The sequence below is a fragment of the Dermacentor variabilis genome, chromosome 3, assembly GCF_050947875.1.
Source record: "Dermacentor variabilis isolate Ectoservices chromosome 3, ASM5094787v1, whole genome shotgun sequence".
NCBI classification, from domain to species: Eukaryota; Metazoa; Arthropoda; class Arachnida; order Ixodida; family Ixodidae; genus Dermacentor; species Dermacentor variabilis.
The window spans coordinates 123,944,197-124,016,285 of record NC_134570.1 but is presented as its reverse complement, the minus strand read 5'-3'; the positions used below and the strand labels follow the sequence as shown (position 1 = coordinate 124,016,285).

Below are 72,089 nucleotides of genomic sequence, written 5' to 3'. Positions count from 1 at the left end.
GCCGAAAGTCTTCACTGTGGAAAAGGATGGAAAGCGAAAATCCTTCACTCACACTTGTAAAGTGCGTTTGTCACTCCCTTGACCTCGTCGCTGAAAAAGCTATGCAAGACATGCCTTCGACCATTGTTTTCATGATTAAAGAGACCCACAATTACTTCGCGCATAGTAGCTCAAGGCAAGCTGCCTACAGAAGCCTCTACCGCGAAGTCAGCGGGAGTGACAAAGCAGGTGAGCCGCTAAAGCTCCTTTCTCCGTCAGGGACACGATGGCTTGCGATCTCTGACTGCATTGACCGCATATTGTCACAATACGATTCTCTTCAAACTCACTTTACGACTGTAGTGGATAGAAGCTACCATGTGCGACTTCTAAAAGAAATGTACGTGTATAAAAGGAACCGGGCCTACCTCACCTTTCTTAGTCCCATTCTTGCGGATATCAAAAAGGTCAACAAGCTTTTTCAGGGACATGATGTTGACCCGCTCGGCGTTTTTGAAGAACTTGAGAAACTTCTAAACGGCTTGATGACAACAATTCTTAAACCATCCATTCTGCGACAGCACGAGGGTAGTCTTGAGGACTTCGACATCATGAGCTTTGACTCAATTTTTCTAAGCTTGGAGGATACAGATTTAGGGGTTATTTTCTGTGATTACCTTCAGCAAACAAGTTTGGATGCTGCAGAGGAAGGCGCCCTGTAGCGTCGTTGTTTTTCTTTCATTCAGCGTTGTGCCAGTGAACTACAAAAGCGACTGCCAAACGCCGCTTCACTGCTTCGGAAGCTGAAGGCCATAAGCCCGAAGTCAGTTCTCGGAACGGATGCTATGAATGTACTGCGCAATTTGCCGCCTGGCTTCTTTGTTTGTGGGCAGCTGCATCTGGAACGGGAGCTACGATATTTACAACACGTGGAAGAGATCAGCGCGTGAGAACCAGTCGTAGATTTCTGGACGAAGATATACAACTACAAAGATCCGTACGGCAGTAACCCTATGGCGCATCTTGCAGAAGGAGCCATGAAGCTGCTTGTCTTGCCAATATCGAACGCAGAAGACGAGCGAGTTTTCTCAGTGACAACCTTGACCAAAACTGACCTTAGAAACAGAATGTCTGATGATATGTTAGTCTCAATTCTGAGGATAAAATACGGACTGCGACTGAGGAACTTCACCACCTCCAGCTTTGACATTCCTGCAGAAATGATTTTCAAGATTAATTCGAACATTTACACCTGAACTGCAGCTGTGATTCTGATTTGTGATAACATTACACTCATGCTGATGCAAGCACTATTAGCTCTGGTCATTTATAGACGTTGCATAATATTTTCTGTATGTTCCTACATGTTTGTATGTATGTTATAAAAGCAGCCTTAAGTGTTGGCTGTAATGATGTCTTCCGAGTTACACAATAAATGAAAATGCAACGTTTTTCCATAATGTGGCTACTTTTTTGGCTACATTTCTGTATCTAGCCAAAGTTGGCTACTTTTCTGGTTACTTTCCGAGATTTTTTGGCTACTTTTCACATTTTGGACCTGGCAACCGTGGACCCAACATGCGCGAAGCCTAGTCGAGCCGCGCCGCCGGGCTCTTTCTGTAAAATGCACCTGAGCATCGTTGCTGGTTCTTCTGCCAGGGTCTGTATCGTCGCCGTTTCATGGTGAGGCTACGGCGGGTTCTTTGCGCGTTGTTAACTACTTATTCTCTTCGCATTTGGTTACGTCACTGTCAGCTGCATGAACGAGTGACGGCAGCCTTGCAGCCATGAACAACTGCTGCCCATTTGCTACGCTGACTTTCATTTCGTATTCTTTTTTTATGCGCAGAGCTAGCGATAACAGCGATGCGGCAGCGTCCGAGCTGCGAGGCACGTTCGATACGTTGACGAAGTTAGAAAATAAAATGGTTCGTTAAGAAATGCGGCCTGTGAACACATGCCGTTCGGGGCAGAGTTTTATGATACGCTCGGCGACTGCTGAAAAATTATGTCGCTCTACTTTTGCTAAAGAAATGTAGCTATTTCTAAAGTGCGGCAGTACTTGTAGTATGGCGACAATGCGCTCTCTCTCAAGCTCTGTAGCAGGCAATGTACACCTCCAGCATTGTTAGCTGTTCTGCATTGGGCTGAATGTACGTGTTTTCATGTTTTAATTGTGTATGGAGGCGTTACCATGGAATGTTCCTTGTTTCTTAGCATTTATAACAGTGCTTCCTTAACCAAAAGAATACGCATTGCATGAAGGAACGCAGCCTCTCCATTATAAAGCTTCGCAGGCTCCAGTATTGCTTATATGAAGAAACGTAGCGTCTACAGTCAATAGGTTTGAAGCCTCCAGTATTGCTTACCTTCTGTCTGTCATTCTACGTATGGCGGAAATCTCCACCATTTCCTCAAAATACACTGTACAGCCAAGAAACGTCATGCATACGCAAGGGCAAAATTTCAAGTATCAGAAGATGATTGCAAGGCTTCGAAGACAGCAGGTGAGGACCCCCAACACAAAGTGCTTGATTGCAGCTGTTTAATGACGGGCACGCTGGTTTACACATTCGAAATGAGGATGTTGGTGCATGCTAAATTATTTTTGCAGCTATTTTATTTCGGCGCGCTACCATTCACGGAATTTTGCTGCTCTAATTCGACCTCCTTTCGCAGAAGTACAAGAAAAAACGTCATATTTTTTTCCTTCTAAAACAAGACCATTTTGAGCAAATTATTGCTCTCGTGTATGTGCAGCTTTTAACGCGAAAGCATTAAGGAGCTCGTATCGCAGCAAAGCCGGTGTTGTCGGCGGCGTTGACCGTGAGCGAAAAATCCCGGAAGGCAATTCATAAATAAAAACAACTTGCAAAATTGGCTGCGTGGGAATCGAACCAGGGTCTCCAGATTCTGAAACGGAGACGCTACCACTCAGCCATGAGTATTTTTTTATTATTACCGGCTTGGCAAAAGAAAATACAATGTGAGCATTACATGGCCATAAAAGACAACTAGTCAATGCCGGATCAGTGTGGTGAGATAAGAACGATGTAGGCTAGTCACTTTGGCCAAAGCACTCAGCCAATCCGGAGGATCACTCTGTGCGATGGTTCAAAGCGGGACAAAAGCGCCTCTAATGAATGTGGTGTTGCCCTAGAAACGTGCCGTAGAAAGTTATACTGTGGTGTATATCGGTAATTATGAGCATGAAAATTAAAGAAGTCACAGTTGAACGAGTAGCGAAGTACGTTTCCGCTACATTTCTTCTGCGCTTGGCGCACACGCAGAGCCCTCTTGCGGCAAACACAGAAGACCCCCTCTTCGGAATGAACGGCGCTGCCCTGACAGGTGGCGCGGCACTCGCCCGCTTCTCCCCTTCGTCGCGTCAAGAGCATGCCGAGCGAATGAGTGGGCGTTGAGAACGGGGTGCGATAACGCTATCGCGTTCCACTCTTGAAGGCGAATCTTAAGCGTCCTCCAATTTTCTTTTCATTATCTGGATACTTGCAACACGTGTTCTATGTGTTTTGCTTGTGCAAAGTTATTGCCATTACGGCATTAATTTCCGACTATTCTCCATTATACCGGTGTCACACGACCACTTTCGATAGCGATCAAGTCCGATCCGGATTGAAATTCTCAACCGCTATTGGCTCCATCGCGCAGCTTGCGCAAAAGAACCAATCGCGACTGAGAAATTCAAACGGGTCTGGGCTTGATCGCGTTTAAAAGTGCGCCGTCTGACACCCGTATTACTTGCATTTCGCTGTTTCTTCCCGTTTTCATGTATCTGCCTCTTACAGGCTTGCTGCGATAAATTGTCTGCTATTTATGTGTTCTTGACTGTGCAGCAAGTTGATTTATATTTAAGGAGCACGGCACATATATTTACGATGCACCTTTTGACGTGAGTTACTAGACGTACAATATCATATGCAATAAAGTTCCACTACCTCCACAGTTGGCATGATTGTTGCGCTAAGTTACAGCTTGGAACAGCAAATATGAATTTAGATGAAACTAACATGAGTGAAAACAGCTTTGCGCCTCGTGGTCACAACATACAAACAGCTGCACACGCGCCTGCATGAAATCATACGATTTAAACTATGGGTCACAAAATATACGAGAAACAAAACTGAAATCGGGGCCTCCGAGCTTCGGCGGCGTGCGCGACTATCTTGGAGGCTGGTGCGTTTCGCCCATTCCGCTAGGTGCGCTGAGAGCCAAAGTCGGCCGCAGGCGCCTATGGCAGTGTCCACTCTTTACGTTTACTATGTTACTCTATGCTAGCGTAACGTATTTCCTGTTGCCAGTTTCGCCGAGTGTCCCCTCTTCTTATATTTTCCTCTATGGCGCAACTGTTTTTAGAGTGTTGTTGTGGTACAAGATACGCCCCAAAGGGCGCAAGCTTCTTTAGAGTGTAGCCAGCCAAAAGCTGTTCACCCTCTTGCAGCTCATCTTAAGTATTTGTTCATCAAACAGCCAAAGACTAGAATCATATTCCTGCCGAAGCCGTGCACCGCACCAGTCACGCACCCGTCACATAATTAATTGAAAACATTGCCCACTAGATATACCCATTCCTCATGTAATACCCTAAATGGAGCCGTTTGACACATAAATAAATAAATAAATAAATAAATAAATAAATAAATAAATAAATAAATAAATTGACTAACAAACAAAAGAACGTAGTTCCCCTGCAGGAGATCTTTGAACTGTAATGAATGTCGTCCATAGTGCACAAGCCTGATTGAACGATAAATCTCAAAACCATTTCTTTGAGGCAACGGTGGTGTATATCAAATTTGTCATCATTGTATCATCAATTGTAAGCAGTCTAACAACAGTGCGTGGTAATATGGTGTGGGTGCCAAACGAAAAGGTATATTTGTTACTTTATTTATACCAATAGTTACATTCCTCTGAACGTCATGCCTCTCGAAATTCTGCATGTAATAAACTTATCTGCTGTATCAACAAAGCTCATGTAATGTAGCCTTAGTTGTTTGTTAGTTCTTGCTTTATCGGAAATTCATATTTCTTGTTCATTGACTTGAAATTTTGATACCTTTTTATATGGAAGTTACAAGCCTAATGTAACCTTATGGATTCAGCAGTAAAAACCTTAATGATTCATCATTGCCGCTTCCGCGCCCCCTTCAAGCATGTTATATTACTAAGCTCGTATTCGCATTCATTCGACCCGCTGATGAATATAGGAACCATTCTCTCACACCCAAATGGTATTATCCAAGCATTGTAATTGCGTGCCTCTGCGCCTGTTACTGAACAGGGAAAGCCTCATACAGCTAAAAATTTTTACATATAATATTTTCCTGTTTCCGTGTCGTCCTGGCACTTCAGGTATGTGTTTAAACAAACGAAGCACAAGCCATGTTGCACTGGAGCGCAACATGTGGCTATGAGTGAGGAGCACTTCATCAAAGTCAAATTCTAGGATACATTTCACTATGCCATTCGTGGCTAGTTTTCCAGCGGTCAACACAGCTGCGCAGCCATGAATAAACGTTTGGAATGTGCCCTACATTGTCGTACAGCTCTGCGGTCTTGTTGACTTTCATGCTATCGCGCTCTCCATGGCGACGGAGTCTATATGCAGTCAGCAAAATTCTTCCGCCAGCTCACGTCGCATGTAGGCTCGCTCGGCAAAGAAGGTATTCCTGTTGTAAATATGCCGCCGATCTTGTGGAAGGACCGTTGCTGGACTATACCGATCGTGGCTGCCGGCTGTGCCTTCATCAGCTTGTTCACAAGTTCAAGCGCCGGTCTCATGTACGTTTTATTCATGGAGGAATTTGACATCAGCCATGAGCAGGCCGCGTGGCCTCAGTCCACTCGTTCTGTGGTGTCGAACTGCATCGGTGAGGCATGCTAACCTGCATATAGTGCGCTTGTTAGTCTTGGATTTTCTAAAATTGGCTGAATTTTCCCTGCAATACTTTGCGGTCCTTTTGCAATTACGTGATGTTTCTGGCGGTTTCCCGGCCGGAAACCGCTGAAGTGATTTGTACGGGAGTTAATGTGCTTAAAAAATAAAAACCTGCACTCATTTACAACCTGTGAGAACCCTAACAAATCTGTATACTGTCCGCCTGAAAAGAAGCACTGCACCTCCACTTTGCCTCCGCGGTATAAAATATTTCAATGAGAGATGTCTGTGCCCTGGCATGAAACAAGCGTAATTAGTTGGCGCATTCATATATACTCCGTTTAGTGGTTTAAATGCGCTACATCATCGTTAGGTTGTCAACAACTTTGATGTTCTTTAGGCGTGGAATTTAGGTGAACGACGTTAAATATTCTTCAGAATGTAAAATTTCTAAACTGAAAACAAATTACGCAAATTTCAGATATCGCAACTTCACAATAACACAGACACGGCCAAAACTGATAACCTAAACCGAGAACATAAACCTGACATAACACGTCTCCTTGACATCTACTGGCAGTTTATGGTTTGATTTGTTCGTTTGAAGGAACGTTTTATTCAGACTGCATAATACTGGGATAAAAAGCAGCAGATCATTGGCATCTAAGGGTATTTGACATGCCCTACCATACGCTGTTGTGAGTTTTGCACTATCAACAACTGTTTAGGTATTTCGAACCTATCGAGAAGAAAACAGCTAAGCGGGGTGGGAAAGGCAGGGAGGTTACCCGCCGTGGTTGCTCAGTGGCTATGGTGTTGGGCTGCTGAGCACGAGGTCGCGGGATCGAATCCCGGCCACGGCGGCCGCATTTCGATGGGGGCGAAATGCGAAAACACCCGTGTGCTTAGATTTAGGTGCACGTTAAAGAACCCCAGGTGGTCAAAATTTCCGGAGTCCTCCACTACGGCGTGCCTCATAATCAGAAAGTGGTTTTGGCACGTAAAACCCCAAATATTATTAAAGGCAGGGAGGTTAACTGGATAAGATTCTGTTTTGCTACCCTGCATTGGGGGACGGGTAAGGGTAAATGAAAAACGAAAAGAACAGCGGCGAGAAAGAGCAAGGAAACGAAAAAAAAAGGCAGGGAAGCTTGTGAACTTTCATCAGAATTACAGTCTTTCCAATAGGCCGCTCGAATATAAAAATTTCAAGAGCAGCCTCACTGCCTTTGTCTGCTCCGAAAACCACCCGGTGTGCAGACGCGCCAGCGCAGTCGCGAGTTGCTTGCTGCTGTGTGCGTCGCTCGGGGACAGTGACAAAAAACGTGTTTGATAGTTGCCTCGTCGCCGCAGTGATCCCACGCAGCACTATCCGCCCTTCCCATGTGGAACGCAAGCGGATTTTCTTAAATATGAAGCCAAGCCACAATCGGTAAGGTACCGTTGTCACGGGTGGCGATATCCCAGGTGGTGGATGAAGTAGCAGACAGGGGTCCAATCGATGTAGACGTGTGTGCTGGAAACTAGGTGGGTTCCCCAACGATTGTAAGGCATCATATGCAAGCACTCAAAGTTGCGCTGCTGCTTCTGTTCTTGACAGCAGGATTGGCTCCATCACGCCGTCTTCATGAGCAGATAGAGCAGCTTTACCGGCCCGTTCATTACTCATTATGCCATAGTGGCTAGGGAGCCACTGCAATGTGACGTCGTGTCTTTGCTCGGCGAGGCGACGAACGAGTTGTCGGATTTGTCGTACTAGTTGTTAGTAGGGTCCATGACGTAATGCGGAAAGGAAGCTATGTAGACCTGCCTTAGGGTCTCTGAAAATGCTCCATTTTCGAGCTGGTTTCTCTCGAATTATGTCTAGTGCGCTACGAAGAGCACCAAGCTCCGCGGCTGTCGACGTAGTCTGCTTAAACTACATCCATCCATCGCAAATCATGTCTTGTGTAAGCACGCACAGGTTTGTAGGGGTAGCCGTCGATCGTGGCCTCTGTTGGAGTGCCCACGGGGCCACCTAAAGAAGCGCTTGAGAGCCATCCCTCATCTTTTCAAGTTTGTTGGAGTAAAAGCGTGAGCTATTTTAGGACACGTGATGATGCCACTGTTCCGAACGCTATTTCTCGGGTATCTGAGGTACAACTTGGCAGTGCTGACCAATACTTGCAGAACTAACATCCGTACGCTCCAAAGTGCTCAGGCCCAGACGCTTAGGGTTTGCCTAGGGCTACCACGATGTACATCAACATCCGAAACCGATGCACTTGCGCATGACTACCCAGCCAAGATTCAGATTGTTAGCACACGTCAGGCACCTTGCTCGGGCCCTCCTCCACAATCTAGCCTCACTGTCACAAGACCGACCACGTGCCTCTTTTTGTCAGACGATACTGCCTTATCGTGTGTATCTGCCATCAGATCACACAGCTGCAGCGAAAGTTTTCCTCCCCCCTGGTGCGTCGCTCTGCAACAAGTTCGACTGACAGTAGAAGAAATTCCAACGAAGGTACAACTCTCATCGCCACTTCTCAAGCAATTTTCGTTGCTGTTGCAGTACAAACACTACATCAATCATACCCATATATACGCTGATGGTTCAACCGCCGTGGACGCTTCTGCAGGATCAGTACTTTTTCCTGCGAAAGACACCACCTTGAACCTATTCAGTATGCCACCGTTACATGAAATATACCCAATAACATCACATTGGAATATATTTCCCTAATGCGATAATAATGGTGCGTGGCCCTATCACCACGCAAATCCAAGTAGAGTGACTGGAAGAATAGTACACCATCCGACCCTTTTTGCGCAAAAGTTTACTCGGGACAGAGCACAATGAAGACATCCACAAGGAACTGGTAGCGGAAGCATGATCACACCTGGCATTTTCCAGCTATAGATACCAAAACAAAACAGAGCTGAAGCCAGTAGAAGCTTTACTGTAAGCAAAACGTTCTTTTTCGCGTTTTGCTTGTTCATTTTTTTTGAAAAAGGCAGACATCGAAAGGAGTGCAATATGAAAATGTAATTTTCAAAGCTGTCTTCTATATGGCCGTAAGAGAAATAGATAATCTTAGAATGGCGTCATTTTGAATGCTGAACGTTAATATAACACGTCATGAGTTCAGGTTGTAACGGAGGCGAGCCGTGAATTGATGCTACATGAATCATAGTCACGAGAGCTAGTGTCATCAGACTTCTCGGAATTAATGCGCACTTAGTGGAAGTGATTAGCTATTTCATGAAAGGGAACCACGCTGCTGAAGAGTAGTGTAAGGCTCACGATTAAGTTATTCATACTAGAGAAGCATAAACGTTGAACAGAAAACGAGAAGCATGAAATCGTGTGAGAGGACGACGTTTACATAACCACTGCTGTGGTATGACAGCAATGCCCAGGATCGAGGGTACCCCACCACTTGGCAGCACGCTGAAAGGTAAATCGGGTTTGAGATTTTTTCTTACGTATGTAGCCTTTAACGTCTGTCATATACGGATCATTAACTAGCGCCGTTCAAGTTCTTTGAACGGAACCACACTCGCCGTCGCACGGCATATATGGTGCAAAGGTCGGCGTCGCCAATGCTATCGGGCTTGTTAGCTATCCAGACAGGTTAGCTATCCCAATCTCGTGTGCCGTGCGTAGAGCTTTTGTCTTCCCCGGCGTGACGCTTCCGGAGTTGAAACTGTAACCGGGCACGGTTCGAGATCTTGGACTCCCGCCCTGGGAAAAGCTGCGCCGCACTAATGGAACGTAGTTCAAGAACAACCCGTCCCTCCAGCTAAGCGCCACGGTAAGGCAATGCCGGACGGAGATATCGGAGAATATAGCTCCTGCAGTGTCCCCATTGGCTGAACATGACGCCTGCATGGGCTCGACGATAGGCTGAAGATGACGTTATTCTTACGGACTGAAGGGGTTATAAGCAAGAAAATTATTGAGAAGAGAGACGTTCTTCTCGCCGCAGGCCCCAGCGTCCCATTTGCTGCCAGCTGTAACGAAGACTTTTTTACCAATGTTTGCCTTTTTGTATTCCTGTACTTAATGTAAACAAACACCCATTTTTCTAAGTTCTCATCAACTTCGACCAACTCGCGCACGCAACGGCGAGTTCAAATAACTGGTCGGAGCGATAGGGATGATCCTTCGAGCAAAGGAGTGTTGAGCAACTGGGAACAGCGAGCGATAAGGATGAGCCTTCGAACCAGAGACTCCTGAGCTAACAGCGGACAGATGAACTAGATGACATGGTGCTGCATCCATGGGTGAGCACGTGGTTTATTCCTTTTGATTCGCCAGACTTCAAATTTTGTGTGATTATTTTGATTGTTCTGGGAATAAGGAACCTAAAGCAAATTTTGGGTTTGCACAAAATATTTAAGGAAATAGTTCTAACCACCAATCGGGGCTACTGCAATGGAACTTAGAAAGTTGATGAGGTCCGACTTGTACTTGTGCGACGAGCTGGGAGTTGAGACGGACTATATAATGATAAGGACAGTTTTCAGAAAGGCAATTAAAGATAGTGGCGCTGACGACCAGAGCACTCACATTGCTTGGGAAGTGGTACATGAAACGCAGTAGCCTGAGCGAGAACCTCAGGAGCGTGAGAAAGAACGGTAAGAGCACGAAAAAGTAATGGGACCATTGAACAAAAAATTGAAGATTCGGAGCAACTAATCACACAAAGACAATGGCAGCCTGAAATATCCGTAGTTATGACGCAGTGAAAGTGGCAGGAAGTCGCTAGAAGATTTTCGTCAAAGCCGGAGAGGAGTAGTACCTGTGAGGTTAGCAGGACGTCCCTAAGTGAACCGAAAGTGTTATCTGCGAACGATGCCGTACTGGTAACAGAGGCCGTTGCAGGTCGTAGTAAGAGCAACGAGGTACTGTGCCAACACTGCACTATAGAGACAGCTAGTCCAGCTGTGAATGAATTGGCATAGTCGATCAGCTATGTGTGCGTCGCAGGTATTGTTAACGAAGTTCAGCGTGCTGCTGACCCGACAGACACCAGCACCCACGTCCAGTCAGAGGTGCGTGCCGAAGCAAAGTGCAATTTGTACGGTGCAGTTGAAGGCAGTTCGCGGGAGTGTGAGCCGCATAGTTCAAAGGCAGGCAACTGCATTGTTCAGGGGTCGGTGATGCTCTCCGCCAGTGTAGGTAGCCAAAAGAACGGTTATTTAGAGAATCACTCAGACTTTGAGAGTGAGGCAGCGATCGAGACCGATGAGAGCCGATGCACAGCGTGTACTGCACAATGCAGTGGGCGATTGCGATGGGCGAGCGCGCAGGAGTGCGAGTTGCGTAGCTCGAGTAAACATTGCTGCATTGTTCAAGAGTCGGTTAAGCATTGCGCTAGTCAAGGAAAAGAAAGGCATGATTTAATTTAATGTCGCTCACACCTTGCAGTTGAGACAGTGAACCGTTCCGACGAAATGTATAACGGCCAGAACGAGGCGCGACAAGTTGGCACGAAAGTGAGTTCGAGGAAAAAGCGTCGCATAAGGAAGCGCTGCAAAGATCAGAATACGGTGGAGAGTGTGACGCAGCCTAGGAAAGCGAAAGGCATCATACAGCATGAGCGGGGCGCGAAGAAAGGATAGCGTATGGGTGTATTAGCTCAAACGATGCTGTTAGCCCTCGGTGCGCCTTGATGCCTACACTGTCCGCATCGCAGATTGTATTCAAGACAGCGCTTGCGCGGCCGCGCCATACATACCACCGCCGGAGTGCAACATCCCGTTAAAGACATTCGCTTACTATCTAAATGCTCCAGCTTGGTGCCACCGCGCACTGGCAAACATGGACACTTCACACTCGATTACCGCGGAGGCTCGCTGCCAGAACGCTGGCCTGAGAAATTGCGGTAGCAGCAGCGAGCAAAGTGACTTTCGTGCTGTCTATCGCTTCAACGCAAACTGGGCGGTGAGAACACAGCACGCGCAAAGCTACGAGCCGTCGGCCCACCTAGACTGCCTCCAAAGCAGATGACTTTCAAGATAAAGCCCGTGGTTCCGCACGCGCGCCAAAGTATAACACCCCGGTGCCATACGTGCGACGAAATAAGGCGTGCTTGCTCCCCTTGTGCACACGAGATTGAGCCGTCATCGTCAACTCACCGTCGCATGCTTTCACTAGCATTACACTGCACTCGAACACAGCACACGACGCGCGGGGTCGATGTTAGCGCGAGGTAACCCGGTGCATGTGCATCGGAAAGCAAATCTGAACCAGCAGCCAGAGGAGGTAAACCCAGCGCCTCTCCGCCTATACCTGGCGCCAACACGCTGTGGCAACACGGCCAAGGCTACAGAGCCGAAGCGCGCTTGTTTTAATGCGTTCCAACATGTAGTCCCCTAATGAAAAAACCAGTAGACTATTCATGGAAAATGAAAATTAATAAGTGAGTTTTTAACGCGAAAGCTTTGCTAACCTAGCAGAGCCGAATTTCGCCGTCGCCAGCAGTTTGACCTTCATTTGACCGCAGCTCCGCCATAGTCTTGGCAACGCCTCACGTGACTCGTCGCGCCGAGTTCCACCGTCACCGCCGGCTTGGCGCATGCGCTCTCTGCAGCTGGGGCGCCGCCTGACCACGTGACTCGCCGCACGCATGGCTAAGAGGAGCGCCACGCTCGCCTAGTCAGTGCGAGCTTGGCCATGGATGAGAGTGAGACCGGGCCGTATGAACGTTGCGCGGGAGCGGGAGGCTTTGAGCCGCCGTCGCAAAGCAGCGACTGACCACCCCGCGGATATCACCCGGCAAGCTGCTTCAATAGAAAGGGTCCGGAATGCCCAGCGCGCAACTCTGCCGTCGGAGACACCAGCCGACTACTTTAGTGACCACCAATCAGTCTTCGTAGCCATCAAGGTGAATGATGGGACGCAGCAGTAAATGCCATGCTGGTACAGTGAATGATAATTTGTGTGTATACACGTGTGGCTAATGATGCGCGTCTACACAAGCCTAATCACAGTCATATCTAGCCACCGACCTAGACACAGGCGCCATACGTGACTTAACGATTATTGTATGCCTAAGTATAGTAATTACAGCTAAACCAAAGTTTAACAAAGTGAAACCAAGACGTACCCAGGCTAAACCAAGCTTTCGCTTTGCATATCCAGACTTAGTTGAGCTAAGCCTCAGCCAATTTTTACGCAGTTTATTGATTAATTAATCAATAAAGATGTTGCGGAATAAAAGCAATTCTGTTACACGATCTTTCAGGTTTTGTTGTTTTCCAGCGTCCTTAGCTCTCGTGGAAGAAACAAAATAGGAGAGGCCATGACGTCACGTTTTTGAAGCCAATAATGCAGCCATGTTGTTATGCCATTTGCCTTGGTGCCTGCAATCAGCTCGTCGGTGCAAATAGGCGCTTCAACTTGCATAGATAAGAACGAATGGAAGTATGTGCTGCCGACACGCGTCAGAACAAAGCCTACGTAACTTCTGTAGCAGTTTAGTAAATCAGACGCGGTGCTCTGCTTTTCCGTGGCGTGTTGAGGAAGACGACGAAGAACCGCGCCGTCATCATTTGAGGGTCTTTGTTGTTGGCTGACACTCAGACTCGTAGACCATAAACAGAACTTTCAGTGGTACTGGTTTGGGCTAGTTCGTTGCAATTTATGGTCTATAAAAGTCGTAAAAGTGGTTCTTACAGCGCCCGTAAATTAGCGTCTTTATGTAAAGATAAGAGGCAAAGCAGTACACGCAAGATGACATGTAGAAAATTCACAGGAACCGGCACGTAGAATGCATAGAAAATGCGGTGTACGAGATCCCGCTTGACTGTGGGAAAAAGCACATTGACCAAACGGGCAGATGCCTGAAAGCTAGGCTTCGAGAAAATAATACTGCATACAGAACGGTGCAAGGGCTATTGGGCTTACAATGTTGGTATTGCAGTTGCAGGCCGTTGTTCAGTCACTACAAGGTTATAGCTAAGCACAACAATCAGACAACACGTTAGATAATTGAAGCGTCAAACATTCATCGCCTTGGGAAAAACTGCATCAGTGTCGCTTAATTCGGACTATCAAGTACTATAACAAAAGATATTGGTTATCTTAAGGGGGCAGGATGTTGGGAAAACGGAGCGATACATGTGTAGGCCGTCGACATGTCTGCCTTGGGTGTCACAAGCGCTATTTAGAATTTATCTGGCTATTTCGAATGCACGTGCTCAAGTCTGGTTCATTGCACATGCATATTTTATTATGTATTTCATGCTACGTCACATTCATGTATGTATATAAACCACTTGACATACTTGGGTAACCCAGTTACCCCAAACGTCAAGGTTGCTATGGCAACGTTGACGTTTGGGGTAACTTGTGCAGAACTTGTAACTTGTGCAAGAAACTTCTGCAGAACGTTTGCGCGCAAGTAGGGAAAAGCGACCCGCAGCTGTCTTTGAGAGCCAAATATAGGAAGGTCAGGGAGCAATGTCTTCCGGATTAAGCTCGACGTAAACAGTGGCAGCCTGACGTCACCGAAGCTCAAGCGCCTGCGTCTCCGAGCCGTAAATGCCCCTGCGAAAATCGGCAGGACAAGACTGCAACTTCCATGACAGTTTCTCCCTCGCAGCTCTACGAAGAAAAATTCTGCAGTACTTTCTCCAAAACGAAATTCCGAGAGCTGCAAAATTATCAAGATGCGGTCAGCGACAGTTACAGGAACATGACTAAAATGAGCGTGGGAACAATGCAAATGCTGCTTGAGAACATAGACTTTCCCTTTCGCTAACTGAGAAGGATTGTGCGCTCTTCGAGAGAAAAGACGCCACATTGTATCGACAACAGTACCTGCGTACCATCCCAGAACTTCGCACTGAGAAATGGTACGTACGAGAGGCGGTACATTTTGTACGTTTTGCAGCGTGTAGATGGCTAAGCAAATGCTTAATTCACCCAGCAACCTATACACTGAAAACATCGCTCTCGAGATGCAACAGACGCGACGCGTGTTTGACTGCAATTACGTCGAATCGTAGAGGACGCGCCGTCACGTCCAGCCCAAGACTCCTCAGTGACGACACGGTAGCTTCCAACATTTCTGTGCTCACCATCGAAACAAACACAAGCGTTCTTGCATGTCAGCTCTGTGCATCCATTACTTCAGCGAGACACACAACAAAGTGGAGATCACAAACGCCCCTGTTTTTTCTTTGGGGGGGGGGGCAGTCTCACGTCGTGCATCATCGTATTTTTGACGGTAGCAACGCCGCTCACTGCACTCACCTGGCCAACTTGTATTCGCTCGCAATTTTCGGTGGCGATATGTTCACGCGAGAACCCAGTTGCTCCCAGAGCAGAGCCGCCGCGGGAAGGGCGGTTTGATGCGTTGACAGTTGCGACCGCGCTGGAGCGTGCGTCATAGCAAGATTCCAGCTGCATAGGCGCACACTCACGCCACCCGCGCAACCAATCTAAAGGCACATTCACACCGAAAGCGGAGCGTGTAAGTCGACAAGCGGATTTTCAAAGCGGCAAGGCGGCGAGCGCCCGCGCCTGTTCAGACCGGCCGCGTTGCCTGGCTGGCCGCGCAGCCGGGAAGGCGGGGCATCTCGAAATTTCATTAGCAATTTCACGGACGTGCCGCCATCTCGCGGCAGTTCGGGTTTGTACGCGCACTTTCAATGTTTTTTTCGTCGTGGGTTGGCGCGCTCCCATGCGCTATCTACTTCTGCAAATGATGAGCTCAGACGAAGAAGAAGAGATCGCTGGCATTTTACTCGCCACTTGTCTAGTCGCTTTTCAAGAACAGAAGCGAAAAGCTCAGAGAAAGACAGCCTGCCAACGTCGCTGGTGGGTTCGGCCAGCCTTGCAAGAGCGAGATAGAATGGGCCATGCCAATGTGTTGCTGCCCCACCTACGTTCGCGCGACTTGGAGTACTACAGAGAGTGAGTATCCGTTGTGTTTCTGGCACGCGCTTTGGGAGTGAAATATACGTTATGCAACACATGTTCTTTCTTCTGCAGCTATTTGAGGATGCCTCCACGGTGTTTCGACACTTTATTAGAACTCCTCAAGCCAAGGATTCAGAAAAGTGACACGAACTACCGAAAGGCGATTCCGCCAGAGCATCGGCTAGCGCTGGCTGTGAGGTAAGGCTTCAGCGGTAATAATTTAGGGCTTTTTGTTACTTCTGTTTTCTTAGCAAATGTCTCATTATACGGCAACTGAATGGCACCATGCGAGCACTATTTCATATTTTCTTTTTTCGACGTGTCTTTTGGGGCAAGTTCCTGGCTTCGGGGGAGACACTCCGCTCCTCATCTTTCAGTTTTCTTTCTCGTCGCTCCACAGCTTGCATGATTGTCCACGAAGTGTGCCAGGCGATTTGGGAAGTGCTTAGGCCGGTTTACGTATCACGGCCGTCAACTCCAGCTGAATGGCTAAAGGTAACCCGTTCATTGTGATCTATGCATGGTTAATGTCTGTAAGATGTACGCTTACTACATTGCACAAGTAATTGTTACAATATCTTATTAACAGGATATATAGGAAATTTATTTGTAAAAGAAACTTATTTCTGCACCGCACGTCCACAGATGTTGCTTTGTCTGAATTTATGGCATTTTGTGTCGCTGACCGCAGGTTGCGAGAGAGTTCGAGGAAAAGTGGGACATGCCACATTGCCTTGGTGCAATAGATGGCAAGCACGTGAATGTTGAGTGCCCGGCAAACTCAGGAAGCCGAGACCGAAATTACAAAAATACGTTCAGCAAATCACTGCTCGCTGTGAGCGACGCAAACTACAGGTACACACATTCAATCATACCATCTCGCATAGTGGCAGTTCAGCAAAGTCTAATTTTCAGAAACATTTTGATTCCTTATTCTTCTTGTCATGCTTGTCTTTCTTCGAAGCTTTAAATGAACTGCATAACTGCCATGCAGTACTACTTGGTGTTATTTTGATAACAAGTAGTTTCCCTGACATCTCGTATGCACCAGTAAGCAGGTATGCAAAGTTCCTTCCAGCTATTTTTCGCACTGCAGTATTGGAGGAGTGTTTGTTGAGACTGGCAGAAATGTATCAATAGATGCACTGCACCAAAACATATGTACAGCTTATGTAATGCTTCTTTACTGTTTGAGGGCCAATTATTTGGTCGAAAGTGACTCAACAGGGTGTATTTCTTTTTCTATTGCAGATTTAAAATCTTGAGAGTAATGTAGATGTTCGGAAAGAAATGCTGTGAGAAAGGCTACAGTGACACAATAATAATTGGTGAAGGTATGCACCTATTGTTTATAACGAATAATAAGAGAAAAAATAATAAAGAAAATTAGAATACGAGTAGAAAACAGGGTGCGTTCAAATAGACGTGATTTACAGGATTAGTAAAATGTCCGTACTAGACAACTGTCATTTTAGTGCCAGTCAGCATCATGGTGCTGCGCAGGCCTCTCAGCTGGTGCTCGTCGTATTTGCGTTTTTCGTCTTTGTTTAATTTGTGGCCTAAATTTTGCTCAAATTTAATAGCCACCAACCAGCTCACACCAAGATTCTGCCCCTAAGTCACTCCTTGGTCGAATTCATAGCGAACTGGTTACTTCGTCATCTCCAGGGCCGACATTGATCTATGGTACAGTTCAGTGTGTTGTATACTGATGAGTCACAGTGCTATCTCAATTTATAGCTGTATTCCTGGTACTTGTTTCTATTCCAGTTTCCTGTATGTTGAAATCGGTCACCATGGAAGCGAGTCAGATGGTGGGATCTTTAGCAGAACCAACCTGCAAGGAAAAATTATTGAGGACAGCCTTGCAGCTCCTGTGCCTGCAAGTCTTGGGAGGATAGGCAGCATTCCATATTTTTTTTGTCGGTGATGAGGCTTTCCCTCTAAAGACTTACATGATGAGGCCATATTCCAGAAAAGGTGAGAAGTGACATCACCACAATCGTTGCACATTCTGTAGTAATTACTAGCATTTTCTCACGTAACTAATGGTTTTTGGGCCTTGCTATGTTCATCAATTGCAGTACAGATTATAAAATGTTGTCTTTGCGGTTTTTTTCTGGCATGTCTGCATTTAGCAAACGTATACAAGTTTGGTGGAATATATAGACTTGTAGTGAGGCTTTCGCTGTGTAGGTGCATGGATCATAAAAATGACATCCTGAGAGGTCTTAGACAACACATAGCATTCAATACAATCTTATTAAAGCATTGCAATAGAAGTGCAAGCCAGTATATCAGTCCAATCTTGTCACCTCAGTGAGTCTGCTGTATTGTAAAACACCTGCGGTTTTTACAGGTCTTCAGCCTATTCTCTCAGAGAGCTCATCGATAGCAACAAAACAAGCTTGCAGTGCAGAGAGCAGCACCACCACACAATTTGAAGAGCTACAGCAAAGGAGAATATTTAATTACCGATCGAGCAGGGCTCGCAGAGCTGCCGAAAATTCTTTTGGAATTATGGCGCAGAGATGGCGGATCCTTCGACGGCCTTTCAAAGCCAAGGAAGAGAACATCAGAAGGATAGTATCCGCATGTGTCGTGCTACACAACTTTCTTTTGAAGGAATCGCCTGAATCAAAGGCCACGTACTGTCCTCCGGGCACCGCCGACACCAAGGACTGGCAAGGAAACCTGACTGATGGAAACTGGAGAGCCGAAGGCACACACAATGGAGCACTAGTCACCTTGAATGGTGCAGGTTGCCACTTAGCCAGGTAATGTTGGAAGAGCTACGGAAGTACTGCTTCCATGCACACACAAGTTGCAGTCACATAGTTATAGCTAACATTTTTTGCCTAGCTTGCGACGATTTCATGTCAGTTGGTGTGCCACTACTTTGGTGCATCTGTGTGCACTAACACACACACATATGTATGTACTACCACTGGTATTTCTTACGATTGCATGTTTTCCACCAGTATACTACGAGGGAACACCTATGTTCCACTCAAACAAGATATCACAACGTAAAACCAGTGCATGCAGTACTGCCTCATACGTATCTGCAATGAACACAGGGCCTTCATTCGAATAGTGCATGTATAGATATCCCCAACAGACTTGAATTTAAAACTGTCACTGCTATGTAGAGCAAATGAACAGAGCGCATCTATGTTCTGCATTTTTAAACAAGGTAATTCCTACAGATAACCAAGTGCAAGATGTCAGGTATCGCAATGCACTGAATCTTTGATGGTATAGTACTTAATTTCAATAAAATCAGCAGTTTGCTAACATTTCTTACATTTGCAACACCAGTTCTTGTGGCACTGTCGCACAAGCGTTATAAAATTTTGAGAATTTTTCATGTGTTTACACCTGTCTGTTGTGGCTCTCCTCTCCATCCTTGCCTCATCGTCCATTATGAAGTGCCTTACAGTGTGCATCTGCCTCAACTCCTCTTTGCATTCATATCTAGATTGCGCAGTGCACAAACCCTGCACATAACGATGCCAGTCATAAACGTGATGTGATAACAATGCCCAAGGAACCTGTGTTGTGAATGAACATTGCAGGAGGTTATACATTGCATTGGACAAAAATTAGCCAGTTTACATAGAATGATGTGCGTCACAAATGCTTTGCTTCATGATTACAATGTGTGTGCTGTGTCTGCAAATGTTCTTGCTGTATTACACAGTATTTCAGCTAACTTAAGGAAACAAACAATATTTAGGGAAATTATGCTTCGTAAATAAGGTGCCCTAATGGAAATCCTTCATTTACAGGGTTGCTTATGCCATGCGCGACAAACTGTGCAGATATTCATCACAGAGAGAAGGGTGCCGTGGCAGGAGAGCCACGTAAAAGACTGCAGATGGTAACCAGCCAAGTAAGTTCGACTTTATTTACACAGTATTAGAGCATAATAACATCTGTGAAACAATACAACAAACATAAATGCAAGCAGTATGTCATGAATTAACCACTTACTAATCACTTGCATTTTTATTGCCCTTGTTGTTTCATAAGTGCACACACATGGGAATGCAGGTCTGTTTTATATCCAGCTAACGGGTTTATCCTACCAATTCCTAAAAGAAAATCCCCAGAAGAACATGCTGGCTACACAGAAAAAACCATCCAAATGCATTTCAGCAAACATGCATTTTCTACAATGAAATTACTTAGCACATCATCATGCTCCGCTAAAGACATACCTTGATGACTCTATGCAATTTTCTTGTATGTAATAATCTCACCATCTAGCCAATTCAATCTTGTGTTCATTGATGTCTAAAATTTTAGTGTAGACAAAGTTGTGTTGGAGCACTGGAAGTATTACAGCAATAAATAAAATACAAGAAACAGTATGGTACTAATAAACTACAATTTATTCATTTGGATTTCCCCGTCGTTTGACCTCTTTGATTTTATCGTACACTAGGTTGTGCACAGAATGCATGATGTCAAATTGGTCATCTGCAGGTAAAGTGCGTAGCATACCAACCATTGTATGCGCAAAATGGTGCAGTACGTCTTTCTGCTGCTCCCTTTGTTCTCGTGATGCCTTTATGTGGCTAAGACACTCAGCTGCCACAGCCACGGTCCCAGAGTCATCGTCGCAAGGACTGCAAGTGGACAATATATACATTTTCGTAATACTCCACACATCTTACGTCATATATTTCACAACTTACGTCTTCTGGCTTCTTGAAGGCCTTCGATATTTTCGTAACCTTCATGCACTGCGGAAACATTAAAATTATTGTATATACCTCCAACAATTTCAACACACCTCATTCCACAGCAAGTTCCTTGCCTTCTATTTGGAGCCTCCACTTCCAGTTCCTGCGAATCTGTCTGTTGTGGCCTGCAGGAAAGATAGCACAAAGTTATGCACTGGGTAGCACATTACAAAGCTTGGTTTCCATAAGTCAACATGCAATAAAACATGATATCATTACGTTTCAGAGGTGTCACTGCTGGGAGTTCGGTGAGAGCTGCTGCCTGCCTCAAAATCCACCCACCCGACCTCATGGATCTCATTCAATTAAAGTTCAAGTTGGGAGTCATCCTGGCTTCCGCTGCCACTTTCGGCAGACTTGTCTCATCTGCATCAAGCATAACTAAAAACATTTGCTGCAGTTACGCATCTAATGCTCTGTTGATGCTGGCCAGATGTTTGTTGATTTTTAATGAACATTCGAGGCACATCCGATCAATCAAAGTCACTGCAGTGTAGTACAAAACGACATCACATATTACAATTGCTTTGTGTTTGCATGAGTTTTATGGAATAATATTACCACGCATAAAATTTATATAATCACATGCAACAATGAAGTTGCAGGACAAAGTCAACTTCAAATTGATAGATAGTCTCCTCAACTTACCCTCCTGTCTGCTCATAGGCAAAGTTGCTGCAAATGCTGTAAAAGTAGTTCGTATTGACAAGAAATGACCATACTGATCAAAACAAATAATGGCGTTCTACAAAAAGCAAGAGTCACAGGCACTTGTGGTGTAATTATGTTGTACATGGCAAGTTAAACCGACAATAAAGTAGCACCATAATGCTGTGGAAATTGGAATTGGCCTAACTGGTAACATCACTTACATGGGCTCCTCGTACACTTTTTCCATGATTGGGATCAGTGCCTCAAGGTGCTTCCATTTAACTGTGGGCACATCTTTGGCTCCGACCCCACTTTTCATCTTGTCCCTTGCTTTAGTTTTAGCTTTTGTGAAGTTATCCTTCAAGTTTTTGAATTTGGCTTGGCAAATTCAATCTGCAAAGCAAGAACAAAAGCATTCCAACGCTGTACATATGTGCATCTACATGGTAAAAGCGATACATCTCACATTTTTTTTGCAGCAGCATGCCGGCTAGTCTAGCACAGTGATTTTAATATATTTCATTTATAATTGGGGCAAGCAAACTCAACAAAAATAACGAAAATAAATGCAGGCATGCCGTATAGCCCCTTCAGTTGTATGAAATGAAAGAAAACGACGGAGCTTCCACCCATCCGTCTTCACACGTGTGGAGCTCGGTTAATTTTCAGGCGTATGTTCAAGCTCCAGTGCACTTTAGCATAAGTCTAGACACCGATAATGTATGCATTCAAGAGATAACGCGCAGTTTTTCCATATATCAAACAAACACACATCCGCGGCTGTAAAAACGCACGGTTTGTAAATGCATATCACAAGCTGAAGCGCGGGCGTTGCCGACAGAAACGCGCAACTCGACGTGATCGTCGGATTGCGTGGATCAACGCTCAGAGTATATATATATGTTACGTGTTCAGCGTACAAGTCGCATATTATGCCTACATACGCTTTTTAAACATCGTCGTGACACCGTCGTTATAAACCGTCTTGACAACACAACGCGGTAGATTCCTCGTTGGCTTCACCTATTCTCCTCTCACAAAAGCATTCTTTAATGGTCCCCTTTGAGTTAAAATGTTCTGAAAAGTCACGGAGGGCACCAAACGCAAAAACCCGGCACCAGCGAAGATAACTGCTCCATGAGAGCAGACCCGGTCTCAAGTACGGCCCCTACTGCAGCACAGGTATAATCAGTGATGTTATTTTTGAAAGTGGAGCGCCGTAAGGCCCGAGAATAGTATAATGCGGGACGTTTGATACAACACGAGCGCTGCAGGCGCGAGAAAGACTGTCCGAACCACCCGCGCGAGGAGAATAGGCGACACCAACGAGGAATTTACCCATTACGCTATTAACTAGGTGATGTGCACTTACCAGTCACACCCAAATCCTGCGAAATCTTCTTCCATATCTCTTTCTTATAATCCGCTTCCTTGTACCTTGGATCACTTTTGTCGTACAGGACCGGGTACTGTTTGAAGATGTCCAGCAGCAGTTCCACGGAGAACACAGTTGGCTCCGACATGGTAGACGCCATTTTCATTCTGATCAGCGGAATGTTTACATTCGTTCACAAGCGCTTCCGCCGGGTCGGGTTCTGATTGGCTGCGGCCAAAGCGGTCAACTTGTCCGCGCGGAAAAAATCGGTCCTAGCGCGATCCGGCAAAGTGGCCGCGTATTTTCCGCAAAGCGGAAAATCCGCGGCCGCTTGGCCGGATCCGCTTGGCCGCTCGGCCGCTCCGCCTTCGGTGTGAACGTGCCTTAAGCCCTTTTGCTTCCGCCGGGGAGGAAAATGGCAGGAAAGCGTGTCGCGCGCGCAGCGCTGCCTTCGTTTCTGTTCCGTTCATTCTCGAAAAGAGGATAGGCCGGCCACGCGTTGTGCGTTCCCCTGAAGAACTGGCAGCCTTTGACGAATGTACTTTGACGAATGGCGGCGAGAACTCGTGAAAGGGCTTGCCGCCGGCGAGCCCATCCAGCTGTTCAGGTCTAAATATAGTTCGACGTAGCGTGAGCGCACGCAAACTATGTCACGTTCGCGAGAACAACATCGTCTATCGTTCTACCGATGGTTCAACGCACTGGCGCCGCCAACGAAACCGGACGCGGCCATCACGTAACGATGCTAGCCCGCGCCCTGATAACGTCGGACTGTAAACGCGCCTTTAGAGCCGCCCGAGCCCCGGCAGTCCGACAGCAACGAAAAGAAGACCCCGAGCTGAGAGAGCGGGAGGCCGAAGCAATCCGGCATCGTTACCTGTGGGTTACTTAGCCGCGACGAAGGTAAGGTGGACGCCGGACAAGCTTCGCTTACCCCGCTTTTGCGGTAGGGGAATGGTGGGTCATTTTTTATCATCATCATCATCATCATCATCATCATCAGCCTGGTTACGCCCACTGCAGTGCCAAGGCCTGCAGAATTTTTTATGACCTACCGTTAAGACCTATCTCTAGTTCGGGATCTGTGTGAACGATGAAGGCTGCTGATTGGGCTGATTAAAAAAAAGAAGTCCCGGGTTCCCACCCCCATTCGCTTTAGAGCCACGTTAATTTCACGTCCATACTTTGGAATAATCTCAGTTCGGAATATTCTTACGTTGTCGTGCCCCATACTGCATCTGACCCTCCTGCCCCTCTCCTACTCGCCGGCTGCCCCGTGTCTGAACACTCTACTATCTGTACCTCCATTTAACTACATCGATTTCGGCGTACCGCATGCTAAATAACTCCGTCAAAGCCCCATTCAAAAAAGTTCAAAGCTCTGTCGTCCACTCTAAGATACATACCGAAACAATAACGTGTTACACCTTTGCCTGTGGAATGCTCGAGTTTTAGATGCCTCTCGCTATGACATTTTCCTTGTCAGTGCCGATAGGTTTTATCTGTCACTTAAGATAACTGACTGTGTCAGCCCGAGGCAGAGCTCCTCCAGCAGCGTGAACGAATGCACTACTTTGCTTTCAGTCATAATGAATATTCTAGTTTATATTGTTTATTGTAGACGACATATTGGTCTCTGGTTACAAACAAAACCGATGTTGATGACCAAGTAGGCTAGATTAAGGAGTTTGTTTGGATATTATGCACAAATACACTTCCTAATTCAGACCCAAATGCTCCGAATATTCACACTGGTTCTTATTTGAATTTTTATTGCCGTAAAGCACATTGATCACGCGCACTGAAAATCAGGAAGTCATGCGACTAATGATTGTAAAGAAGTCCGCTTTTTTCTTACTCTCTTGAAACGCCTCTAAAAGCCGACTCACGATCCGTATATTGCTTTCTTCGAAAAGAGCACCTCTGACCGGCTGCCTCAATATTTGCTAAAAATTAATAACATCCGATATGAAAAATTAGCTACGGTTGTGTAGTACAAAGTTAAATGCAACCGAACTGAATTTTTAAAGGAACTTCTAGCGAAACATCACAGTCGCAATTTAGGACACATCATCTACAAGAAAGATACGCTTCGTACTAACTACGGCGCACAAAAATTGACATACCAAGTTCCTGACTTGCTTAACGAACACCCCACCGTAATGACATTAATTAAAGAAGGATCGTCCATTCATATCTTTAAAAAGAAGATGCATGTTTACCCTTTAAAGATACAAAGCTAAGTTTGCACACTTTCAATTCCTTTTTTTATCTTATGTAACTTGCATATGCTACACTTCTCTGTATTTTTCTTTTTTATTTATAGGTATGTATCAGGTTGTTGTTTTTGAGTGCAAATATTCTCAATATACATATTTTCTATACATTGGCATGGCTTTTTTAAAAATCACAGTGTGTTCTTTTCCAACCTATATTCATATTTAGGTCTGACTGGTTATTCATATGTGTATAAGTGGGTGATCGGCAATCTGTCAAGCTTTCTGTGCTTTTACGCCGATTCCCTAAGCAACTATGTATACTGGTTGTCTGAAATTAATACGTTTCGCGTTTGAAGAGCTCTGGTAAACGCGGACGGTGTCTTGCCCTGATCAACTGCGATAGAGTCAAGCACGGTAATCTACCCTTATATAATATTCAGATTTCAACGACGGTGTCAATCAGTTTTACCCGATGGTTCCTACATCTCGTGATGTGTTGTAGGAATAAAGGTTCAGTAGAGAATTGGGGCGTGAATCCTTTAATGACGGCACATATAAATTCCTAATTATCTTATTTCCTATCAAAATCGGCAAATCACATCGAGAACAGTTGAGAGTGACTTTAGCGTAGGCTAAATAGCAGGAATGTGGAAGCCTGCGGGCCCACGAGACATTCATGACACAACTTGACATTTTCATTAAAATGAGTGGTTCTTCCGATTTATTACTGGTTTTCTCCCAACAAAATTGGGGGTTCGAATGCCCTAATTAACTCTACTTTATTTAACTGTTCCTTAATGAACTTCCCCTGACACCGAAGGTCGTGCGCTTGACTCCCACAAAAGGTTATGCGTTCGAGTGTCTTAATTATTTCTAATTTAATTCACTGTGCCCTAATAACTTCTGCTTAACACCAAAGGTAATGGGTTCGACTATCGATTTTTACGATGTCAATTGTAATCCAACTTGGAGCTATATACTGTTCGCCCACATCTCCAAGTTCCGTCACGTGTTCGAGCGCCTTAATTACCTTTGACTTGATTACCGCCGAAGGCCGTGGGTTGGACTCTAACCAAATGTCGAGGGTTTGACACCCACAAAATGTTGTGGGTTCTACTATCGACCTTCACGATGTGAATTGGAATCCAACTTGGAGCTACATGCTGTTCGCCCATACCTCCAGGTTCGGTCGCAGGTTCGATTGCCTTAATTACCTTCCACTTAACACCGAAGGCCGTGGGTTGGACTCTAACCAAAGGTCGACGGTTTGACACCCACAAAATCTTATGGGTTCGACTGTCGACCTTCACGATGTCAATTGGAATCCACCTCGGGGATATGGCTGGTTCACCCATATCTTGGAGCTCGGAGCTTACTTGGAGCTTGAATTTTAGCGCCATAAAGGCAGGCATAAGATTTTTCGACGCATGATCCATCTAAGGCTCTCGCCTTACTAAGCATAATGAATGAAAAAAATATATATGTTAGAAGAACCTTTTTCATATATAGGGGAGAAACACCAGGCAGAAAACTGGAAGTGGGTTTCACCCCGACCCACCTGTAGCTTCGCTTGCAATCTGTCTAGACAGCTCTCACTATATACATATATATATATATATATATATATATATATATATATATATATAATTATATAGTATGCATGCCACTTGCCTTACGTCACTTGCGTGCCGCCACTGCGCCCGGACATCTCGCATCAGTCTGTCTCCTCCGACCGTGCTTTCCAAAGAAAGCGAGTCACATGCCGAACTTCTTCGTCATCCTGTGTTCCTGCTTTAAACGAACAAATGAGACTTGCTGCATGTCATTCAGTGTTGGCCAAAGACATTTAGCGAGAAACTTCATTCTGAATACTGAAACTCGGCAATAAAATTTTTTTCTGGTATATTGCACTTAGGCAACACTCGTAATAAAGGGTTAAGCACTTGAATCCTTTCTTAGCCTACGGCCCGGGCATCCGTCCCTCAAATCTAAAAGCTTGCGACACTATATTTGGCCATGTATTGACAAATATGTAAATGTGCTTAGCTTCTAGCACTTCATGTGCTTTCCAGGGGATAACTGGATCTGTCTATACATCTATGTTTCTAACTGTATTCCCACCAACCTGTGTAATTGGGTAGTCCTTGCCCGAATGGTAAGGCGTCACGCTGCTGTGCTGAGGGAGCGGGGTTAGAAACCAACCATTGAACCAACTTGGCTCACTGGGTATGTGGCAATGTGTACCCATCTGCCGATATTCAATGAAACTCTTTGATTTTGACATGGGCCACTGGAGATGCGGGAGTGAGTATGTACTTCTCTTCGATGTATCTCTTTCACGCTCACTTGGAGTCAAGTCAGCGCAAGTTGACACCACCTAATGTGATCTCAACAAAGCCTTAGATGTAGTAAGCCACTTACTGCTTCTGGTTAAGCTTGCGCACTCTGGGGTCGACTCATATGTCGTCAATCTCTTGCGAAGTTATCTTCTTGATATATGTTAACGTCAATGGCGGAACATCTTTATACATGGCAGCAAGCGGCGTCCATCAGGGATGAGTATTAGGGTCACCGCTTTTTAAAGGTTTTATAAATGACGTTTCCCGCTGTTGATAATTATCATTTCCTTCTATAGAAAAAAAGTAGGAATCGGAGGAGCATATCTATTTGGTAGAGCATGTGAGTATTTACGCATATGCCAGTGACATCGGTCTTTTTTCAAAATATTCGTACTGTTGACTGTGGCAATCGGCACTCTGACCTGCTTATTCTTTCTAAACTGTGCAAAGATGAAAATACATCCCCTAGAATGCTGTTAGAACCAAAGTCACGTACTTTTTTTCAAGCAAAACAGCAAGTATTCTTTTTTTGTGCGTACATTTTTTACCATAGTGTAAGGTCTGTGAGAACGGTGATGTCCGTACATTCTTTGATACAACCTCACACTCTTCTGCTCGCACTAAACTCGTTGCAATGTGGGGTACAGCAATGGTATTACAATGGGGGTGCCGCTTTCTTAAAGGGCCCCTCACCAGGTCTGGACATTTTGAGCTGGCAAGCGCAGAGCATTCGATGCGCCATAACGATCGTGTCTGCAAAGTATTACCTTACTACGCGCCGCGGAAAGATGTGAAATTTCAAACCGAATGCCGTTTGCCCTTCGCCTATCGGCCGCCGCGCTCCTAGCCGGACGGTGACGTACACGTGCTAGTGCGCCTACGCACTCGTTGTTTGTGCTCTGACGTCGCTCGTTGTGACATGCGACTCCGAGCATTATTCAACAAAACCTCTGTTATTTGTGCAATATGTTGCTTGAATAGATGAATTAAAGATTAGAGGAATAATAATTCACACAAAACGATTGTCTGCTTGTTTCTTCTTTTTTTTTGTTACATCGCGCCAGAGCAAGAGAAATGTACTTCCGTTTCGCCTGCTTGTTCCCCCTTCATGCAGGAGCACGCGCTGACACCGAAATTATTTTGTACCGTGTTCCAGCGCGACATTAAACTCCGTCGTACGCTAGTGTCCGCCTCAGTATTCGTGTGGCACTGACTCCTAATCACGTGTCCTCGCGCAGCGCATGTGCGGGACGCCGTCAACCCAAGTGCGACGCCCCCCAAAAAAAAGCGAGGAGCAAAAAAAAAAAAAAAAAAACAATGAAATCGGGGCCCGTGACGCATGCGTCACGCGATCCACGAGCTCCGGTATGGGAGAACGCTGGGAATGAATTTCGCTTGCGGAGGCTAGACGGGGCAAGTGGAGAAAGCGTCCATGCTTGCGGTGATGCTCGCCTCCTGAAGTCATAGGTTTCTGGCGCTGAAATGTTTCTATCTCGGCTATTGATGAGCCGATTTGAAAAACTTTAGCGGTTAAACGGCCCCTAGAGAACACGTAAGAACTTTCAGCGTGTAACAAAAGTTTGCTATGTGGCCTGGTGAGCGGCCCTTTAACACCGACAATGAGCCCTCTACTAGCATTGTTAAAATATTGTGACTGTCGTTAACTTGGCTTTAACTTGGTTAATCTAATTTGTTAACTTGGTTAATTGGGAATTACTCAGTCCTATCATCTTTCGTGTCCCGGCAAAATAGCCAGAGAACATAGGCCTTTCCATCTTCCGCCCTCCATGACCAACACTCAGCCGCCCACCACATAAGTCTTTAAACGCTGATTTTAATGACCTCGTCTCGGTAGTTTTCATTGCTGGCTATCATTTTTATTGTCCGAACACTGCCTTGTTGTTTCATAGTTTCACATATTGTTCAACTGCATTCTCCCACTGTTTCTTTTGTATTTGCATTGTATTTTGCTGTACCTACAGTCTTTTCATATTTCTTTTCTTTTCATTCCATGTGTTTGTTTTCTCCTATTATGTCTAGCTCTCATTTAGCGTTTCTATTTGTGCGATTTCTTCTTCTTGCGTGTATTCTCCTGCAGTTCTTCTCTTTCAGGGTTTGTTTCTAATGCATGCGCGCGCCACAGGCTAGAGTTATTCCTGGCCGTAGTAAATAATTGAATTAATGATTTATTTATTTATTTATTTATTTATTTATTTATTTATTTATTTATTTATTTATTTATTTATTTATTATGCGCAGTAAAGAACTATGTAAAAGTACACTAGCCTCTTCATTTGTTGCGCGAGAGGAATTTTTCATTCCTTTCAGTGACGTGTTATGACCAAATCTCAAGCAAATTTTCTTCTTTTTTTCTAGGGTTGCTTCTCTGGGCTCTTCAACAAAAATTAACAGTGTACCACATTACCCTCATAAGCGCAATACTCTCCTCTGCAGGCTTGATTGCCTCGTCTTTTGCACCAAACATAATATGGAGGACGGTTCTACTCGGTGGACTGTACGGTGAGTCTAGTCGTTGAAAGAAAGACGCGGTTATAAATGTTTGATCTGTATAGAAATGAGTGCTACACTAATTAGTAGTGTACACTACTATACGAAACAGAATTTGTGTTGTATATAGTAGTGTACACTGCGATTACACAATTAGTTTTGTACAATAATGCAGTTTTGTTGCTGTCTGAAAGAAAAAAATAAATTCAGTCACATGTAAAATACCCCAGGTAATCACATTTAATTCCACTTATTTCTTGCCAAACGGAAGCTAATCCTTCATCAAATATTGCTACTGCTATATCCAATCAGGAATATTATACGGAAGAGAGATTTCATAGTAAAGCTACTTTTCTTCTGCGCCTCTGAATGGGACTGTAAAGTGAGCGCTGAAGTCTAAATTTAGCTGTGCCAGCTTTCCGGTGCGCTCGTAAATATGTGTTTGTGCATCTGAATTACGAATAAATTCAGTTTTTTTTGACGGCCCTGCAGTCTGCATTTCTTAAGTCACGAAAATACTTCAAGGCGAGCGAGCAGTAAAATACTCTGCACGAACAAGCGTGCTATTGCTATTGAGACATCTAGAAAGATAATTTTATTTCGTCAAATTTCCTTAATTACTGTCAAATTTTTTGGGGAGCTTATACATTGTCTACACCATTTCTGGCAGGAAAATCGGTAACGCAAGTGTTCTCACTGGATACGGCGGCTAGCTCAGGCCTATAACTCATTGATCTATAACTCAAATATTTCGAAAATTTCAATACCTATGTACGTGGAAATAATTTTACCGGGTATTCTGTCACTCTTTTCAGGTGCAGGATCAGGAATGTTAATAACCTCCCTCTCCCTTTACACTCTCGTCTATTTCGAAAACTACCGCGCCACGGCAACCGCTTTCAAGTACATCGGGTGGGCCCTGTCAGGTATTGTTGGCCCAACTTTAATGGGCTACCTGGCCGATAATTTCAACTGCAAAGCGTCGTTACTCTTGGCCGGTGGTATCAGCGCCAATGCAATACCTCTTCTCATGCTACTCAAGAACCCACGCCCGGTGAATTTGCCGGCTTTCTTACGAGAAAAGAAAGTATCAGTGACGGCAGAGCCAGGTCAAACGGAAGCTGCCTCACTCTCTTTTGGGTTAGGACTGAATACAAAAGCTCCCAGTAAACGCGCAAAAGAAGAGACAACAGCAAAATCATGTAGTTTATGGCATCAGTCGTTTGCAGAGATGTCCGAAGAAAAAATCGGGAATAAGCTGCCTGTGGCGGCAAATGAAACAGAAAATGAAAGGAAGCCTCAAACGCCCGTTAAAGACAACTCGTTGCCGGATCATCGAATGGCTAGGCGGTGCCAAGAAGACGTTCGCTACACTGAACAACTGGTGGTCAACGCCCCTAACTTCCTTGCGCACTGCGGCACGCTACTGAGTTCATGGCCGTTCTACGCGCTTTTGGTATCTTACGTCATTATTGACTCTGCGGCCAATATGCTCGACATCACCATCGTGGAGTACGGAGTCGACAAGGGCATCGGCACGCTGAAGCAGTGCAATCAGCTGCAGACATTCAATTCAGTAGGCCAGTTGGCGGGTCGCCTGGTCGTGCCATTCCTCTCCGATAAGTTGTCATTCAACAGGTGTGCTTTTACATCCGTCATCATCGCCTTAGCTGTGGCGTGCATTGTTCTCTCGACTGTTGCAAACACTTACGTGACGCTTGCCCTACTTATCGTAGCCATCGGAGTATGCGAAGGGTACCTTCTCTGCATCAAAGGAGTGCTGACAGCCGAATACCTGGGCGTGGAAAGCCTTGGTCTTTGCTGTGGCTTTCAAGGAATCTGCATGATACCGGTTACCTTGAGCGCTCCAGCTCTTATAGGTAAGCGTAGTTTTTCTTTGCTGAAGTCTATTTTACATTTTTATGCATAACGTAATTTTCCTGTTTTCTCTTGGTTATGGAAATATGAGGCACGTTCGCTGAGTCATGATTTCATGATTCACATACACGTACAGGTAGTGAATCGGCACGCTCAAAGCTTCACAGAACGCCATTGCCTAATAGGACGAAGCTTATTTTGTGTGTGCTTGTAAAACCAACTGTGCTCTTTCACATTGTCCTTTGTCTGTAAGCAACGTAATCTTAACGTAAGCCAGAGTTTCAACCAAACTGAACTACCTGATATATTTTGTTTCATCCTGTTCTTTTTTATTGGTAAACTGTTTTCGTCCACCACTAGGTTCGTGCAGAAGTGTCATATTTAATGTCACGTAAACAAAACTCACTTGTTCTATCAATCGCCCAGCCACAACATGGAACAATATTTTGCCTTTTTACATGTAGCAGCACATTTGTCGAAGGCATCCATGGTTCGAGTGTATAATGGTCAATCACATCATAGCTTGTCCGCCCTTTGTTTTTACAAAAGATAACTTCCGCGAGAAGTACGCTGTGGTTCATAATGCCCTATGCAGGCAGCGTACATGCTGTCACGCTGAAATGGTCTTGAACTTCGTTCGCAACTTATCTGCACAGCGAGCAGCAAATGTAAACTAAACGTAGAAATCTGAATCAACCGCACGAACATCATTCATCGAGCAGTAGAAAAATACGCTATAGCTCTGCTAGAGCGGCATAGAAAGAAGTTGGGGAGCGGTTGTGCTACTTGTACCAGGACACATGGACACTTTAAACAAATCAACCGACGCACTAGCAGTGGCATCTCTTAAAGGTCCGGTATTGAGGATCTTAAAAACCTTCCGCATATATCACGGCTCGAAGATTTAAATCACTTTGTGTTCAAGGTGAATATTCGAAATCATGTGTGTGAAATAACACCGTTTTTCGGCACCTTAGATTTCCATGGCACCGGAAGATGGGGTTCAACAGGGAAATTTGAAGGTTCATTCACGAAAATGCGTTGGCTAATAACAGTGCTTATTTTTAATTTCGATGGGTCTGGTTTGGCACCTTCCCCTCAATGTTTTATTACAACGAACTTGAAACTATGGAACATTTCTTTATATGGTGTCGTATGTTCTATGCGCACACAAAACCAGTTTTAGAAAGTCCCCTTTGGCAACTTGCATTGGTCATTACGCTTTCCTTTATACTGTCCCTTGGGTCGTCGGCACTAGGACACTGCAATACGAACGTATGTGATGCCACATTTGATTTTCTAAGCGAAAGAAAGAGACTGTCATGCTAATTCTATCATTTTACTCTGCTCAATATGCGCACAAATATATCAACTTCAAATGTAAAAAAAAGTTTAGCTTGCAAGTTTATATTAAGAATTAGTAGTCATTTAGTATCATTTTCTTAATTATAAAATTCAGTTTACCTTGATGAGCAAAACGAGAACAAAGTTAAAGCGGGAACCAACGTTTTCACAAGTGCACTTGTCTTTTTGTCGCCTTGAAAAAGACAAGTCGACTTGTCGAAACGTTGGTTCTCGTTTTTACCTTGTTCTAGTTTTATTCATCCTCTTGAATTTCGCTATCCCGCGTTCCACACGTTTTCCCCAAAATTCTGTTCTAGTATTTTCCCCTTTTTTACCTACAGCCGGCCCGATTCGGGGCCAACCCCCAGTGGTAGGCTGAGCTATATTCGTAGGCACCAAACCAAATCAAACTTCGCTCGCCTCCTTGCACTTTTTTCTTATGTAAGTGCCTCACGCTGCTTGTCCTGTTGCACACTGAACTGAGCGCCAGACAAGATTGCAGCAAAGAGTGAGGAGCCTCCGGGACCGCACCTTATCAAGCCTACTGAGATTCAGCCTGATATACGCCAGAGAAATAACTGCAGATGCAAGCGGTGGTAACCATCCTACAGATATCCTCTGGAGCTGGATTGCAGCCTAGAACAGCCACAGGCAACACCTATATTCCGTCCTTTACGAATTTCTCACTTCCACCTGGCCAAAGTCCTTCCACAGAAGCAATCTCGTGCTTCGACGTCAATCTGCCTGAACGTCAGGACGATTTTCTTGATATACCAGAATCTCCTGTTACTGTTCTCTACAGGAACGCTACCGCGAATTCTTCCGATGGTTCAAAAGAACGCACTGACATACCGCACGCCCCCTCCCCCCCCCCCCACCGCCAAGCGCTGCCGCGGATCAAAAAGGTCGCCCACGCCAGTGAACTAACTCTGTTCCAGTCGAAAACACACCTAAGCTAAACTGAAATATTAGGCCATAAGATCTTCAATCCGCTTCAATACACTAACGTTGAAGACAGCAGTTGAAGCGGTAGCTCCAGATGGAGTACTCCAAGTACGACCAAATGAGCGTTTTAACTTGTTGGTCGTGGATGCACGCAATGCGGAAGCTTCTGAACGCCTTCTGAAAACCTGAAGTATTGCCGAATTACCTGTTCAGGCATACCAGTCACGGCCCAGCTATTGTGGAGTAGGCTTCATGGAGGGAATTCCTGTAGGACCTAATTAAGTTGATATCTCAAGGGCTTTCTTCAAAGGGCTCCTGTCGAATTTGTACGATGACTTGGAGTGTAAGAAAACGTCCGTATTGGTTTTACCCCAAAAATTTGCCCCTGATAACGTCATTTTGTGCAACACATGTACACGTTAGCGAGTGTAGGAGTATATTGAGGCTCCGAGACAGTGCTCCAACTGCCAGCGTTTTGGGCACGTTGCTGGTGGCTGCAGGTTAAAAGCACGGTGCCCACGCTGCGGGGTATCCGCGACCTGTGAATGAAGTGGCCTGTAGAAATGAAGAGCCACCGCGCCCCAACTGCGGAAACAAGCATGATTCCACGTCTGCTCGCGGTGCTGTGTTGCGTAAAGAGAAAGCGATACACGATTACAAGATGAAAAACAACGCTGGATACCAATCAACAAAGGCCGCACTACGCCAGAAATAGGAAACTAGAGGTGTGGCAAAGCAAAAGCGCCTGCAGCGGGCAAAGGTACAGCCAAAAAAGCAGTTATGACCACACCCAATGCTCCACAAACGCAAGACACAAATGAGACATGTCTCTACCAATCCGCTCACCAGCTCGGACTCTTCCTGTGCGATCTTCCAGCTTGACCCTCCGAAAAGACACGGGTCTCACCGTGTCGTGATGGACAACGCGATTACGGCATTCTACAAGACCGTGAAAAAACACGTACTCATTGCTATCTGCGCTTGTCCACGCTGCTCTCAGTTTCCTCGACCTAATGTCCCCTCCAGTGGCTAAGGCCATCCTGACGCTGCTTGAACTTTTCTTCTGTTCTGACAAAATGGCGCTAACAGCCAAACCACCAACTTTAAAGAACATTCGAAACCAGGCCACCGTACTTCAATGGAATGTCTGCAGCATGCGCTGTCGTCTCTCCCACTTTGGATCATTTGTACACAAGCACGATTCAGACATATTTGCATTGACGTACAAGGTGTTTGTGGATGCTCTTAATCGAGCAAAATAACGGGGCACTGAACATCTTAAACCACCTTGAACTCATTTAACGGACGATATTGGTTATTAAAGGCTCCGGGCAATACGCCGCAGATTTGAGAGGCGTGCTCATAGGATATTGTCTGCAGAAGACATTCGTTACGCTAGGCGAATGCAAACACATATCCAACGTCACCTGGGCAAGCTGGACAGGAGGTTATGGCGGGTCTTCTGTTCCAACCTTGATCACCAAAAACCGCTGTCAAGAATATGGAGCATTGTGCGTGGCCTGAAAACCCCGCCGACTCAACTGCATCCTTTCAGTTCTGTTGCGCTATCCAGTTAGAGCAGCGAGTTGGATGTGGCGGAGACTTTCTGCTATAAGATCACTGCTGCAGCGGCGCCCGTATATTTGCCCCAGCAGCACACGAGGTTCCTGCAATAGTGAGCACTACTGCAGCGCACGAACCTTTTTGGATTGTGGAACTGCTTGGGGCGTTGGCGTTGGTTAACAAATCGACATATTCTAGCCCTAAGTGTGCCAGTTACGCCCAGTTATCACATTTAGGCGACAAAATAAAGATGTGCCTTCTTACCACGTTCAATTCCAGCTGTGAAAGTGGCCGCCTTGAAGGGATAGGATAGGAATAAACTTTATTTGTCCAACGGTTATTGATGTTGGTGCCCGGGGCTAGGCTGCCAGGAGTCCATTGCCCGAGGAAAATCTTTCGAGATCCTCGGCAACGGCCCTGGCCCGCTGGACGGCCCACTCCTGGTCTTCGGGTACCTGGCTCAGGAGGGCGGCTTGCCTTCTCTCACTGAGGCGCCCCGCTTCAGAGGGTCCTGATGTTGTCTTCTTCCGTCCTCCTTGTCCTTCTTCCTCATGGCGTTGGCACTCCCAAAGCACATGGGCCATATCGGCCCGTTCGTGTTTGCACCACGGGCAGCCGGGCGACGGGTGCAGAGCGGGCCACAGGCGCTGCAGGTGGTAGGGGTTGGTGAAAGTGCCCGTCTGCAACCGTCTCAGGTCGACCGCCTGGGACCTGTCTAGGCGCCCGTGGGGTTGTGGATATTTTTTTCGTTCTTTCCTATAGTGGCTAAGCACCTCTCTGTACGTTGCCGGAAACTCCTTGACATCGCAGTCGGCGTCCGCGTGATCCCCAGCTCCGTCCGCCGCGATTTGTGTTGTGTTGGCAACCACAGCGGCCGCGCCAGACGGAGTGGCCGTCGCCGTCGCCGTCACTCCTCCACTGGGGTCGCGCACAACAACGGCAGCGACTGCCCTCTGGGGGACCGCGTCGCGGCGGGTAAGCTGCGTCGCGACGAGGTGGGCGCGCTCGTTGTGGTTGGGTGGAGCTTCGGTGCGTCTTCGGCCGTTAGCATTGTTGTTGTCATTACTGTCGCGGCTGTTGTTGTTATTGCCAAGCTTCCCGACGTGCGCGGGGAACCACTTGAGGGACTCGTTTGTAATCGTGCCGAATCCGAAGTCCCCGGCCCGGGCGTTGAGCATGCGCGCCACATCGGCGGACACCCAACCTTTGGTGTAGTTCCGAATCGCTGATTTGGAGTAGCTGATAATCAGGTTATCCTCCGAACCTCCGTGGACTACCGCAAGGACTATGGCCATCTCTTCCGCTGCTTCGGCCGACGGCAGCTTCGCTGATGCCATGACTCTGATCGTTCCCTTTGTATCTACGACTGCCATGGAGAAGGCGGGCGCCGCCGCCGTCGGCCGGCCGTGTCGATGTTGCCGCTGTTGCTGCTGTCGTTTTTGTCGTAGTAGTAGTAGTGATGGTGGTGCAAGTAAGTGCGGTCGTCTCGCACATTCCCTTGTAGCGACGGTGGTGGTCGACGTCCCTCGTCGCCATCAGAGTCACCGACTGGCCGCGGGTACCTGGCTGCATCGACGAAGAGGACGCCTTCTCGTCTTCCATGCTTCTCGAGGATTGCTACCGCCCTGCGTATACGTCTTTGCACGTCATGCACCGGGTGCATATTCTTCGGCTTGTTTTCCGTCTGTATGGCGTCCCCGACTTCAGGTAGCAGTGATTCCTTCAATCCACGCGCCTCGTGATATCCAATTCCGAGCAAGTCTAGGATTCGTCTTCCCGTTACGGTGCTCGACAGCCTCTCCAGCTGCGCGATTCTCTGCGCCTCGGCGATCTCCTCGAGCGTGTTGTGTACGCCCAACTCGAGGAGCCTGTGGGTTGGCGTGTACTGGGGTACTCCCAGGGCGGTCTTGAAGGCCCTGCGGATGGCCACGTTCAGCTTGTCAGTTTCGCTCCTGTTCCAGTCGGCGTACGCGGCGACGTACGCTATGTGGCTCAGCACGTACGCCTTATAAGCCTCGTAACGTTGTGTTCCTTCATTCCTTTCCTCCTGTTCGCCACCCGCCGCACGAAGTGTGTGGCGACGGCCACTTTCTTCTGCAGTCGGGCAACCACCTCGTGGTTGGCACCGTTCTCTTCCAGCCACAGGCCGAGCACTCGCAACTTGGACACCGTCGGTATTTATTTATTTATTTATTTCAAGTACCTGCAGCACCCGAAGGCATTATTGCAGGGGGGAATGTACAGTGTAAATAAGCTCGACGAAATACAGAACTGGTCAACCAAAAAATAACACAACAATATAAAAATTCACGCCACTAAATGCTCAGCAGAAATGCTCTGAACGATGCTTCAGTGTGACAATCAGCAATTTCCTGCGGTAGCTGATTCCACTGTGATATTGTGTGTGGAAAAAATGAATGCTTGAAGACGTTTGTTCTATAAATGAGTTCTCTTATTTTTAAATAGTGGTCACTTCTGTGAGATAAGAAATGAGGAGGTAAAAGGTAAGTTTCTCTATCTATTTTAACCAGGCCGAAATAAATTTTAAAAAGCATTTCCAACCTCATGTTTTTTCTGCGTGTGCTTAATAATTCCCAGCCCAAGCTATCCTTAAGTGCTGTAATACTAGAACTAAAGTCATAGTTATTGCAGACAAAACGGGCTGCGCGGTTTTGTACATGCTCGAGCATATTAGACAGTTTTGGTTTGCGGGTCCCAGGCCATACAGGCATACTCTAATATGGGTCTTACGTTCGAAAAATAAAGTAGTTCTTTAATTTTGGGAGGAGCTAGCCGGAAGTTGCGTTTAACAAAATTTAGCATTTTACACGCTTTCGCTGTAACATATTCAGCGTGCTTAGTCCAAGTTAAATTCGATGAGAAATAAACGCCAAGATACTTATACTGAGTTACTCGCAATAGCTGGACATTGTCTACTGTATAATGAAATAGATGTGGATTTTGTTTACGTGTAAAGGACACGTACTGACACTTACAGGGGTTTAAAGACATTTGCCACCTAACACACCAGCGTGTTATACAGTCCAAATCGCGTTGCAAACACTCGTGGTCAGTGGCAGACCTAATGCAGTGATAAATCACACAATCATCCGCATACAGACGCACTTTGCATGACACAACCTGAGCAATGTCATTGATGTAGGCCAAAAACAACAATGGCCCTAAAACAGATCCCTGGGGAACTCCCGATGTAACATCAACATAATCAGATTGTGAGCCATTAACTACAACACGTTGCATGCTTTCTTGTAGATAACATTTAATCCAATCAGGCAATGAAGGAGAGATACCGAGGGATGATAGCTTATACAACAGTAAAACATGGGGAACAGAATCAAATGCCTTTTTAAAATCTAGAAATATACAGTCAGTCTGTATACCGAGATCGAATGAATGAAAAAGATCGTGGCTGAATTCTAGGAGCTGGGTCGAACAAGAACGACCAGACCTAAAACCATGCTGATATTTGCTAAAAAAATTATTGTTTTCTAGATGTTTTATTAGGGAACTGTATACGATGTGCTCCAGTGTTTTACTACACACACTAGTTAGAGAAATTGGCCTGTAGTTGGAGACAATATTTTTTGGGCCACTTTTATGGATTGGTACCGCGTTTGCAACTTTCCACTCCTTAGGTAAACAAGAAGTACTTAACGATTTCTCAAAAATAATAACCAGATAGTGGGCGATTGTCTCAGAACAAGTCTTTAACACATAAGGAGGTATACCATCAGGACCACTTGCAGAAGAGACATTTATATTGCCAAGTAACTTAAGTATACCACCATGTATCACGATCAGTTCCGGCATAGGTTCAAACACATTGTCGGGAATAGGCGGTAATTCATTCTGGCAGGGAGTTGTGAAAGATGATTGGAAATAAAGATTGAAGCAAGAAGCTTTATCGACATCATTAGTAAGAAGTACACTACCGTTTTTTAAGTTCGGGATGCCAACTGATTCTTTGCTAATCGTTTTTAAACACTTCCACATTTCTTTCGGGTTATTTTGTAACTTTGGGCCCAATGCTAAAAAGTATTCTTCCTTAGCAACCTTGTTTTTTACTTTTATATCTTTTCCAAGGGTTTTTAGCAATACAAATACAGAAGGGTTACGCTGCTTTCTAAAAGCATTCAGAAGGCGACGTCTCTTTTTAATCAATTGCTTGACTTCCCGAGTTACCCAAGGCTTATCACTGCGATTTTTTGCAGACAAATGTTTCCATGGAACATGTGTGTCAACCAGGTGCTTTAGTGTGGAGGAAAATGTATCCCATAGGGTATTGCAATCTGCGGACTGAGCTAAATGACTGAATTCCTGCAGGAATATAGCAAGATCATTAGACAATGAAACATAATTGCCTTTCTCAAAAAAGTATACCTTCCTTGGGTGATCATGTGCACATGAGAAGGGGACAATCTTCACATGCACCACAATGCAGTCATTGTCACTAATACCGGGAATTACGGCGTTAACAGACACAAGCAATGGCTGGTTTGAAAAAAGCAGATCTAAGATAGAAGAGCTATTCGGACCATACCTAGTAGGTTCAGTAACAAACTGATAAATGTCATTGGTAACTATTGCCTCGCGGAATGCTATAGACAGAGCGGAAGAATTAGCAAGGACAGGCTTATAGTGAACCCACCTCACGTCAGGCATGTTGAAATCACCGCCAACAATATAGTCATTATTTACTATAGAAAGAAACTCGGATAGGGTTGTGAAGGTCTCAGGCGATGTGGAAGCGGGGGAACGGTAAAAAGAGCCAACTGTCAGTAATTGCCCAGTTTCAAATCGGATATTGCACCAAACTGACTCGGGACAATCAGTTCGGATTAACACGGGAGATGATTGCAAGCACGAGTCAACAAGTAGAAAGACACCACCGCCATGCACATTGCGATCGGAACGGTAGACGTGAAAACCAGGCGGAAATACCTCGGAACTACCAACAGCTTCGTCGAGCCAAGACTCCGTACCTATAATCACGTGGGGTTTTACTGAAGAGGTCAAAGTAGCGAATTCATCAGTTTTGTTTTTTACACTTCTCCAGTTCACGACTAAAATGGTAAGCTCTGAAATTGGATGAGCGGAACGTCCCGTGCGCACACATTGCTTTGAGGACTTATTGTTCGGGTACCGCCCCTTCTGCTACTTTTTCAATTCAACAACAATATCCTGAGTTCCATCATAAACATAGCACTTCTTATCAATGAGTAGCTTATCTTATCGAAGTTTGAAAGAGCAATTCAATGTTTTTGCATAACTTACAAGTTTAGATCGCGCAAGCCTGACGTCAGGGCTGAGATCCTCACGGATCGCAAAGTTAGTACCCTTGAGCCTGATACCACGACATAGGATACGTTCCTTATCCTTGAAGATAACAAACCTTATAATGATAGGTCTGTTTTTGCTTCCTTGGGATTTACCAAGCTGATGAGCACGCTCTACACTTTCTGGGGTAACCTGTTCATCCAGTTGCGTTTCGAAGAAAGACAGTACTTTTTCCTCCGATACAGACCATGTCTCATCGGTTGAATCATCCAGGCCAAAAATAATGAGGTTGTTTCTTCTGGATCTGTTGCTCTCGCTATCAAGTGACGCCCTAAGCTTCATCATATCATGACGAAGGGCGTCGAGAGCGCACGGAGCTGAAGCTGCATTGAGCGTATCAATCTGTTTGAGAGAACGCATATCAGTTTCCAGAAGATTCACCCTGCCAAGAAGGGCCTGGACTGACGTATTCAGCACATTTTGTTATTCTTTAACAACTTGTATTTCTTGAAGAAACCTCGCCTGATTCGTTTCCAAGCCTTTAACAACTTCAAAAATTTCCGTGATTTTGGCACTGTCAGAACCTGTAGGTGCAGTATTGGTTCTAGGGCCAGGGTTACTCTCGATATCTCCCGAGAGCATTAACAGAACACTCGATACAGCATCAATAGCAGAAACCAACCCTACAAGGCACTTTCGCAAAACATATAGAAAGTTGGTGGGGCACGACACCGCTACTGTACAACGATTAGAACTACGATAACATTTAGCAGGTTGTAAGTAATTGACCTGTGCGTAGAACGGGTGTGAGAACATAGCCAGAGCAATGTCGTGCCCCAGGCGCTCAGCTGACAAGTGCTGCTTATATATCCGCCCCTCGGATCGCGTGACGCTGGAAGGCTTTGGTTGCCAGGTGAGAGCAGATGTCGCAGTCAGTCTTGGATGCTGGCACGGAATTGGTTGGGAGCGGTGAAACTCAGCCGGAACATCGTCATCGATGAAGCTCGTCGAAGGCCGCACCAGTGGCAAGGGAATGCCCGGCGTAGCGAAGCCCCCGAAGGAAGCTTTCAGGAGGGACAGCGCCAAGACCTGTGCGTAGAACGGGTGTGAGAACATAGCCAGAGCAATGTCGTGCCCCTCCCTCGTTGTGCCGCGGACTCCCAAACGACGGGCGTCTAGCACGCCCTGCGGAAGGGGTCCTTTCTTGCGCGGCCTGTGGAGCAGGATCTTCGACTTGTCGGGTGAGCAGACGAGTCCCGTGTCTTCGAGGTGCCGCTCCATCTCCCGGACGGCCCGCTGCAGTCGGTCTTGCATTCGCCGACGCTCGTGTTCTCCGTGGTCCACACCGTCACGTCATCTGCGTATATCGTATGATTGATGCCCTCTATGGCGTTATGACGCTCCGGCAGGCCGATCATGACGAGGTTGAAAAGCATGGGGGAGAGTACGGAGCCCTGCGGCGTTCCCGCACCACCCATTCGGACCGTTCGTTGTGGGGCCCCGTCGATCTTGACTGTCGCCTCGCGCCCATTCAGGAAGCTGCCGACATATCGGTGGAACCTCACCGCGAGATTGAGTCGGCTGATCTTGTCCAGTATGGCCACGTGCTTCACAGTGTCGAAGGCGCTCTTGAGGTCTAGCCCGAGCAGGGCACGCACGTGCGTGCTCGGAGCGTTCACGACCTGTTCCTTGATCTGCAGCATGGCGTCCTGCATGGAAAGTCCCTTCTGGAAACCAATGATGTGGGTGCCGAAGGCGTCCTGATTCTCGAGCAGCGTCGTCACCCTGTTAAGGCATGCATGCTCCATCACTTTCCCGACACAGGACATGAGGGAGATCGGCCTCATGCTTCGTACCTCCAGCGGTTTGCCCGGCTTTGGTATCAGTATAATGTCCGCGGTCTTCCACTCTTGCGGAATTCGGCCCTCCTTCCAGTACGCGTTGATGTACTCGCAAAGCTTCTCGATGGCGTCGTCGTTCAGGTTCCTCAGGATTTTGTTGGTGATCCTGTAAGGACCGGGCGCCGAGTTGGTCTTCAGTAGCTGAAAGACCGTTCTCATTTCCCGCACGGAAAAGTCCGCGTCCAGCTCCTGGTTGGGAGCCCCGTGGTACTCGCCTAGTGCAATATAAGTGACGTCGTACTGATGCATTTCTCTAAACTTTTCCTGATATTGTACGCCTGAATGACCAGTGACGCATGCCTGCTATTACTGCGGTATAAAATTATTGTTTTTCCAACGAACGCCTGAACCCACACTGATTAGTGTCTGCTGGCGAAGAGCGCAACGAGGGTTTTCGGTGAGGGACCTTTAATGCAGGCTTTATCTTATTTTAACGCAACGCTGCGCGTTTGCCCGGTGCGTGTTATTCCGCACGTGCACGGGTACTGATAGACAATCGTAACTGAACATGGAACAAACCGCTTCTTCTGCTTTATCGTGGAAATTTTTCTGAACCTGTTTCCGACGTTTCCTTGTCTCCTTTGCAACTAGGGGCTGATAAGACCATCTTTGTTCGTGATCAAAAATGATGTCGACTTCGAGGCTTTTTCGTATATTCTTCAGCACACGCGAAAAACGGTGTCCATACGGTACCACAGCAACTTTATCGGGCTTCTTTTTTTTTTTCTTGCGGACACAGCTGCTGTCGCTGTGATTCAGCTTTTCTGATACTTTTGTGGAAGCAACAATATGACGCCGCTTGTATGGCCAGCACCCTTAAGTCGTGACAGCTAGCTATTGAAGCAAGCCCCGTTTTGTGGAAGCACCATTTTGTCAGTGCTGAGGAAATACAAGCATAAATATATTTTTTTACCGGTTTTAGTAGTCTGAAGGAACATTCAAAATGAGTTTTTATTATGCAGAATGGCACTTCGAGCTAACAGGAAGAGCCTGAAATTGAGGGTAAATGTCTAAAAATGCCAGTGGTTGTTTTTGGCCCTTCACATGTAAACGTATAAACTTCAAGCCTAAGCATCTCACCCTAAAACTTTTTTATCCTATCAGCCATACTTCATGCAGGATGGAAGCTTTCAAACTAAACCACATAATACAGTAAACTCTCCGTTGCAGGAACGTCGGTTTAACGAATATTTCAGAATAACTAACTTCTAGAAAATCCCCTGCAGTTTTCTTATGCATTCAATGCAAAAATCTCTCAGTTAAACGAATTTCTGAACAGCGAACATTTACGTTCAATGAACTTGACCAGCGGACCCGGGCTCATTTTTGAAATCAGCTCAACGAAGTTTTGCGCTCTGCAGCGCTGGCGTAGCCGACGCCCGCCTCCTCCAAATCACCCCTCCAGCGGCAGCTATGCGCAGAGTGACAGTGCTGGTTACCTGTGCTGAGCACGCAGATCTGGAAATTTATTTCAGTGTTATAGTCTCGAAGCAGAAAAGTGTGACGAGGAGGATGCACTGGCAGAGGCAGATTCAAATCGTCTAATTCCAGCCGAGACTGTAGGCTAGCTTGCAATGTTGCGAGACTTCGTGTCTCAGCAACAGACTCTGCCAGAGGAAGTGCACAAATACATCGACTCTCTGGACAGTTTTGTTAGCTCTTGCACTAAGAGCACCAGTGTAAATGAAAATTACATTTTTCTTTAGAAATAAGATATGCAGCAACGTAACTGTTGCGCACTTCCTATATATATATATATATATATATATATATATATATATATATATATATATATATATATATTGATGTACATAACTAGATAAATTTCATTTCACACTTCTGACTCGATGTCTGCTGTGACCTATGCTGTTCCATATTCTAGTTAATATTAAGTTTAGCGAACTTTCAGTTAAGTGAACTATTTTCTTGGGTCCATTGAAGTTCACTCATGTGAGAGTTCACTGTAGTCAACACAAGAAAATCACTGATGATTATGATACTCCCTAATGCGAAATTCTAGCGCAGGTAGAATTTCAAGTTCATTGCCTGCAAAACATGGCGACCTTCAAAGCGCTCCATGCTTAAGTTGTTGCCAGCACTTTTTTTCGCGTTTACTACGCCATAGCTATCCCGTGTTTGCTAGAACATGCGATTCAAATCTTCGAGAACTTCAGAGTGCGCAAGCACAGGCACTACTTGCTTGGCTCTGCCTATACCGCGGATCGGCTCAATAGCAGGAACTGTTATAATGGCTCAAGCTTATCCAATCTCCACTTACATTACCACCGACACGCTTAGGGCCCACATTCGTCAAGTTTCACGTATGCAATAGAACTCTCTAGCCTGCCTTCCAGAACGACAACCACAGGCGTCACACTCCAACATGCTCAGCATTGATCATGCCTCACTATCATCGGGCTTCACTCCCTCGGCAAGTTCACCCTCCGCTTTGTGGTGTTCATTACACCCTCAAATGCGTCTTTCCGTTCCAGGGATAAGAAAGAAGACTCGCCTGCCTACCTCGTCCTTGAAGAAAGCACTTCTGGATTGCTTGCACACTGTCTACTTTGACCGAGTTCACATATATACCGATGGCTCTTACACTCAAACCAGCTCCATTGGCGCAGTGGTTATACTATCATCATCAGTGAGAATCAGATACTAGGTTTCTCACGTCACATCATCAACCGGGTTGAAGCTTGTTGACCTCCGAGGTGCCGTTGAATATATTAACAACCGACCGGCTAATTGGTGGGCGATATCGTGCGACTCGAAAACTGCCCTACAATGTCTTTTGTCAGCTCTTCATCGTGGGTCCTGTTAACAGCTAGCGTCGGAGATACGTGAAACGCACCATCATACAATCGCAAAAAGACAAGACGTCGTGTTTCAGTGGCTGCTGGGTCATCGCGGAATCTCCGGCAACGACCTCGCCGACGAAGCTACTACGAAAGCACACGAAGGAGCAAACCTTGTTTCTGTACCTTTATTGATGATTGACGTGGCCCAACACCAAAAGCAAGCTAGCGCAACGTATGACATTATAGAAGTGGCACATACCTTAATTCACCCAGCATCGATTGTACTCCCTCAACCCATCTTTGCAACTGCGCCTGTTACCTGTGCTTCCGAGAAATGAGTAAACAAGGACATGCCACTTACGCTTGGTCGTCGCATTCCTCAATGCATATACGTGTTTGATTGGAATGGCAGATAGCGCCGAGTGCGGTGTCTGCGGTGTCCAGTAGACTATAGGATATCTACTGGGCTTCTGCCCATCTTTCGCAAATATAAAAAGACCTCTTCACAGTTATAAATCATTTAGATAGAAAACCGTTCACCATGAACAAGATCTTCGGACCATGGCCTCACATATCACAGCTACAAAACGCCACAAAAGCACTGGTGTGATATTTAAAAGCTACCGGATTGAGTGACCGTCTGTGACACGTACTGAGTGACTGTCAGTGGATATAAAGCAGAAAACTTTTGCCACGTCGGCGATATCCATAATGGACTTTCTGTTCTTTTATAAATATTTCCCTCTCCTCTTTCCTTCCCCCGATGTAGGGTAGCCAACCGGGCTTAGTCATGCTTAACCTCCCTGCCTTTCATTTATCATTTCTCTCTCTCTCTCTCTCTCTCTCTCTCTCTGTATGACCGCAGCTCTATACGTGTTTTGATTTCGCCATATATTGCCTCACGCGGACAATCTGTCTGTGCGGCAAACGGGGCGAAGTTTGGCGTGTCTGCCTCGCTAATCGAGAGAACGCGAGAGGCAGCGTGTGGGTGCGATTCACAGCAGCCGCCGCAGACAGACCTCCGCTCATGCAGCACTTTGTTTCCATAGAGAAGATGCGCTCTACTCTAGCGCCATATCGTAGCCATCGTCGCCACACAGCTTGTCTTGCACGGCACTGTGATTTTCCTCTCACACTTTCGTTTCACCAACGATGAGAAAGGCCCTTTGTCGCGGGGAAGTAGTGCCACAAGTCTCAGCGGCGACAACACCCAATGGAGCTTAACATCGAGCATCACTAGCAGCCGCTCTTCATCATCCCTTGAAGGCTCAGTGATCTCCGTCATGCACGATAGTATCGCAGACTGACCTCAGCAGCTGACGCCATGAACCAGCGTAGCTCTCCCCAGCTCACGCTACCCTGGCTCCCCTCGGAAACGCAGATAAAATCGCCCACGCAGCTGCGCATGCCGCGATCGCCGGCAAATCCGCGCATGCGCAGTCTCATCTTCCTTCCGCTCTTTCTCCGCTTTCCACCTCATGGTTCCGCTGCACCCTCCTCTTGCACTTTCCTCCTCGTCTCTTCGCTATCGGCTTTCTTTCATCTCCCGCTGCGCTATGCGTTCGCTTTCTTTCTTTTCGGCGCTCGTTCACGCGGTTACGCCGACGCCGGCGACGCTCGCCGCAGGGACGGGCTATTAAGAGCTGCACTCTAAAATATTTAGATAGCCACCACTTGTATCAGAATCAAGAGAACAGTCTATTTGGCGACGAAAAATAGCGCCAAGTATAGGTGCCGCTTTCAATCCTATGCAGACCCACTACTTTTGAATATAAGTATAACCCTGCCATCCGTTATTAGTTGGTGTTGAATAAGCTTCTACAGATGCAAGAAAATTTTCTACGGAACTGTTGCAGGTATCAGGAAATTTCTTTTCGTCGGTATTCTCCGTAATAATTTTTTTTTTGCTCTCTCCCCTAGAAAGCTATCTTGAAGTCTGCGGAGAAATGTATCGTCAAGAATCAAGTCTGGAGAATACATCTGCTGAAGAAAGCACTGTTGTTCGCGTCCTAATATCTCGTTCCCTGGTTCTCGTAGAGGTTGGCCCATGTTAGCTGTGACACGACGTATGCGTTCGCGTTGTTTGAAATCCGTCAGTATTATCCTCGTGAAGTGCTGGCCCACCGTATTGCTAAGAATATTTACTTGGGAACACGCAGCGGACATGAAAACACGCGCCTAACTTATTGTGGCAGATTAGAGGAGGTAAAAGGCTCTAACTGCCAATATTTACGTGCCTGTATACGCAGTCGCGCACTGAGTGGTTGCCTGAATGACATATTTATTGGGTGACTCAACTACACCCCTGAGCACTTATTTTGTTATCTTAATAAGCATTTTTCTCTTATAGGCTACTTCCGTGACAAGCTGGGGTCGTACGATAGGTTTTATTGGATGCTGGGAGCAATGAAACTTCTGCCAGCCCTTCTCGTAGGTGGTATCGCTGTGGCTGACAGTCTCCATAAGAAAACATGGAACGTCGATCACGGACGCAAGCTGTGAAAAGGTATTGTTATTTTCTAAAGAAACTGCAGAAAAAAGCTTCAATGTTTAAAGTCGATTTCATCGACGCAGGTGGGCCTCTTCTGCGCCTGCTGACTGGATTTCAAAGAATCTAATCAACAGCGACCAACATTCTCGATATGGTTTTTAGAAAAAATATTTCTTTGCTCGGAATAAAAGAAGACTCATGGTTAGAGATGGACATGGGCCACAAAATCACGACTTGGCGCGGCCTGAGCCTGACTTCAGCAGATGGAATAACTGGTCGCCCGGGCTCTGTCGGATGTGTTAGATCCACACCCTGGCCCGGCCCGCTGTAGTCACCGTCGAAGAAACATGCCTACCCTATGCGATGCCATAGTGGAGTACACGGTAACAGAGACTGAACGCATATTTATTATGAATAATCCAGTCTTCTCACTTTCTTGATTGCAGCCCATCATCATCGTAGATGCCGTAGAAGTAGACACAGATACCCGAAGCTGCTCTCATAAGTTATGTTCATTATGTTTTCCAAAGCCAGTGCGGTTTCTTTAAAGTGATGGTTAGGCAATGAGTTCCGACACGAATAGGTAATCAGTAAAGAAAGAATTTCAGGTAAATCCTCGTTTTACCGAAGCTGTCTGTGGCTAAGCTCCCGGGATTTCTTCGTGGCGTAACGTCGATAGAGAACTATCATCTATGGCTCATAGCACTAAATGCAATGGCAAGGTGATTCTGTTGTGCAAGCTGGCGCGGCGACTGCAGCTTGACTGTAGCTTACGAAGAAGGGAGTGACATAAATACACTTTCATATGTAAAAGAAGAACCCACCTAGCAATTTATTTGTACTGTGACAGTGCTGTGGGAAGGTCGCGTATAGTGAGGACTCCTGAAGAGCAGGGTCCATACGAGTTGCTGCGAGTTTCTTCTCTCTGGTCCACTCTTCGTAGGTGCACTAAACAACCGTGCAAGCTATGTTGCAGGCCATGGAAATTAAGGCTAATAATTAGGTAAAATGCGTGTGTCCCGCAGGGGCGTCTGTGTAAGCACGCGTTTGTTCTGTGGCGAAACCACACACCCGAGGACTTGAGGGTTGGACTCTCCTGCCTGTACCCGTGTGTGGGGAAAAGGGGATCCAGGGGTTGAGCCGAAACATGTTGTTCAATCCTTGAAGGCGCCTTGGCGGAGGCAACACGCCTATCTGGGCTCCGCTTCACACAGACAACCGGAAGCAGCCTTTTTCTGTCCTCTATTCTTCGTCTTTCTCCCTCAGTTTCAATTTTTCCTTTGTTCACTTCTCCTCACTTCCAAATTTACACGGCCCAGTGGCTAACCTTATGTGTCGTAACCACCCCTGGTTATACATATTGGGTTATAGCAGAGTTGTAGAACTGGCGCACACAGAACATAGGCCTGTCGCATCCCCATGTTGGGCTCCGTGGTGGGTGACCCGCACCACTGCTGAATATATATGTATACATATATACCTGGGAACTGTCAGGGTCGTCTGCTTTGCGCGAGGCTCAGAACCGTACTGTTCCCGTGGCCCTTCTCGCGACTCTTAGTATTTACCCGGGAGCGCAAGTTTATGTATTATTTATTACAAACGATGGGCAGAGGCAGGCAGACACGATAAAATAAGCAGACGATGCGCGGCTCGGTGCTTCTCGGTAAGTTGTGAAAATCTTTTTCCGTTTTCTTACTTTTTTCACACAAGTTTTAACTGCTGCTCAGATTCGCCGAATATATATTGTGTACCTAGGCGCGTTCAAGGCCGCATGCGTGCCTGAGATTCAGGAACCACCCTGTTAGGACCACTGAGAATTGGCACTATATTATGCAGCCTGTGACGATCCGCAAAACTCTCAGAGGACGGATAAACCAACGGATCTCTTAGACTGGAAGGTTAAAGAAAAGGGCTTTGCAATACACCACTGAGATACCTTGCACATACTTTCTAGTGGCAACACTAGAAAATATAACGCGGACAAATTCCTAACATCTGCACCATGCCGCGATGACATCGTAAAAAAAATTGAAACCAGATTCTCTTTTTGTAAGCCTACATACACAGAAGCTTGTTTATACAGATCTCGCAAACGTATTCCGGGAACCTAATGCGTGAATAGATGTTAGCACTGCAAGCGCCATAACATTACAATTGCTCAAGAATTGATCCACAGCAACTTACGATGCGCGCTACTAAAACGGGTTTTCTTTGATGATGCAAAATTTATTCACATGAGCAACAGAGAAAAAGTGACCAGAATGTTTTACAGTATTCACGCACAGAATAAGGAAAAAGCACGTAGCGACACGACTTGTAAAGCTAACACACAGATTTTTATCCCTTCAGAACTATCACATTTGCGTTCGTTCCTTTCGTGTACATTTGAAGTTATTCGTTCTTGCGTATTTTACTTTGTATTCCCGGGAATTTTATTGCGAACGCCGGGAAAACAGGGTCGTCAATTGCTTCCACGCGCGAAATGAGCAAACCACGTCTGACTGATCGGAGACGGCGGTACTGTTGGTGAAATGAGGCATAACATTCGTGACTTCCTAGCGTATAGGCCTAGAGCCTTGCCGTGAAACTAAGAAGCCAGTTCCCCGATTTCTTCCTTCTCATTAGCTCTGGTAAAAACGCTGCCCAATGCTGTAGAAAGGCCGAAGACACCTAGGAACTGCCAGGGTCGTCTACATTGCGCGATGCGTGGAACCACATTGTGCTGGCGGCCCGACTCGCCACTCTTAGTATTTACATGGGAGCGCAAGTTTTAGTATATATACAAATGACTACAAGAGGCAGGCAGACACGGCAATAAGCGGACGATACGTAGGTCTGGGCTTCACGGTAAGTGCTGAAAAAAGTTTTCCTTTTTCGTACTTTTTTTCACGCAAGTATTAAGGGCTGTTCAAATTTGCCGAAAATATATCAGAGGGCGGATAAATCAACGGGTCTATTAAGCATGTAGGGCCCTCTGAGCTGTACTTTTCGGCGATCAGGTAGCTGAAGTGACTAGCGCAAGAGTGAACACGGGACACTAAAAACGCGACAAGGGTGTGAGACCGGGCCCGCTGTTATTCCACGCTGAAATACCTCTTGCGCTGGTCACTTCAGCATCAAATGCGAACTAGCTCGGTCTCACACCCTGATAAGGTAGCTTCGCACCCTACAGGATTATCTGGTTGAGTTGTGTCGGATGCTCGGTTGCCATAGTCCGAAGTTTGAATCCTTCCACGATTTTTTTTTTTTGTCATCCGACGATCGAGAGATTGAATTTCACCTCCTCCATTCGACTACGTCTGCAGGCTTGGAGTGACGCCTGACACCGACAAAAGATACCTAGAGCGAGTGGGGCTGCACTAATCCAGGTACATCCAAATTAGGAAGGCTCACTAAGCTTCCACAACAACAGATCACCAGAACAGAAATTGGCCTCCCCGGTGCAGTATTCGGCCACTCCCTACATCATGCTTCCTACAAATAACCCATGGCCTTCAATCCCCAGCAGCTGCGGAGCATCTGACCAAGGCGGCGGTCAAACCGGTAACACAGCAGAAGCTGCTAAGAGTCTCTGGGCCCGGACAGGCCAGCAAAGGAAACTGACCCTGGCAACCTTTAACACCCGAACTCCGTCGAGTGAGGCTAGCTTAGCAGGACTCTTTCAGGAACTATGAGACATTGCTTGGGACATCACAGGCCTTAGTGAGATTAGAAGAAGTGGTGACGCTTATACAGTGCTGACTAACGGCCATGTCCTCTGCAATAGAGGTCTCCCAGAGAAGAATCGATACAGGGTAGGATTCCTAATCCATAAGGACATAGCGGGAAACATTGACGAATTCAACAGAATAAATGAGAGGGTAGCAGTAGTCGTTATCACACTTAAAAAGAGGTATAGATTAAAGGTAGTACAAGCCTACGCTCCAACATTCAGTCACGATGATGATGAAGTAGATCAGTTGTATGGAGATTTTGAATTAGCGGCGCGAAAAGTGCAAACTCAGTATACTGTAGTAACTAATGCAAAATTAGCGAAAAAGCAGGCTGGTAAACAAGCAATTGGCAACTACGGCGTCCATTCTAGGAACGCTAGAGGAGAAATGCAGATAGAATTCACAGAGAGGAATAAGCTGCGAATAATGAACACTTTTTTCTGGAAGCGTTGCAACAGAAAGTGGACTTGCAAAATCCCTAATTGTGAAGGAAGAAATGAAATTGATTTCATACTTTCTGCCGATCCCAGCATAGCGCACGATGTAGAAGTGATACGTAGGGTAAAGGGGAGTGATCATAGATTAGAGAGGGCTAGGATTCACCTCAATTTGAAGAGAGCAAGAGTTAAATTGGTCAAGAAGAAACAGGCCAACCTGGAAGCAGTAATGGTAAAAGCAGATCAATTCAGGCTGGTACTTGCAAACAAATATGCAGCTTTAGAACAGAGAGATGAATATGACATAGAGGCAATAAATGAAACCGTAACCAGGCTGGCTTTAGAAGCAGCAATTGAAGTGGAAGGCAAGGCAACAAGGGAACCAGTAGGCAAGCTCTCCCAAGTGACAATGGACCGAATAAAGAAACGACCAAGAATGAAAGTGTGAAACTGAAGAGGTAAGATAGAATTCGCGGTACTATCAAAACTGACCAACAAAACAAAAATAAGGAATATTCGAAATTATAACGTGAGAAAGACTGAAGAAGCCGTAAGAAATGGAACAAGCTTAACATCAGTGAGAAAGAAACTTGGCATACGAAAAACTAAGATGTACACACTGAAAGATAAGCACGGTAATATAATCAGCAATCTCGATCGTAAGTTAACAGCAGCGGAAGAATTCTATGCTGACCTGTACAGTACCCAGAGGAGTCAGGACACCTCCATTCGAAGCAGTAATGAGCAGGATAGAGAAGCTCCTATAACTAGCTATTAGGTCAGTAGTGCCTTGCCAGACATGAAACGGGGAAGAGCGGCAGGAGAAGGTGGAATAACATTCGATTTAATCAAAGAGGAGACATAATGGTTGGAAAACTGGCGGCTCTCTAAACGAAGTGCCTATCGAGTGAAAGGGTCCCAGAAAAATGGAGGAATGCAAACATTACACTAATTCACAGAAAGCGAGAAGTTAAAGAACTGTGCAATAATAGGTGCATTATCTTATTCCCAGTATTATACAAAATATTCACCAAGATAATTTGCAAGAGAATAAGGACATTCCTGGAGTTTAGTCAACCAAGGGAACAGGCTGGCTTCAGGAAGGGATACTCTACAATGGATCACAACCATGTTCTTAATCAGGTAATCAATCAATCCGCAGAGTGCAAGCAGCCTCTCTATATGGCCTTCATAAATTACGAAAAAGCATTTGATTCAGTAGAGATACCAGCCGTCATATAGGCAATAGGTAATCAAGCAGTAGAGATCGCTTACGTAAATATTTCGGAAAATATGTACAGAGATTCCACAGCTATCTTAATTCTACATAACAAAAGTAGGAAGATACCCATAAAGAAAGGGGTCAGACAGGTACACACAATCTCTCCAATGCTGTTTACTGCATGCTTTGAAGAAGTATTCAAGCCATTAAACTGGGAAGGCTTAGGCGTAAGGATCGACGGCGAATATCTCAGCAACCTTCGGTTTGCCGATGACATTGTTCTATTAAGCAATACTGCAGACAAGTTACCGTAATTCACTGAAGACCTTAACTGAGAGAGTGTAAGAGTGGAGTTGAAGATTAATATGCAGAAGACAAAGAGAATGATAATAGCCGGCCAGGGGAACAAGAGTTCAGGATCGCCAGTCAGCTTGTGAAGAAGTACGTTTACCTAGGTCAAATAATCACAGGTAACCCTCATCATGAGAAGGAAATTCATAAAAGAATAACAATGGGTTGGACCGACATACGGCAGACATTGTCAGCTCCTGACAGGAAGCTTACCATTATGATTTAAAAGGGAGGCGTAAAATCAGTGCATTCTACCTGTGCTGACATATGGGGCAGAGACTTGGAGACTGACAAAGAAGCTTGAGAACAAGTTACGGACCGCGCAAAAAGCGATGGAACGAAGAATGCAAGGCGTAACGTTAAATGCAGAAAGAGGGTGGTTTGGATCAGAGAGCAAACAGGTATAGCCGATATTCCAATTGGCATTAAGACAAAAGAAAATGAAGCTGGGTCGGTCATGTAATGCCAGGTTACATAACCGTTGGACCATTAGGGAACAGAATGGGTACCAAGAGAAGGGATGCGCAGTCGAGGATGGCAGAACGCTAGGAGGGGTGATGAAATTAGGAAATTCGAGGGCGCTATTTGGAATCGTTTTGAGCACGACAGGGGTGATGGAGGTCACAGAGAGAGGCCTTCGTCCTGCAGTGTACGAAGTAAGTAAGTAAGCGGGCGCAAGTAATTTCCCCTATGTTGTACTTGGTGGCAGTTTTTGTTGGCTTCTTTTGATATGACTAATAAAGATCGGGCCCCTCGGTTAACCCTTCCTTCTCGTTCACGTTAGATTATATATATATATATATATATATATATATATATATATATATATATATATATATATATATATATATATATATATATATATGGTTGAACAATTTTCTGGCCTTCCCGTTTGTCCTCAAACACAGGGTGCACCGAAGACGTTTTGCTGTTCCTTGACCAACAAAAGGAAAACATTCCCAGATATAATGTAGTCCACAGTGCCAAGGCAGACAAAACACAAAGATTTCCTCTTTTCTCGTAGCGAAATCGCTCACAGTTTCACTTGGGCCAGGGTACAAAGCCATGAAGAGGGCCAGTGGTGACATTCTGCTGGAGCTGCGTGACAAGAAGAAGCACGAAAGGCTATATTAGAAAGAATTAAAGAGCTTTGCGACTGTTCATTTGGGTTTCTGTAGATGAGAAGAAACGTGAACGGGCGCTTTGTCACTCACTTTATAGCCGGGAAGCTTGCAGCAGAGGAAAAGAAAAGGCCTTTCCTAGGGTGCTCGAATCCTTTCGAGAGAAGAGATAGGGAGTCTATACCGTAATTGTTAAGGAAGTCCCTGAAATTGCCATAGCCTACAAAAGCCGAAGACGCTAAGGTTCTATTACTTTGCACAGTCGCCCCAGCCTGCAAGGGCAAGGCTGTTATCTGCTGAAAACCTGCTACCCGCAGATGGTGCCTGTCGCCTGCCTAGCACATGCGTTTCACCGCAATTGTGCACGAACGAAGAAGCATTTCACGGACGCTAACGAGCTTATTGCTTTAGCCAAGGCCGTGTTCCTGATAGCGCCCTCTCGCATGCACTTGTACAAGGAGCAGTTGCCGGACATATGCCTCCCGCGGGCCAGAACCCCTTATAGCACATGGGGGAAGAAGGCTAGAAGCTTTTGAGTATTACAACTGACTTTTCCGAAGTGAAGGCAGTGATCAACGCCTCTTCAGGTGACGGGAGTGCTTCAATCAGGTAGGCTCAAGCAGCCCTCTCTGAGGATAACCTTCAAGAAGACCTCGCAAATTTGTGCGCCAGCTTCACCTTCCTCTCAAACAATCTAAAGAAACTTGAAAGTCCGGGGAAATATCTAGTTAGGAAAATCGCGCTAATTCTGGATGCATAGCAAAGGATCACCACCATCCCTAACGGATCAGTAGCCGCAAAGGTAGGTTCGAAGTTACAATCGGTCTCGGACGACAATGAAGAATTTCCTGTCCTCTAAGAAATATAGGGCGTTCTTGCCGATGAGCACTGTAATATTCCGGTGTTGGTTAAGCAATCGACTGTTCTTGAGTACAACTACGCTTCAGTAACATCTGTCGACGACCAGCGCCCTTCTCGGTGCACAAGCTTGTTCTCATAGACAAGAAGTACAAATTTCTGTCCATGAATCTGGAGATCTGATCTGATATTGCTTACCCACTTTTTACCGTCATAGTTATATTACTCCCCGCGCGCTTTGAAAGGAGATTTCTGCGTATACGTGAAGTGCATCCTCGTTTCTGAAAGGATACTCAAATCTAAGCCTATCTTCAAAGCCGCTATTGAACATCCGACATGCCTCTGTTGGGGACTCACCGCAGTGTCGGATACCCCAACAGCGAAAAATCATTATGCAGCTACGTTTCTTTACGCCTCAAAATGTACACACCCGGTGGGCCTTAAAATACGCTTATCCATCTAAAATTTCTTCGGTTGCAAAACACCTTTTGAAATGTGCTCTTGGAATGTGCGTGTGCAGTGCTGGAACATGTACATAATAGGGATAATATAAATTTTATGTGTGAGAAAATAGTGAGAGTTGTACCTTATAGTCATCCTGTAACACCATGTTCATGTCTTAGTAAACCATCGTCTCTCTTGCGCTTATACTTTGCGTCTCTTTTGTTCTGTTGTAATTTAGTTGCATCAGGAAAGCATAAGATACCGCTTCTCTCGAACAGTATTTCCAAAATGCTCAACTATTGTTTTTCAGAAGCGGAACTCCTAGAGGTGGAAAGAACAAAATGTCACCAATGTAAAACGAATTATACTTAGACGAAACAAGGAAATACCCACCAAGCATCTTGTCCTAACATTTGCATCCATCGTTCTGCCAGAAACCATCGAAACAGGATATAGCAGGTTAACTGTCCGACCTTATATCCCCAACCCTAGACGGTGTTTCAAATGTCAGAGGTTCGGCCATGGGTCGCAGAGCTGCCGTGGTCAAACTACTTGTGCAAAGTGTGGAGTCCAGGGCCACCCCTCCGAGAACTACAGTGCTTGAACCCTGCTTGAACAGGCAGACTCACTTGGGGAGCACTTTCAGAGCGTGTCAAGTTCCACCAATTATTCAAAACCCTTTCTCAAATCTAAACAAATAGAAGATTGCAAGCCACTCATAAGAAAGTGTCGGTAGAATGAAGCTTTCAACCGTCCTTGTAGTATTGCGGAGTTGAGAGCTGCCTTGAGCGCATGCAAGCGCTCTGCACCGGGATCTGATATAATAATGTATAAAATGTGGAAAAACTTGCGCAATGACACACAAGTTATACTACTTACACTTTTCAACACTATCTCGGACGCAGGGTACCTTCCGACCGCATGGAAAGAAGCCATTGTGGTCCCTGTTTTCAAACAAGGGAAATACCCTTCCTCAGTGGCAAGTCACCGCCTGATAGCCCTCACAAGTTGCATTTGTAAGGTATTTGAAAAAAATGATAAATCGGCGACTCATCTATTTCCTTGAATTGAGCAAAATGCTTGGTCCCTATCAGTGAGGCTTCCGAGAGCGGCGCTCCACAACCGACCATCTTGTACGTATAGAAGCAAATATGCGTGATGCATTTGTACACAAGCAGTTTTTCTTATGAATATTCCTCGATATGGAGAAGGCGTACGATACAACCTGGCGCTACGGTATCTTGAGAGATTTGTCATAAAGTGACATTCACAGTAATATGCTAAACCTAAGAAAAAGCTACTTGTCCAACCGTACCTTCCGGGTGAAAGTCTGCAATTTGCTGTCACTTCCATTTACACAAGAAACTGGTGTACCAAAGGGAGGCGTGCTCAGTTGCACACTCTTTTTTGTTAAGATGACCACACTTCGTGCTTCCTTACCACCGGCCATATTGTATTCCGTCTACGTGGACGACATTCAAATAGGTTTCAAATCCTGTAACCTCGCAGTGTGAGAGAGACAGGTACAGCATGGCTTGAACAAGGTGTCAAACTGGGCAGAAAAAAATGGATTTAAAATCAATCCTCACAAGAGTTCTTGTGTTCTGTTTTCAAGAAAGAGAGGCCTGGTTCCGTATCGTTGCTTAGAACTGTGTGGACAACAGATACCTGTAAACAAATGGCACAAATTTCTAGGTCTTATACTTGACAATACACTCACGTTCGTCCCACACATCAAACATCCTAAAGAAAAATGTCTGAAAACAATGAACCTAATGAAAACTTCTATCGCAGACTACGTGGGGTACGGACAGGAAGTGCCTGATGAACCTCTACAAGAGCCTGATTCGGTCACGATTAGATTATGGTGCCGTGATCTATCATTCTGCCGCCCCGAGCGCGCTACAGATGCTAGACCTTGTTCACCATCTAGGTATCCGCTTAGAGACGGGCGCTTTCAGAACAACTCCCATTGAAAGTTTATATGTAGAATCAAATGAGAGGTCACTTCATCTACAAAGAACATACATAAGCGAAACATTTTCTGAAAGTCCACTCTAGTCCTCAACATGCGTGTTTTAATACCGTTAACAATATGACATATGCTGCACTCTTCCGCAATCGTCCCTCCGTAAAACAACCTTTCTCGCTGCGTGTGAGGGAGCTTTGTGAAGAAAAGCATGTACCACTCTTCGAGCTTCGCCTAATGCATCCAGCGAAGCTGCTACCTCCTTGGTAGTGGCAGCTGATACAATGCGATATTTCTTTCACTCATGTTACAAAGCACGCTCCAGAGATTGAAATCCAAATGCATTTCCAGGAACTCCAATCAAACACTCCTGCACGGAGTTCTACACAGACGCATCAAAGTCACACGACGGGGTGTCCTATGCAGCTGTCGGTTCCTCCTTCTCGGAATCTGATGTACTGCATCCGGAAACTAGTATCCTTACGGCTGAGGCCTACGCACTATTGTCGGCTGTGAAGCCTATCAGGAAATCGAAGCTCCAGAAATCAGTTACATATACGGACTCCCTTAGTGTTGTGAAGGCCTTGATGTCATTCTATACCACAAAAATCCTGTAATTATTGAACTCTATTCCGTCCTATGTAAAGCATATATATCTAACCAACATGTGATCATATGCTGGGTGCCTGGACATAGGGGCATCGAGGGTAGCGTTCTAGCGGACCAGATGGCCACATCAATTTCATTGCATGTAGTTAATCCTACTGCTTCGGTCCCTGTCACAGACCTGAAACCTTTCTTAAGAAGGAAACTGCGATACCACTGGCAACGTATGTGGGACGCAGAATTAAATAACAAACTGCACGTGATAAAGCCACAGTTAGGTTCTTGGCCCTCCATAACAAAATCACGGCGAACAGATGTCCTATTCTGTCGCCTTAGAATAGGACACACATTTGGCACGCATAACTTTTTACTCACTGAAAATTATCCTCCAACCTGCGGTAGATGCGGGGAGAGGCTGACCGTCCTCCACGTCCTCCTGGAGTGTCAGGCAGCGAATCTGAGAGAACAAAACATTTTCCCCTAGCATGCCGGCAGCACATCCCCCTTCATGTTACTCGGCCCAGAACCGCTATTTGGCATCAACGCAGTCCTATGTTTTCTGAAAGATGTTGTGTTGCATGTTGTTAGCCCCACATGTTCGTAGCGCGTCCTCTCTTCAGAGGGTGCCGCTGTGATAGATCTTTCGTACAGCATACGCCTCTACGCCCTTGTATTTCAAGGGCTCTGGCGAGGTAGCAGTGCTCGAGGTAATTTTTCCATCTTAAGCATTTTATATTTTGCATCATTCTTTTACGATGGATTTTAATGTTCATAGAACACGTCATTTGTCATCGACAGAATCATATTACAGATAGAGTTTACGCACTCTAGAGCGACTATTTTAAGGCCCCTTTGCAGCCACGCCACACCATCTTCATAGAACTCATACCTACATTGCAAACTCATCACCGCGGACCTGGCGCTCTTTGGCCAAATCTGGCCCTTGCGCCAATAAAAACCATATATTCATTCATTCATTCATTGAATTAATCATTGGTGAGCTGCTAGATTCATGCCGCCCGAGAAATGAAATTCATTTCGCAGAAGTTCACAAAGAAATGGCTCTAATTGGATATGTACGGACCTGGCAACAACTGCAAGCCCACTGGAAAAATCTCAAAGGAAAATACAACAAGGTAAGTTGTCTTGTTGTGCTCACTGATATTCTGGAAGGCTCTGCCAGACTCACACTCATGTTTCAAAAAAACTTATTTTCTAGCTAGGAAAAACAGCTACAAATGTTGAACGGTGCGGCGCCATATACATGGAGGTGATATAAAGAACTAAGCGCCATTCTGTGCCACCGTCTCATGGTTGAGGCCCATGAATATAGCCTCGACTGCGACGCTCTCAGTGTCGCCCACGGGGACAACACAGGTAAAACAAATGGAACGGCTTTTTTTTTTCTCCCGAGTGTCCATCCTTCCAGCTCGGAACTCTGGCGTCCACAGTTTTATTGGAAGCTTCACCCCAATTTAAGCTAATGCAAGACCAGACGATGAAGGCTGTGAGGGCAAAATTTCCGGACACACGCTCATTTAACTATATATATATACATATATATATATATATATATATATATATATATATATATATATATGTATATAATTGTGAGCCATGGTGATGGTGGGGGGCACACGACATACTTCCGCGCGCTCACCACCGCTCACTTTAGAAAAGAGTGGGGGCACAACAGCACTGAGTGCGCAAATCTGTGCTGTAAACCAGTGCGACCAACTAGTAAAGCGGCATTCTCCGGATGAAACAAATTCCCGTGATGAAATTGGGACCTCCCATCTTTTGGCACTTGAACATTCAGACAAGCAATCAGAGTTTCATGATTTCATTTATTGCAAACACTGAAGACAGTTGCATCACTGGTAAACTGGTGCTGTATTGTGCAACTTAAAAGGGGCCACATTTTAAAAAACAGGACCTAACGGTCAGGCAGCAAAAGGAATATGTGTGCATGCATACAATTTTTATCCACATCGAAACAGAAACAGCAAAACAAGAAGCAATTAATTAGGCTTGTAGCAAAGCACAGCAAGAAATTGAGAAAATAAAATATTGTGGCCAAAGGAGTTGTTTTACACATAAACGAAATCAGCAGATGTATGTTCAACGGTTCAACGGTGAGATATGCAGTGACACTACCATCTTTTTCTATTCAGGTCAGAGTGATGACGACAGGCATTCCGATTTTGAGAGCCTCGATTCACTTGGTGGCAGCCAAACCTCATAAATGAGCTCAAGTCGTAAGTGGTGTTTTCTTAATGGTACAGTCTGTGTTCTTAGCAATGTAGTTGCGCAGTTCCTACAGGCACAAAGGGCAGAGAGGACAAGTGAATGTTTGTACATGTGCACATACCGCATGGAATGTTTGTATATGTACATGTGATGGCATAACAGGGAGCTGCTGATCATGTTGCACTCGACGTTTCCTTTTTCTACGCTACCGTGTAGAACTGAATAAACATTTCGTAAGCTGGCGTCCAAAGGCGAAAGTAGAAATGACTTCAGCGGCGTCATCTTGCGGCTGCATTTACACACCCACACATATGCGTAAGGCACATACCGGTTCTTCTTGCATAAACACATTGGTTCCCCCGATTGTACTTTGCATAATTACAAACAATGTTAGCTAGACAGCTACCAACATAACTATTTTCGTAACAATGCGTCGGGTCTACTTCATTTATTGTTTTAGATGCAACAATTTGAAATGGCTTTCTCGTGTGATGTAACGGTATGACCAAAAACGAAGGTTTTCCTATGTTTATGGTGAGTACTGTTGTGCACTGTTTCTTGCAGCAACCACTCGCTCTTCCATGCCATCAGCAAAGCGGGCAAGGACCAGCACTTTGGCGCTGCCTGAGCTACTGGAGCGGCAGCATCGAAGGACAGCTCTACTTCTTGAAGAACAAAACGAAGTTCTGTTTAAGCAGCACAAAGAGCTGCTACAACAGGAAAATTATACTTTCAAAGAAGTAATGCCGGGAATTACGACATCATTTCACCAAGGAACCCAAGCCATGATGGCAAGATTGGCCAGGCAGCCTGTGCCAGCATTTGGCCAGCCTGCAGCACCATTTGGGCAGATGCTGCATCCCTTTTCATTTGGTCAGCCTCTCCAGCAAGAAGGACTTTATATCTTTCCTACACAACAGCCTCAGGGTCAAGGCCGAGTAATGCTGCCTACAGTGAAGTGAGGAAGCTGTACTTCTGAGAAATAAACACTGCTTTTAAGAACCGTGCATCAAACTCTGTTTCATTTGAATGTCTTCAGAACTTCACACCATACAATTCACCACGATGCAGACCGAAGTGGAAAGTTCTCAGCGCAGAAATCGCAAAGCAAATCGCGCACTTCACTACCAGACCTTGAGTGCAAAGGTCTGGGTGAAGGCCACTTGCAAAGCTCATCCTCAGATGACCTAACATAACCAATCCACGCAGCACTTACTGTCTCTCCTCCCTCTTCAAAAAATTATGCAAAATGCATGCAGCTACTATGACTGTCGGCACAAATTTGTAATTTATGTCGGCGCGCTTCAGTAGCACTCTAAATCGCCGGTTTAGCCTTCCAAAGGCATGCTTCACAACATTGCGGTCGCTACTGTGGTACACATTGAATGATTCCTACTCCTTTGAGAGCCTTCCTTGTGACGAGGTGTATCCCTTCAGTGTCCAAGGCAAACCAGGATATGCAGGATCCCCCAATAGCATGAGTGATATTGAACTGCCATTCAACATGATTTCTTGTCTTGGCAACAGCTCCTCACTCCTTTGGAACAGTGACAACAGCCTCAACACAGATACATCATGTGCACTTCCTGGGACATTGCAGGTAACACTGCGTAATCTGAAACATACATGCGCACTATAATTATGCGCATGGTAAGAATATGGTTTCCAGCAACAAGGACACTTCTACGACAACTTACAAATGAACTGTCCGTGTGCAATCCATTCACTTTGATTAATTGGCCAGCTCTAATACAGTCCTTGCTACAGAAGAACGAACTACGGTGCAATCAAACGAGCTTGTGGGAGGAAAGGCCACTGGCTCCCATGTTTACCAGGAGAAAACTCCCAAGAGAATAAGAAAGCTGAATATTTTCTGAAATGAAACTTACAGCCCTCGGTCGTCTACTACAGCCTGCACATTGTACGATGTCCACATTTTTCTGTTCACAAAGTCACGATATCCTTTCTTTGGTGCCATGAAAGGGATGTGGGTACTGTCGATTGTCCCAAGTTTTTGCGGGAGGTCGTACCTTGCTTCAATGTTCCTGGCAATAGCTTCAGCTTCTGTGGCCATAGGTATGCTCATGTACTTCTTCAGGTAATGCTGTACAAGCGATTGGCAGAACATATAAACACAATTTTTGACGCTGCTTTTGTGAACACCAAATTGATTTACTACCGCTCCGTATTCACTGCAGGTGGCCATTTTGAAAAGGGCAATAGCCACTCTCTTTTGCTCTGGTAGTGGTTGTCGCACACAATATGTCTTTCGTGACATGAATGGTTCCAAAAGCAAAACAAGTTCGTTGAATGAAGCTCGGCTCATTCTAAAGTTATCTTTCCAGTCCTCAACGGTGAACTCTGTTGCCACAATTGTCCACCAGTCATTAGAACGAGTCTTCAGACACTTTTCTACTTCCATTTTTCTCCCAGCAAAGACCTTATAATAGAGGAGAGAAATCATGAAATATTTCAAAAAAAAAAGCTGCTAATGCAAAGTAGCACATACATAATATACTTATTTAAATGTAAACAAAGGCCACATGAAGTGTCAAATGTTGCTTGCAAGAGTAATGCAACCAAATGCAACAGAAGACAGCACTGGGTGATGTGTGTGCTGTGGGACGATGTAAGATAGCAGTGAAATTAAGAAATTCTGAAGCCATAAAACGTGCTGCTCCCACGACAGAAGCTGTTGTGATAAGAATAAAGAAATCTTGATGTTTACCGCGAAATTCCAGAGTTGACGCATTTATTTTAGTGAGTTCAAATTCATGTACAGGCCACACAAATGTAAACATCGTAATGATGCACCACGAGAGAAAGCGTCCGGTACTTTTCGCACTCAATGCAAAGCAAAGCAGTCGCTTTTGTCCTGTTTCGGCTATCGCACGCAATGATGTTCTACAGAGCGCTTCAAAGGCTTGATCCCATGCGTATCAGCCACAGCGCGGGCAGCGAAAGAAAGCACTTCTACACTGGGGAACCTGGCGTCTACAGCGAACGGAATTCTCCTGACGCCGAAATTCGCGTCGTTCACACAGCTTGCCCACCGCGCCGCCGGAACTCCCGACCAGACCCTTGTCGCGTCGCCGACCCCACCGCAGCGTCGTGGAGCTTTGACAGGCATTTCTCTACGTTCCATCTAGTTTTGATACTCGGTGGCGCAAACTGATCCCCGGCGTCACATGTATGTTTTCCATCGCGAATTTGCGCTAAAGCCCACTCACTCAATCATAATTTCTGGACCATGTGGCGGCAATTGTTGCCGATCACGACGCGAGTGCTATCAACAGTACTTCGCAACAAACGCCCCTCGCCTTCGTACGCTAATTCGTTTTAGGAGTACTAGCGGGCTTAAACGCTCTCATTAACAAGTATACCACAGTGTCTGTCTAAAAGGATGCTTTAGAGATGTTCTCACCAAGCATGACGACCAAATAGTTGACGGCAGAGCACGTTTCCAACCCTCTTGCGCGCAAAAGGGCTTTCATGTAGGCCGACCGTATCCGAAGACGTCGCTGCTGATGCTGTATGCACGCGACAGCGTACAAGATGACGTGGAAGTTAGTCCATGCCGGACAAAGTAGCATAAGATGGAGACAGAACGCTGCATTATCAAGCATTTTGCACAAGCGTCAGGCTCTCGGTAGTCGGTACAGTCGGTACTGAGCCACCAACGTGCGCTCGGACCACTACCGGAAACCAGTTACACCGGAAGTCGGCTGCACTTACCTTATACGACACCATGTGGCGTTACGTTCTCGCGAGAGTTAATGCGCTACATGTAAACGGCGTCGCACCGCCTTTCCCAAATGCGTTTGGAAATGCGATGCGCCACTGTCGCATTCATGTAAATGGGGCTTATGGGCAGTCGGCATGCTGGCTTGGGCGAGCGCTCTCTTTTGCATGACAGGTACACGCTCGGCGTTGGTTTCTGGCGTTTGTTTTCGCGCTCGTGCGGTCTATTTAGTATGTATGACGTGGTGTCTTCTACGCGGGAAACGGTTCTGTGAGACGTACTGAAGTGGTTTAAGTCTGCATGGCCGGGCGTTCTGCTGGCATTGAGGCAGACGGAAGACGCAGCCCGATGTGTGCACGCATGTTCCACTCACTAATATGACCTCATTACAGTATTATCCTCTAGTTCTATGCTACGGTTTAGGAGCAATGAAACATACTCGACGATCGTAACAGCGTGGGCACCGTTCTGCTACGATAGGAGCTGTGCTGTTATACGTTGACAAGCGTTCAAACCGTTGGCTGTAGATTACATTGCGATACTATACTTGGTTCGGTGGATGAGGTGTCCGCCCATGAATAAAATAGTTTTGGTTAGTAATAACAGGATACCTTACAGTGTGAACTAACCTTGTCCAGCAAAGCGACCGTGTACGAACTGGGCGAGCGTCCTATGTAGTGGTAAGTGCTGGATTACAGATATATTCGTTCTATATTGCGCAATGTCCAAGCATGTGGCATTAACGTTTATGGATCTATATACGTTATGCCGCGTGACTATGCGAGGTAATACTGCGGCGTTAGCCCGTTTTCGCTTTCTTTTCCGAGAAAAAGAATGATAACCGACTCTTTTTTCAGTTGTGTTTGTTCCGTTCTCTACAGCGCACTCACACGTATTACGGAAAGTTTTCCTCAAATATAGCAATGGCGTTCTTTTATGCAATCCATCTCGGATATTATGACTTTACAGGGGAAAAAGGCAATGCCGAAGCACATAGCTTATATATGTATCATGCTGGTTCGCCAAACGCAGTGATCGCTGTGTTGATCAGTGCCATCGGCCTCACGCAGGAAGGTTAGCGTAGATATATAGTGATTTCAATCGTATACTAGGCAGAAAATGTGTGAGAACGATGCTTGTGTATCACAAATATTTGATAGCGCCTGTCGCTTAGATGTTTCGTGGTTGCCTGAGGTTAACCGTGCACGAGCGTGCGCTCCTATGCTTAGTCCTTACGCCAAGCGATCAAATAGTGAGCAGATTTACCATTTCATGGTTTTCACGTGGCGTGAACTGGTCTGATGTCCCAGTTGAAAAGCTAGTGGTTTCAACTAGTGGTTTCAACTTGTCCCAGTAGGAGGCTATTGGTCTTTAAATGGAACTCTGCTGGTTTTCAAGTGGGATGAAGCAAGTGGTCTGTTACTGGTTTAAACTGGTCCCAGTAGAAGGCTATTGGTCTTCAAATGGAACTCTGCTGGTTTTCAAGTGGGATGAACTGGTCTGATGTGGCCCAGTTGAAAAGCAAGTGGTCTGTTGCAGGTTTCAACTGGTCCAGCTGCTGGCTATGGGCCTTCAGTTGAGGTTGTGCTGGATTTGAATTGATTCCAGTAGTATCTACTGGTCTTCAATTGGAAATGCAGTAGCTTTAACTACAGTGCCAGTTGGAAGCTATTGTATTCAAATGGGATGGCACAGTCGGCTTTGACTAATGCCGTTTCTCAGCACTGTGCATTAGAGATCTCGCACGAATTGTGGTTGATTTCCGTCAGCTTTTAGGTAAAGCTGGCGATCATCATGTGCCATTTCGAACTGTTTCTTAAAAGATTGTGTACTACTATGAACATTTCCCTGTTTATACAAGGACCTAGGGTACGTGTTGCGTTATCTAGAGGCCTTCCGCGCCGCGGTTAACGACCTGGAATATCATAGTCGAAAGCTTAACCTCGAAATTCATGGCATCAAGCAAGACAAAGATGAATCGTTCATGGACAAGCTAAACGTCCTAGCGTCTAAACTGAAACTAGCTCCCCTAACTGAGGAAACTGTCTCCGCCATCCATAGACTAAAATCGAGAAACACGACCCTGCGCATAATCATTCGCTTTACTCGCCAGTCAACAAAGGACAAATGACTTGCCAAAAAGAAACTCCTTCCAGGTATCGTGCCTGATGCATTCATGCTGGAAAATCTGACGACACAGGATCGAATGATTCTGAAGCAGGCGAAGGAATGGGCGCGTGTCAAGAATTTCCGCTTTGTTTGGTACCGTAATGGCAGTCCCCGTGAGGAATGAAGAGGTTCAGAATGCTTGCCTAGTAAAGTGCGCGGCACACCTTGATAAGCTGGTCTCTTAGTTCCAAGTAACAACACATTTTTTTTCCTTCATATCATAATGGAATCCTTATGTTTTTCCTTCCGAATTAAAGGCGTTAATAGGACCTGGGCACAATGGATCAGTTCGTTGTATTCATATAACCGGTCAGTCGGCGAGAAACAAGACAGCTGAACTTGACGCCATGTTTTGCAGCCTAGATCTGGAGTTTGATTTTATTATGCTGTCAGAAACTTGGTACCACCAGAGCTCGTTTCCCTGGCAGCTCCCGAACTATGATTATTTTATTCGATCCAGAACTGCTTCACGTGGCGGTGGTGTCTGCATGCTAGTGCGAAACTGCCTCAACGTGAAGTGTGTTGAGGAATTTTCCTGTGTCACTAAAGATTATGAAGTGCTGTCAATCCTTTACGCACGTACAATTTAATCTGTTTTTTTTTTATCGTCCACCTAATGGAAATTCTGATTGTTTTTTGCTCTTCCTTCAAAGGCTCCTTGAACACACTTCTGATTTCGAGTGCAATATCATTATCGGTGGTGACTTTAATATAAATCTTTGTGTTAACACTGTCCTGAGGCGGGATTTTGAGCTATTCTTGCACTCTTTTGCCTGCCGTAATGTCATACGTTCTCCTACTAGAGTCGCTTCTGATACTTCAACATGCCTTGATTTGTTCATCACGAATTGCGGTCAGACTTATATCAAATCTGGTGTTCTTTCATATCACATCAGCGACCACATGCCATATTTTAGCTGGAAATGTAAATCAAAAAATAAAAATAAATGTCTTCCTATATTTCAAACCATCACCAGCGATAACCTTGAACGTTTTCGAAAAGAACTGTGTAAAGTTGACTGGAGTTGTGTTTATTATTCTCAATGTGCTGACACCGCGTATGAGATGTTCATTGACACCTTTAGCATGTGTTATCAGAAACATTTTCCGTTCCGTCCACGAAAGCCTCGCGCTTCCCGAATTCGCAAACCGTGCGTCACGAATGACCTATTTAAAAAAAATCAAAGAGAAAAATAGGCTCTTTAACCGGTTTATTAATTCCAAAGATCCCAGTGATTTGAAAACATCTAGATGCTTCCATAACCGGCTTACAAAACAGCTACGTACGGCTCGTACCTCATATTTTAAAAAGAACTTTTTAACATGCCAAAATGATGGCCGTAAAATCTTGCAGAAGTTAAACACATTAATAAACAGAGAACCGTGTCATACACCTGAGATGCACATTGTCATTAACGGTGAGGAAATCTGTAGTGATGCGCTTCCTGGTTGTTTTAATGATCATTTCACCAGTACATGTCACCAAACTGCCAGCCTGAGTGCCTGCCAATTTATAGATACTCGCTGCACGGAATCAATATTTTTGAACCCTACTAATGAACATGAAATAACACTGCTTTCCCGTAACCTGAGCAATAGTAGTGCCTGTGATGCTGATGGCCTGCAAATCAGGCCTGTCAGCTATGTGCTTGATATTATTTCACCTGTTCTTGCTCATATCTACAATATCTGTCTCTCCCAAGGCCAATTCCCATAAAGAATGCAGGCGGCAAAGGTGCTTCCCATTCTCAAAAAAGATGATAAAACACTTATTTCGAACTACAGACCCATCTCCATACTTCCGATTTTTTCCAAAGGACTAGAGAAGATATTTTGTAGGTTATCCTGTTTCTTGACAAACAACTTATTAACCCCGCATCAACACGCTTTCCGCAGATTCATGTCGACTGAACTAGCACTCCTTAAGCAGAAAGAACTAATCCTAGAAAATTTTGAGGCACGTTTATTAACCTTAGGCGTTTTCGTCGACTTATCTAAAGCCTTCGATTCTATTGATCATGAACTTCTGGTTCCTAAACTAACTTATTATGGCATCCGTGGCATTGCTCTCAGCTTACTTGAACCTTACCTGAATCACAGAAAGCAATTTGTGCATGTAAATGGATTATCATCCAGTGTCCTTCCTGTTCATGTAGGTGTCCAACAAGGAAGCATCTTGGGCCCTCTCTTGTTCAATATTTTCGTCAATGACTTTATTAACATTGATTCTGGCACAACGTACATTATGTATACCGATGACACCACACTTTTTTTTTCATCCAAATCTCTGGATGACCTGGTCTTACGTGCTAACAGTGTGCTCTCCAAAGTACACCAGCGGTACCTTGAAAATGTAAGTGCATGGGCTAACATTCCATGTAAGTGCATGGGCTAACATCTGCTGATAATTCAAATAAAATTTCCTGCTCAGCTCCCCGAGATTCCCTTACATGATTTTCACTATAGGCACACTCAGAAGAGAACCTACGTGACACAAAAAATATTTTTACGCAGCCACTCACATCTTTGTATGAAACAATGTGTTTGATTTTGAGGCATTTTCCTTGGACTGTCGCAACACCAGTGCTGTCTGTTTTGTTTGGCCTTGAGTACTGCTCACTGTGGAACATGTTTCCGGCTACCATGACTCGGTCATGCTCCACAACAGGGCCACAGATAATGTTGCAAAGATGTTTGCGGGCAAAGCTGAGCAACGGTTCTAGCGCAACTCGAGGCTTGCTCACAAGGAGAACAGCATCGTTACTGTAGCGGCTAGGCTTCGCCCAAACTTGCTAAGTATGTGGACTGGCTTGTGCACTCAAATTTTTATGGTTGCTCGTCATCATGATGCGTTCAACAATTTGAATAGGCACACCATTGGCTGACACCACTAACTCTTTAAGGTGACCAATGTGGGCCTCAAAACTGAAGCAAGAGTGTGCCCAAAGAGGACCTTGTAGGACAACAGCCTTTGAGATGTGCAGTAGCTGGTGCACATTGTTGGTCATGTGCTTTTCACCATATAAGAACTGCACGTCAACGACAAACTGTACAAGGCAGTTTGTACTAGTGGTAATATTGTCTTTGCTCACTGTGTCTTGCAACAGCTGTGAAATGCCTTGTACAAGAAGCAAAAATGCTTAAAAAATTGTGCTGGCAAAAGCCCCTCATGGCATGGTAATGAAAAGTACCGCAACAACTGCTGCCATTCAGATACTTTCCAATACTTTCGTACCGAAAGAGACCTAGGGAGACGCGACACACAAAAATGGGGCTTTTTTGCACCTATGCGCTCATCAATGATTGAAAGAACTTGTGGTGAGCCAATGTATTATGGCTCTTTCACAAGAGACAGCCAAAGCTCTGTAAAATGCCGTGATACTCCGAACAGGACACAATGCATGTAATCTGTATTGAAGCCCCAAATTACATCAAAGTATGGTAGATTGATGAGAGGTGATGGGCCTTCTACACCATTGTGTACTTGGTCAGAAAAGATTCCTTCTCCGTGTGTTTCTTCGTCTTTTCTGCATTTCTTTCATCCTTGACGTTCATATCCATAGGATACTTGACAGTTTCTGTTTGACACAGCAAGAAGAGTGCAAATGGAACATGAAAGGTCTTGCCTCTACGGTTAAATAAGATTATAGGATTTACAAGTGAAATTTCACGCTTGTTATGAGGGACTCTGCAGTGAACAGCTCGGATTAGTTCTGACAGGCTGAGCTTTCTTTAACATGCACCCAAACCACTGCAAATGAGCATTTTTACTTTCTGCCCTTACCGGAACGCTGCTACCACAACTGAGAATTGAATCTGCCACCTCATACTCGGCAGAACAATACCATAATTAGCAAACCAGTGCAGAGAATGGCCATAGCAGTTACTGTCCAACAGCGTTAAACAGGATTATTATAAATTCCAACTAACACAGGATTTATTTTCTAACGTTCACGTGTGATTATGTATTGTATAGGTTCAAAAGGCAACATTTTCAGAGTAAGAATCAATTGTGAGAAGTAATACAATAATACATTTCAACTGTCCGTCTGCATACCTTTGTTCAATATAAGAACCCTGAAAGTAGCTACAGGCAAGTGAGAGCTACATCTAAATATGAATAGCCACTCATAAAATGGTAAGATTTTTCAGCAGCTGTGCTCACCATCCACGGTCCTTCCACGATGCAGGCACCACCCGCAACCATTATACCCATTGCACTGGGTGATGATGCTCAAATCGGAGAGTCAGCACAACATCTGAGGCAGTACACCTGCGGCAAGTACATATGTTATGCTGACTGTTGTTTTAAAACAGACATTCTATTTTTATAACACCATTGGTCAAGCCCCGTCTCTAGAAGCTTCAGGCCTGTAAAGCAGGGAAATCATTTATGCCATTTTAAATTTGTCACATATACTTAGTAGGCATACAAACTTAGGTAGCTCTTTCAAACAGTAGTTCCGATGACATGCTGCTCTGACTTTAGCTAATTGTCGGTTAACAAAGCAGCAATTGTGCAAATTGCCATGAGTTGAAACAGTTAGGTAAATAATTCTACTCACCTCATAATGAACTATATCAGTGCCAGCCATCCACGTCACACCACCAGTGGCAAGGTACCTCATTTGCCGGACAAAGCTGTTGAGAATCAGAGTCATGTTGGGGTGTGGCTGACCGTGTCATAAGGCACTCACGACGACATTGTTGTGCCGCATCTTCGGTGGCAGCTCATTGACAGACAGCTGTATCGGCCAAATAGAAAACTTCGATGATTTAAAAACTGGGCTGCCGCCAGCATTGAAAGTGAGTGTCAGGACATGCCTTTTCAATTTATGTCTCTGCTCCCTGTACAGGGACCAGAGACATAAATTGAAAAGGCAGCCCGCAATGTCCGCAATGTCAGACACCTCGGTCATAACTGTGCCGGCCTGTACTTGGTCAATGGACTGCAGCCTTTTAACCAGCGCATTTGCGATAGGTTTCTCGGAGAGCAGTGAAGAAAGTTGCTGCACAATAGGCAAGGTGATGAAAAAGTGACCGTCCAGCACCTAATTCCGCCCGCTTTACTTTCTTTTACAGGCAGAGCAGCTTACCTGCAGACTATTGCGTTCTTGCAGATCACCCGATGTTTCTAGCAGTAAATTCATGCAAGGTGCGCAGTAAAAATGGATCCGGAAATCATGGATATTGGCTCCTGCTTGTTTTTTTAATAGGTACTTTGGACGCCGGAATGTCGTGCCTATCAAGTATGTGCGCAATGAGTTTCTGCAGAGATTCCACTGCCTTCCACGACAAGCAGAACTCCAGTGAAAAGTTCAGTGCCAGTACCAGTAAGTTGTTAGCAGA

The 72,089-nt window shown here is 45.5% G+C and overlaps 1 protein-coding gene across 1 annotated transcript; it reads left to right on the top strand.

Moving 5' to 3' along the window:
- The first annotated feature begins 29,510 nt into the window (after positions 1–29,510).
- Positions 29,511–48,091, top strand: LOC142574148 (uncharacterized). The gene is made up of 4 exons (XM_075683304.1): positions 29,511–29,649; positions 30,453–31,517; positions 47,718–47,873; positions 47,942–48,091. Exons 2-3 carry the CDS (start codon positions 30,467–30,469, stop codon positions 47,867–47,869), a joined length of 1,203 nt encoding a protein of 400 aa, XP_075539419.1. The 5' UTR covers positions 29,511–29,649; positions 30,453–30,466; the 3' UTR covers positions 47,870–47,873; positions 47,942–48,091.
- The last annotated feature ends 23,998 nt before the right edge of the window (positions 48,092–72,089 follow it).

Bases quoted from the DNA above. Each gene is read 5' to 3' on its own strand.
- LOC142574148 (XM_075683304.1), top strand. From the start codon at position 30,467: ATGTTAATAACCTCCCTCTCCCTTTACACTCTCGTCTATTTCGAAAAC. The intron at 31,518-47,717 runs GTAAGCGTAGTT...TTTCTCTTATAG, and splicing joins GAGCGCTCCAGCTCTTATAG to GCTACTTCCGTGACAAGCTG.